This window comes from Mobula hypostoma, chromosome 7, assembly GCF_963921235.1.
Source record: "Mobula hypostoma chromosome 7, sMobHyp1.1, whole genome shotgun sequence".
Lineage (NCBI taxonomy): Eukaryota > Metazoa > Chordata > Chondrichthyes > Myliobatiformes > Myliobatidae > Mobula > Mobula hypostoma.
Window position 1 is genome coordinate 59,327,265 of NC_086103.1, and position 62,819 is coordinate 59,390,083.

The 62,819-nt window shown below is 41.7% G+C and overlaps 1 protein-coding gene across 3 annotated transcripts; it reads left to right on the top strand.

Moving 5' to 3' along the window:
- Positions 1 to 27,058: 27,058 nt before the first annotated feature.
- Positions 27,059 to 56,853, top strand: LOC134348925 (uncharacterized). 3 transcript variants are annotated; one of them, XM_063052727.1, is made up of 10 exons: positions 27,059 to 27,170; positions 28,219 to 28,241; positions 29,668 to 29,804; positions 32,519 to 32,588; positions 36,671 to 36,729; positions 44,560 to 44,730; positions 49,609 to 49,641; positions 52,130 to 52,205; positions 54,583 to 54,641; positions 56,673 to 56,853. In XM_063052727.1, exons 1-10 carry the CDS (start codon positions 27,069 to 27,071, stop codon positions 56,777 to 56,779), a joined length of 837 nt encoding a protein of 278 aa, XP_062908797.1. In that variant the 5' UTR covers positions 27,059 to 27,068; the 3' UTR covers positions 56,780 to 56,853. The 3 variants fall into 3 exon arrangements, with proteins under 3 accessions (XP_062908797.1, XP_062908798.1, XP_062908800.1); XM_063052728.1 differs by lacking the exon at positions 49,609 to 49,641; XM_063052730.1 differs by lacking the exon at positions 28,219 to 28,241 and having other exon boundaries at positions 27,128 to 27,170.
- The last annotated feature ends 5,966 nt before the right edge of the window (positions 56,854 to 62,819 follow it).

Genomic DNA, 62,819 nt, shown 5'->3' on the forward strand with positions numbered 1-62,819 from the left:
GCATAATTTACATATTACTATTTAACTATTTATGGTTTTATTACTATTTAATTATTTATGGTGCAACTGTAACAAAAACAATTTCCCCTGGGATCAATAAAGTATGAATATGACTATGACTATGACTAAATGAAAATCATTGTACCTAAATGGAGAGAGACAGTGGACCTCTTTTCTAGTGCTTGATTCACAGAAGGCTTGCATATACGTAAAGTAATAGAGGATTAGCATGGAACATCAAACCAAAAACTGCAGAGTTGGAAATCTCAAGTAAAAAGAGTGCCGGAAACTCTAAGAATGTTTGAAGAAGGGTCATCAACTCTGCTTGCCTCTCCACAATATGTTATCCTTTATTGCTGGGGGATTTGATTATAAAAAAAGGCAGGTTATTAATACAAATGAAGCATTTGATATAAATGCTGAGAGACTGCAGAGGGGTCTGGATGTTCTCATACATAATTTGCTAAGGGCCAGTCAGCAGTTGCTGATTATTATTGGAAAAGCCAACAGAATATTATCTTCTGTTGCAAGGGAAAATAAGGATATTATATTGCAATTATGTGTGGTATTGATTTGACTAATTCTAGAATCTTCACATCACTTGCCTCTTTATTTAACAAAAGCTATTACTATGGCCAGATAAGGCTTATCAGATCATGAATTAGATGTCTGAGGAAAGGTTGAAAAGTTAAGGATTGTATCCACAGGCCTTCATAACGGTAAAAGGTATCAATGAGAGCATACAAGATCCTGAGGAACCTTGAGTGAGTTCAAATCTCAAAGTACAGAATAAATTTATTATCAAAATACCTATAGGACACTACATACTTTGAGATTCATTTTCATGCAAGAATTTATAGGAAAATAAATACATACAATAGAATCTATGAAAAACTACAAATAACAAAGAGTGACAAACAATCAAAGTGCAAAAGAAGACATATTGTACCAATAGTAAAAAAAAGTAAATAAATAATACCGAGAACATGAGTTTAGAATCCTTGAAAGTGACTCTATATGTTGTGGAGTCAGTTTAGTTTTGAGGGAGTGGATTTACCTATACTGGTTCAGGAGCCACATGGTTGTAGGTAATAACTGAGTGTGGGACCTCCTGTACCTCCTGCTCAATGGTAGTAGTGAGAAGATAGTACGGCCTCGATGATGGGAGCCCCTGATGATGGAAGCTGTGGAAAATTGCTTGGCTTGGCTCTTGTGGGACTGTCTAGAATTAGGAGTCACTGTTTATAAATAACTGGTCACATCAGAGATGAGCTGACTTTTATTTTCCTCTCAGATCTACAGTCACTGGAAACCTTGCAGGGCAGTGGAAACTGACATACTTGAAAAGCAAAGGGGTGAAAGTTGAATGGAAGTCGATGGAAACGGGAAGGTCATGCTATAGTCAGATCAGTCATGATTATATTGTGCTGTGGAGCAAGCGCTCAAGGCCGAGTGGCCTCCTCCTGCTCCTAATTTGTATGTTCATACATTAACTTGTGCACTGTTTTTAGATATTCCTTAGACCATACTTACCTTCCTTTGCAGTTATGTGAATCCCCTGCTATTAGTTTGAACTAAGAACTAAGCCTTTCTATCTGCTCCCCTTCTTCTAATTATGTCCCTTTGATAACATGCTCAACATAATTTCTTTTCGTGTACCTGGACAATTGTGAATGTATTCTTCTTAAATGTGGTCGGTGAACTTGTTTCTTCAATTTTGGCTTTCAGCTAATTTTCTCAATTATTATAAACTCCATAGCTAGATAAATTATTCTCTAACATGTACCAAATGTGTAATATTAGTTGCATGAGGGTAATTAAAGAATCAATATTGATGGTGTGTTCAAAGTCCTAGGAGAGCACTTTATACTGCCCAGTACTTTGTGTATTTTAGGTGGAGTCTGTATGTTGTTGTTAATGATTGGTGTATGTCCTATATGATTGTTATGTGGAGGTTTAGACCTGCTAGAAGGAAAAACATTCCATGCAGCTGATTGTGCACGCTACCACAGGGCATGTTCTCTTATAGTCCTAGATATGGACCTGCAGGAAATGACAATCTCAGCAATTATGCTGGACTGATATCCAGTATTTGCAAATGTTAAAGCACCTCAGGAGTGAGTACCCTTAGTGCCGAGCAATTCACTAGAGCTGGCCCTGATGTATTCTGCTACCGTTTGTGGTTGCAGGATTCTTTCCTTACCTTTCTCCATTCCATCTCGATTAGCTGATGACAGGAGTATTATTTCCTTTGATCTGCAAGCAAGCGTGAAACAGAACTGCTATCAACAGACCTTTGGCAATAGGCTGGACCTTCAGCCAGCTATTGAAGTAGGATAATCTTTAGCCATTGCCTGAGATCTGGCTTGGTGCCACTGCACAACAACTCATATTTGTATAGTACTTTATACATTGTGAAATGCCCCAAGGCTTATCACACAATCATTAAATGATAAATTAGTTTATTATGATCACCTGCACTGAGATGCAGTGAAACGTTTTGCGTGTTGTCCATACAGATCATTGTACTACAACGTGTATTGAAGTAGTGCAAGGGAACAAAGTAACAATGTAAAATAACGTGCCATGGTTTCAGAGAAAGTGCAATGCAGGCAGATTATAAGGGGTGCCAAGACCATAATGAGACGAATTGTGAGGTCAAGAGTCCATCTTATTGCACTAGGAAAGCATTCAATAGTCTTGTCACAGCAGAGTGGAAGATGTCTATGAGCCTGCAGGTACGAGTAGATTTCTAAATGGTCCGTGAACCTATGAATGCTACCTCATGATGAGGGTCAAAGTGCACATGCCAAATTTCTTTAGCTTCCTGGGGAAGTAGAGGCAACGTGCATTTTCTCATCCGTGTCACCTACGTGGTTGGACCAGGACCAACTATTGGTGGCATTCACTTCTAGAAACCCTCTAGACCTCACAACTGTCGATGTAAACACAATCTTGTGCACAAACCTTCTTCTTGGTCCTCAGCCAGCTCTCTTGTTTTGAGGAAATGGTTGTTGACAGAGAACGAGTTGGCTCCCTTATCTCTTTTCTGTACTCTGGCCTATCGTTACTTAAGATATATCCCTATATACTTGTGCCATCTGTGGATAGTGTTCAAGCAGAATCTGGTTATGCAGTCACGAGTGGGTAGGGAGTAGAGTCGGGGGCAGAGGACTTAGTCTGGTGGGGTATCAGTGTTGAGGATAATGGTAGTGAGGATGTTGCTGTATATTCTTACGGATTACAGTCTGTTGATCAGGAAATCAAGGATCTCCTTGTAAAGAAAGGTGTTGAATATTCAAGAAAAGTGGCAGGAAATTTAGTCGGGGGGAGGGGGGAATTAGTTAAAACAGGGGATTAGTCAGAACAGATTATTCATGACCTGTTAACTTTCCGTCATGGTCAAGATGTCATTGCAATCGTCCATAATTAGCTCATAGATAGGAAGGAACTTGTCTACAAGTCTCTGGACATTCTAGAGGTAAATGCATCAGGGATGGTGATAGCCAATCTATGACTGAGCGTACAGAAAATACTGGAAGGCACTTGTGAAAGTTAATTGCACAGTATTCACTGCACAGGACACCCATCAGAAGTGCATGGTGAGGCCACTGGGATTCCCGCAGCAGAGGAGGCAGTGACGTTTACCTCAATGCGCAATCTGAAGCAACCATTACAAGTATAGAGGGAAGATATTCTGCAGATGCTGGATTAATTCAGCATCTCAGGCTGCACCTGTGGAGGGGAATAAACCATCGGTGTTTCAGGCCAATACCCTTCTTGTATACAAAGAGGCCCAGTTTGCTGGAGGAATTTCTGATGGTTGCATGTGATTGAGTGTTCTGCAGAATTAATCACAGGCTTATTTCTTGACATTCAATGTGTCACAGGGCTGAAGAGAAGGCAGTTTACTATAAGGGATTTCCATACTTCATTCCAGTTAGCTTAATTATGTCTAAGAGGTACCTTAATTTCTCTAAAATTTTATAAACGATGAGTCATCTGCAGGGTGTTTTGAATTCCTTGAATGTGTTGTTTGCATCAAATCAAGTCAACAAGGATTGCGCTGAGCAGCCCACAAGTGAGCCACACTTTCGACACCAACATAACATTCCCACAAATCACTAATGCTAAATTGTGGCCAATGGTCAGAGACATTTTTAGTTTGGCCCAATTTCCCCATTTCTAACGAAGTGTCAGCTATGGATCTTTATTGTTATTCTTATCTCCTACTCATATTAGGGTTTCATACTCCACTCCTGGATTCAAGTACCAATCTCAGCTGATGTTCCATTAAGTACATGGTTCTTCCAGCATGACCTCCTTGTAGTCTGTTAACACAGCTCCGATACAACCTTCTTTGGCATTCAAGACCAGTAATTGTCATTCTTCAGTACACAAGTAGATAGGGTCACAAAGAAAGCTTTTGGCACATTGGCCTTCATAATCAATGTGCTGAGTACAGAAGATGGGATGTTATGTTGAAGTTGTGTAAGATGTTGATGAGGAGTACTGTGTGTAGTATTGTGTACAGTTTTCGTCACAAACTTACAGGAAGAGGTTGAAAGAGTACAGAGCAAATTTGCAAGGATGTTGCCGGGTCTGGAGGACTTGACTTATAAGGAAAGATTGAATAGTTTAGCACTGTATTTTTTAGTACGTAGAAGATTTAGAGGAGATTTGATAGAGGTATACAAATTTGAAGGGTAGATAGGATAAATTCAAGCAGGCTTTTTCCACTGAGGTTGGGTGGACTACAATCGGAGGTCATGAGTTAGGGGTGCAAGGTGAGAAGTTTAAGGGAAACATAAGGGGAAAGTTCTTCACTCAGAGGGTGGTAAGAGTGTGGAATGAGCTGCCAGCACAAGTGGTCCAGTCCTGATGAAGGGTTTTGGCCTGAAACATCAAATGTACTCTTTTCCATAGATGCTGCTTGGTTTGCTGAATTCCTGCAGCATTTTGTGTGTGTTGTTCACCTACTTGTATTGCCCTATAATTTTTATGGTCCCTTGAACGGACCATGATAATGAATGAAACTGATTTTACCATGTACGTTGTAGCCTTAGTATTCCTTTGGGACAGGAAGTTACAAATACATCTCTCCGTGTTCCTTGAATAATGCCATGGAATTTCCTGTGTCTATTTAAGACAAAGGAGATGGTTTTTGGCTTCAGGAAAGTCCACACCACTCACACCGCTCTTCAAATCGGTGGCACAGCAGTGGAAACTGTGGGCAGTTTCAGACTCCTGGAAGTGCACATCTCGCACAACCTCCCGCAGTACCAGAACACACCCTCCGCACTCAAGGAAGTTCACCAACTCCTTTGCCTTCTGAGGAGGCACATTAACACTCACAACCTTCTACAGGTGCGCAGTTGAGAGCATCCTGACATGTTGCATCACTGCGTAGAATGGTGACAGGGAGGCTCTGCATATTAAAACTGCCCAAAGCATCACCAACATCATTCTACCCACCATCAAGGACATAATGAAAGGTGCCATAAAAAGACCAGCAATATCATGAAGGATCCCACTGACCCTGCTTATGGACTATTTGTCCCACTCCCACCGGGGGAGAGGCTGGCAGCATCCACACCAGGACCACCACATCAAAAACAGTTACCTCCCCCAAGACATCAGGCTGATCAAAACATTGACCTATTAACTCACTTCACCAGCCCCTCATATTCCTGCACCTAACATCATTTTATGTATCTGCAATCAGTCCATCTACATAAGCTAGTATTATTTATATATGATCGGCCCGAAACGTCGACTGTACCTCTTCCTAGAAGTGTTGCCTGGCCTGCTGCATTCACCAGCAACTTTGATGTGTGTTGCTTGAATTTCTAGCATCTGCAGAATTCCTCGTGTTTGAGAAGACCAGAGTGGGTGTCCAGAGCAGATAGGTTGTATTTCTGCGTATTACAGCAAAGACATCTCTTCAAAAATATTCCATTGTAAGTAAAGTTATTTTGCAATATTTTGAGGTTGTAAATCAACATTATTTCTATTATTATTATCTTTATTATTATTATCATTGAGATTGATCTGATCACTAACCATTCAGCATGTGTTTTACAGCTGCTTGCCTCCCTTTAGACAAATGAAAATGGCTTCGACTTCAGCTGTTGGTAATTTAAAGGAAGAATTAAATTGTTCAATTTGCTGGAACATATACACAGAACCAGTCTCACTGCCCTGTGGGCACAACTTCTGTCGTACTTGCATTGAAAATAACTGGGACAGAAAAAACACTGGGCCGGGGTATTCGTGTCCAGAGTGCCGAGCTGAGTATGCTCAAAGACCTGTACTACACAAGAATTTGAAGTTAAGTAACATAATAGAACGTTTTGAAGCCACCCAGATGAATGAAGAAGCATCTAAGATCTTCTGTGATTTCTGTTTGGACAGTCCCTTCCCTGCGGTGATGACATGTATGAATTGTGAAGCGTCTCTCTGTGAACATCACTTGAGGAAGCATTCTGAGAGAGCTGCTCAGAAAAATCACTTACTGATTGAGCCTGCAAGCTCACTGGAGGACAGGAAGTGTTCAGATCACGAGAAACTAATTGAATATTACTGCTTGGATGACCAGTCCTGTATCTGTGTGACATGCTATGTTGCTGGATCACACAGGAACCATGACATACGGATTTTAAAAGATGTATATAATGAGAAAAGGGTGAGAACTATTGTACTCAGTATTTTAGAATTTCGGATCTATCATTTTAATTATAAAGTCAATCTTCTTTACAAATTTTAATATTTAACAATAAATTTGACTATAATGTGCAGTGATCTTCTCTCATCAGTCCAGCCTTTCTGAAAAACTGGAGCAGCTGCAGTGTTTCAGAATAACTTTAGAACAAGCTACAAAAGATTTGCAAAGGACTGAAGTGAATTTAAAGGTATGTCTATGAGAAAATACTTTACAATTTATTGTCTAACTAGTAATATACTTGTGAAGTGGTGTGCAGATACGATACAGTATATGATATAAAGTGACCTGATCCACTTACAGCATAAAACAAGTATATGGGAAACATTTTGATAATTCATAAAACCCAGTTTAAAGATGCCTGAAAAGATACCTGGATTAATGTAAAGTCAGCAAAAGAAGAAAGGAGAAAAAATACAAAGAATAGTTGCATTGCTCAGTATGTTCTTTTGTAGAATGAATGAAAAGTATTCAACCACAAAGCTGTAGGTGTATAGCACTGGACTAGAACTTCACTGTTCTCTCTCCATAAGATCATAAGACATAGGAGCAGAATCAGGCCATTCAGCCCATCGAGTCTGCACCACCATTTCATCATGGCTGATTTCAGATCCCGCTCAACCTCATACACCTGTCTTCTTGCCATATATTTTGATGCCCTGACCAATCAGGAAACTATCAACTTCTGCTTTAAATATACCCATGGACTTGGCCTCCGCCGCAGTGTGTGGCAGAGGATTCCACAGATTCAGTACTCTCAGGTTAAAAAGATTCCTCCTTACCTCTGTTCTAAAAGGTCGCCACTCGGTTTTGAGGATGTGCCCTCTGGTTCTGGATACACCTGCCAGAAGAAACATCCTCTCCTCATCCAGCTTATCTTGTCCTTTCAACAAACGTTAGGTTTCGGTGAGATCCCCACGCATTCTTCTAAATTCTAGTGAGTACAGGCCCAAAGCTGCCAGACGCCCCTCATATGTTAATCCCTTCATTCCCAGAATCATCCTTGTGAACTTCTTCTGGACTCTCTGCAATGGCAACACATCCTTTCTGAGCCAAGAGGCCCAAATCTCTTGACGATACTCCAAGTACAGCCTCAGTAATGTCTTAAAAAGCCTCAGCATTGTTTCCTTGCTTTTATATTTGATTCCCCTTGAAATATATGGCAACATTGCATTTTCCTTCTTTACCACAAACTTAACCTGTAAATTAACCTTCTGGGTGTCTTGCATGAGGACTCTTAAGTCCCTCTGCACCTCTGAAGTTTGAATTTTCTCCCGATTTAGATAATAGTCTACACAATTGATCCTTTTACCAAAATGCATTATCATACATTTCCCAACACTGTAGTCCATCTGCCACTTTTTTGCCCAGTTTTCCATTTTGTCTAAGTCCTGCTGCAATTGCATTGTTTCCTCAACACTACCTACCCCTCCACCTAAATTCGTATCATCTGCAAACTTTGCCACAAAGCCATCAATTTCATTCTCTAAATCATTGACAAACAATGTGAAAAGTAGCGGTCCCAATACTGACCCCTGAGGAACACCTGTAGTCACTGGCAACCAAACAAAGAAGGCCCCCTTTATTCCCACTAACTGCCTCCTGCCTGTCAGCCACTCTGCTATCCATGCCAGTATCTTTCCTGTGATTACATAGGATTTTATCTTGTTAAGCAGCTTCATGTGTGGCTATGGCAGAACCTTGTGGAGCTCAGTATGCCCCAGATGTCTTTTGCTCCAATAATCATAGTACCTCTGATTGCTAAAAGTCTTTAGTTAGATGCTTTCCTCTTTCCCCTGTTCCAATTTCCTTCTCATTCATTTACTTCACTGGATTCTCATCTCATACAGTTGCAGCATTTAACAATCCCAACTCCTTTTTATTAGGTAATCTGGTGTTTGATACCCTAACCCTAACCCTAACCCTAACCCAACTGATCAGGCCGTGTTCTGACCTGGCTCTGAGCAGTCTTACAGAAAAAAGAGGTGGGCATTGGTGGGTAGAATACTGGATATTATGCGCTACCTGGCAGTACTGCCAACAACAGCTACCAACAATTTGTTAATGATTGAAAGTGATTAATTGTATGATAATTAGCCAGATTGGATTTTTCCTGCTTTTTGTGAACTGGGCAATTTTCCACATTATTGGAAAGATGCCTGCAACATAACTGCACTGAAATTGCTTGCCTCATAAGCAGCTATTTCTGAAGTGAAAATAATCAGTACAACTGTCAGGATGCTTTCCAGTCCACAGCATTTGTTGCATTCGGTTTACATGGCTTTTAAAAAAGAAAAAATTTACATGGAATGTCTCAAATTGGTTGAAAACCTGCAGTATTGATGGTGGGGATGGTGGTTCACCCATTCAACATATCTGGCTGAACATGGTTGTAAATGTTTCAGCTTTGTCTATGATACTATTGTACAGCACGTATCTGACCAACCATCACTGAGGATGGGAGGTCTGGAACCTCCCCTTCACATTATCCAATTGTCTATTAATATTTATGACCAGTGTGGCAGGAATGCAGAGCTTGATATGATAATTGTTTGCGATTTCATTTGAAGTTCATAGTTCAAAGTGAATTCATTGTCAAAAAAGTACACAGATGCAAGGGTTGTAAATTTAGTCGGTTCCTTTTCTTTTTCTTTATCAATCTCTTTATTAATTTTTTAAAAAGTACATATATACAAACAACAGGAGTATTACCTCAGATATCTATATTGATAACAACACATATAAATGGTAAAATAAACATTATCAAGATCATACATAGTATAAATCCAATGGTGTATAACAAAAATAAGATAATCAATTCTCCTCTTATCATTTCATAAAAAGAAAAAAAAGATAAAGAAACTTTTATAATTTATATATATATATATAAAAAAAAACCCCACTATTCTCTATAAACAAAAACAAAAAATAATTAAAAAAAGAAAAAGAGAAAAAAAAGAGACTGGGCAGCCCATATTGAGAGTAAAAGCAAGAAAAAAGAAAAACTTTCTGATCAAATCCAAAGTTTCGAGAAAGTAACTGGAAGAGCAATAAATCAAACCATATGAAAATATTGAATGAAAGGTCGCCAGGTTTCTTCAAATTTAAAGGATGTATCAAATGTCCGACTTCTTATTTTCTCTAAATTTAGACAGGATATGATGGAGGAAAGCCAATAAAAAACAGTAAGTGGATTAGACTCCTTCCATTTACGCAAAATGGCTCTCCTAGCCAATGAAGTTGTAAAAACTATCATCCGTTGAGTAAAACAGGAACATATCCTGCTTCCGGTGGAATGATCCCAAAAATTGCTGTAAATAAATTCAGTTGTAGGTCCAAATTCAAAACTTTTGGTAAAGTTTTAAAGACGTCTTTCCAAAAATTATCTATCTTGATACAAAACCAAAATATATGAGTTAAAGTAGCCACCTCAATATTACATCTGTCGCAAACAGGATTAATATTGGGAAAAACACGGTCCAATTTATCCTTTGACATATGTGCCCAATGTACTACCTTGAACTGTATCAAGGAATGATGGGCACAAATAGGTGAGGTATTTACCAAATGAAAAATTTTATCCCATTGATTATCTGAAAGTGACTCTCGAAATTCCAATTCCCACGCACCTTTAATTTTATCGTTAGATACCTTTCACAAATTCAATAACCATTTATAAATTATTGCTATCAGTCCTTTTTGAAATGATTCAACCTGAAAAAGAGTATCTATCATATTGGGTGGATAAGCAGAGGGAAAATTTGGAAGTAAACTACATAAAAAAATCCCTAATTTGTAAATATCTAAAAATTGTGAATCAGGTAAGTCATATTTGTCCACTAACTGGGTGAAAGACATTAAATAATCCCCCATAAACAAATCTAAAAAGTTATTATTCCAGTTAGTTCTGACGAAGAGTCTCAGCCCGAAACATCGACTGTACCTCTTCCTAGAGATGCTGCCTGGCCTGCTGCGTTCACCAGCAACTTCTATGTGTGTTGCTTGAAATTCCAGCATCTGCAGACTTCCTTGTGATTGCTTTTTTAAAAAAAGTTATTATTCCTTTGGTTTTCCAAATTTAAAAGGTCTGATCAGACATTGATGTTTTAAAAAAAATAATTAAGGTGGACTTTACTAGAAAGAACAAAGTTATTAAACTCAAAAAATCTACGAAACTAAAAGGAAATTCTTAATGAATGTTTAATAGTAGGATTACGGTCTCGACTACCAATCTTAGAAAGCAAAATAGTCGGTTCCATCTTGGGTACTAGTTTACAAAGTACACAGGACATTTTCAAGGAGCGGTGTCTCAGAAAGGCAGTGTCCATTATTAAGGGCCTCCAGCACCCAGGCATGCCCTTTTCTCACTGTTACCATCAGGTAGGAGACACAGTAGCCTGAAGGCACACACTGAGCCATTCAGGAACAGCTTCCTCCCCTCTGCCATCCAATTCCTTGAACACTACCTCACTTTTAAAATATTTATTATTTCTGTTTTTTTGCACGATTTTTGATCTATTCAATTAGAGTACGTGTACTCTAATTGATTTACTTATTTTTTTCTTCTTCTCCTGGATTATGTATTGCATTGAACTGCTGCTGCTAAGTTAACAAATTTCACAACACATGCTGGTGATAATAAACCTGATTCTGATCTGATATAAGTCACCATATACCACCCTGAGATTCATTTTCTTGTGGATATACTCAGTAAATCCAAGAACTATAGTAGAATTATTGAAACCCTGCACACAACAGAACAGATAGGCAAGCAATGTGCAAAAGCCAAAAAATGGACAAGTACAAAAAAACAAAATAAGAATACTACATAAATGAAAAATAAATATCGAGAACATAATATGCAGAGTCATTGAAAGTGAGTCCATAGGTTGTGGGAACAGTTCAGTAATGGGGCAAGTGAAGTTGAGCAAAGTTTTCCCCTCCAGTTCAAGAGCCTGGTGGTTGAGGGATTGTAACTATCCCTAAACCTGGCTGTATGAGTCCTGAAGTTCCTGTATCTTCCTGATGACAACAGTGAGAAGAGAGCATGGCCTACGGGATGGGGATCCCTGATGATAGATGTTGCTTTCCTATGATGGGGAGGGTTTTACTTGTCATGTACCTGGCCACATCTACTGCTTTTTGTAGGATCTTCTGTTTAATGGTTTTAGTGTTTCCATACCAGGCCATGATGCAACCAGTCAATATACTCTCCACTTCACATCTATAGAAGTTTGTCAGAGTTTTAAATGGCGTGACGAATCTTCGCAAACTTATGAGGAAGTAAAGGCACTGCTGTGCATTCTTCATAATGACACTGAAGTGCTGAGCCCAAGACAGGTCCTCTGAAATGATAACATTGAGGAATTTAATTTGCTGACCCTCTCCACCTCTGATCCCCTGATGAGGACTGGCTCTTGGACCTTGGGTTTGCTCCTCTGGAAGTCAATAATCGGTCCCTTGGTTTTGCTGATACTGAGTGAGAGGTTGTTGTTGTGGCACCACTCAGACAGGTTTTCAATCTCCCTCCTATGTGCTGAATCATCCCCACCTTTGATTCAGCCAATGACAATGCTGTTGTCGGCAAATTCAAATATAGCATTGGAGCTATGCTTAGTCTCACAGTCATAAGTGTAAACTGAGTGGAGCAGGGGGGTAAACGCACCGATTTGTGTTTCACCTGTGCTGATGGAGATCCTGGAGGAGATGTTGTTGCCAATCTGAACTGACTGGGTCTGCAAGTGAGGAAACCGAGGATCCAATTACTCAAGGAGATATTGAGGCCAATGTCTTGAAGCTTATTGATTAGCTTTGAGGGGATGATAGTAGTGAATGCTCAGCTGTAGTTGATAATGAGTATCCTCATGTATGCATCTCTTCTGTCCAGATGTTCCAGTATTGAGTGAAGAGCCAACAAGATGGCATCTGCTGTGGACCTGTTGTGTGGGTAGGCTCTTCTCAGAAAGTAGTTGTTTCATCTCCTCCCTCTGAAAACACACATCACAGTGCACATAGAGACTACTGGACAGTAGTCATTGATGCAGATTACCACGTTCTTCTTAAGCACAGGTATAATAGAAGCCTGCTTGCAGCAGGCAAGTTCCTCAGACTGCCAAAGTGAGAGGTTAAAGGTATTGGTGAACACGCAAGCTGGACGACTAACACAAGGTTTTAGTACTCAGCCTGGTAACCCACCTGGGCCGGATGCTTTTCGTAGGTTCATCCTTCGGAAGGACTGAAGGATGCTCTCATATCATCCTCAGAGACTGAAATCACAGTGTCATCTGGGGCTGTGGGAGTTCGTGAAGGAGCCTCCATGTATTGATTATCATAGTGAGCATAGAAGGCATTGAGCCCAGCTGGAGTGAAGCCTTTTTGCCACCTCTGCAGCTCGGTTTCACTTTGTAAGAAATCATAGGATTCAAGCCCTGCTACAACTGTCGATCATAGAAACATAGAAACATAGAAAATAGGTGCAGGAGTAGGCCATTCGGCCCTTCGAGCCTGCACCGCCATTTATTATGATCATGGCTGATCATCCAACTCAGAACCCCGCCCCAGCCTTCCCTCCATACCCCCTGACCCCCGTAGCCACAAGGGCCATATCTAACTCCCTCTTAAATATAGCCAATGAACTGGCCTCAACAGTTTCCTGTGGCAGAGAATTCCACAGATTCACCACTCTCTGTGTGAAGAAGTTTTTCCTAATCTCGGTCCTAAAAGGCTTCCCCTCTATCCTCAAACGGTGGCCCCTCGTTCTGGACTTTCCCAACATCGGGAACAATCTTCCTGCATCTAGCCTGTCCAATCCCTTTAGGATCTTATACATTTCAATCAGATCCCCCCTCAATCTTCTAAATTCCAACGAGTACAAGCCCAGTTCATCCAGTCTTTCTTCATATGAAAGTCCTGCCATCCCAGGAATCAATCTGGTGAACCTTCTTTGTACTCCCTCTATGGCAAAGATGTCTTTCCTCAGATTAGGGGACCAAAATCATCCTTCGGAGATTCATTTGGTCTGGAATTGCCACTTTGTATGTGAGATAGCTTTACAGATATTATCCCTGGACCTCTTGCAGCTTTCTTGGTCACCAGACTTGAATGCCTCTGATCCCTCAGCAGACTGCAGATCTCATGGTTCATCCAGGGCTTCTGTTGGGGAAGCCTGTGAATGATATGCTGAGGACACACTCACCTATGATGCTTTTCATAAGGTCTGTGACTACCCTGGTGTATTCATTCAGATCCTCAGAGTTCTTGAACACAGCTCAGTCCATTGACTTGAAGCAATTCTGTAGCTACTTCTTTGCCTCCCACAAGCACCTCTTTGTGGTCCTTATCTCTGGTCCTTGCTCTTTTGGCTCTACTGGTATACAGGTAGGAGAAGAACAACCAAGTGATTAGATTTCCTGAAACGTGCTCCAGGCATGGGAGGGTTGGCATTCCTAATGGTAATATAGCAGTGGTTGAGTGTGTTGGGACTCCTGGTGCTGCAGGTTATAAGCTGATGATAACTGGACAGAGATTTCTTCAAACAGGTCTGATTGAATTCCTCGATTATGGTAATAAAATGCGTTGGTTTAGGGTGTTGCTTGTTTGATGATGGTAGCATTCAATAACTCGAGTGACTGATAAAAGTTAGGTTTTGGTGATATGTTAACTGCAGTCAGGATCATGAAGAAAAACTCCTTTGGAAAGTAGACTGGTAGGCACTTAATCATGAGATGTTCCAGGATGGGGGAAGAAACAGTGTGACAAAACTGCTACGTCTGTGCACCACTAAGAGTTTATTATAAAACATGGACACCCCCCACCCCACCCCGACTTTTGCCTTCTCCATATCAGCAGTTTGGTCTGCTGTGTATCAAAAACCTTTGGGTCTTACTGACTCCTGTCTGAGTGAGCCATGTCTCTATGAAACACAGACCACAACAATTTTTCATTTCCTTCCAGTAAAGCAACCTTGTGAGATTAGGTCTTCAGTCATTTTCTCCAGCAACTGTACATTTGCTAACAAGATGCTGGGCAGGGGAACTTTCATTCCTTGGCATTTCAGTCCGGCTTAAAATCCTCCCCTCCTCCCTCTCTTCCAGAGATGGTGATATACCTTTGTTTGCTTAAAGGTGCTGTACCTGCATGCTTGAAAGTTAAGTCTGCTGAGTCCTTCAGAAGATCATGAGATTGTTAGTTCATTAAGACAGTTCAAAAGTAAGTTACTTAAAAGGAAATTACTGGTGACAGATTGCAGTGAGAGTAATTCAGAAGAAGTAGCAGACATGTAGAAGTTTTGTATGCAGCCCACAACACATCGCTATGGATCGCCAGTGCCATCTTGCAAGATGGAAATAGCTCTCTCTATTGCAAGTGGTTTATGCTGTTTTGCACACATACAGAATATTGTCAAGTTTCAACCTTTTTGAGGTATTCAAAGTGCTGTTTCCAGCATGATCTTTAGCATTCCTCATTGAACCGGTTTGATGTCCTTGCTTGATATTAATGGCAGAGTAAGTGCTGTATTGGACAATGATGTTGTGGTGTTACATTTCTGCTCATGATGGTGATCCACAACTCTGCATGGATGCCCATATCAGAGCTGTCATATCTGTATTGAGTCCATCTCACTGTACATGAAACTCAGATCGAGTACAAGGTGCTCATAGCTACAGAAAGTACAGAAATGGAATCAGTAAATAGGAAAGATGCTGAGAAATGAGTAAACACAAAAGATTACTTACACACACACACACACACACACACACACACACACACACACACAGAGTGCTAGACAGGTCAAGTGTTTTGGCCTGAAGCGCCAACTGTTTATTCCTCTCCATTGATGCTGCCTGGCCTGCTGAGTTCCTCCAGCATTTTCTGAGAAATGGGTGCAACAACAAAAATAATGAGAAATAATTCAGTGGATTTCTCAATCAATGAACACCTTCAAATTCCATAAATAATTATTCTTACTATTTCCACTGGATTTTCATCCATCTCCTGTTGGAGATGTGACAGAGGATTAGAAGAAACTGATAGAGCCTCCTCATGAGCATTTTAACTTGTAAATAATAGCACAGAAAATCAATCACCTTATGTAAGCATATATTTTCTATTCATAGTATGCTTCTGTCATCATATAATAACAAGCCCCCATTATTGAACAACGAGCACATTTATAGCGACATGATATTACAGTGAATAGATAATGGTACTTAGCTATTATTTAAAGGGAAACATTGTACTCATCTTAATTTATAGTTCTTCAAATCATCCCAACAGCTCATTTTTAAAAGGAATCTCAATAGCCTAAGAAAATCAATTAAAATTCTACTTGAGTTTCTGTGATGTCATTTTTATGATTAGATGATAATTAAGAAGTAGCAATGCATAGCTAACCACGATTGCCAGATACCAGTGAGAATATACTTCCATTTTAATGTGGGTATGTCAAGTTTACCATAAATTAACCTCAAATGGACAATACTTTATTTCTAATTAATAAACTCTGTTAGGTCATGTTGTATATCTTGGATAAATTATCATTACTGGAAATTTTTTTATACTAACCTCTTTCACCATTTCAACCATTAAAAAAAGCAGTGGTGCTTAATGTCCATGCTTTTCTTATTATCTAGGAACACAACTCAACTGTGTCATGGTCCGGTCCATCGACCCTTGCTCCAGGTTTTCCTGTCTACCCTGTTTCTGTTCCTGTTGAGCACTAATTGAGGCAGCTGATTCTCGTTGGGGCTGGCTGCATAAATACCTCCAGAGACCAGGGCGGGGGCTGGATTGTTCTTGTCCTTACTCCTTGTATCCCTTCCCCTGCCTTCTGTTACCTCGCCTGAAGCCTTGTCTTGCCGGTAACTCTCCCTTGCCGTGCATTACTTGAAATCTTGCCTTGTCTTGCCGGTAACACTCGCCTCACCTGAAGTTCTTGTCTCGCCTTGCATTACCTGAAGCATTGCCTTGTCTTGCTGTTAACTCTCACCTTGTCTCGCCTGAAGTCTTGTCTTGCCTTGCATTACCCAAAACCTTGCCTTGTCTTGTCGGTAACTCTCGCCTTGCCTTAAATTCTTGTCATGCCTTGCATTGCCTGAAGCTTGCCTTGTCTTGCCAGAAACTCTTGCCTCATCTCGCTTGAAGTCTTGTCTTGGAACTACCCTGTACCTAGCTCCCTTCCTGTCCCTTGCCTCTGTCGGGTAATCCAGGACAGATTGCCGTTACCCTGTGGTGGGTCCTGTCCCTTCCTGTCCCTTGCCTGTGTCGGGTGGAGATCCACGCCCTACCCAGGTGACCCGCACCCTGCCCAGGAGTACTGCACCCTGCCCAGGAGGAGCTTCAAGCCCCCAAGTCTCTAGCCGAGCCTCGCCTCGCCTCAAGTCTCTAGCCTCACCTCACCTCACCTCAAGTCTCTAGCCGAGCCTCGCCTCAAGTCTCTAGCCGAGCCTCGCCCCAAGCCAAGCTTCAAGACCCCGAGCCTCGCCTCAAGTCTCTAGCCGAGCCTTGCCCCAAGCCAAGCTTCAAGACCCCGAGCCTCGCCCCAAGCCAAGCTTCAAGACCCCGAGCCTCGCCTCAAGTCTCTAGCCTCGCCTCGCCCCAAGCCAAGCTTCAAGACCCCGAGCCTTGCCTCAAGTCTCTAGCCGAGTCTCTCCCCAAGCCAAGCTTCAAGATCCCAAGCCTCAAGTCTCTGGTCTCAAGCCTCGCCTCAAGTCTCTGGTCTCAAGCCTCACTTCAAGTCTCTGGTCTCAAGCCTCGCCTCAAGTCTGTAGACTCCAGCCTCGTCCTGCCTGCCAGCCAAGTCATGTCCTTGCCTATTTCTGGGGTCCGAGCCAGAGGCAAGACCTAGGTTCTGTGTCCTTATCCAGTCTCTGGCTCGGAGTCCAAGCCTGGCTCCTAGCTCTCTTGTCCAGTCCTGTTCCAGGTTTCCAGTTTTCATGTCTGTGTCCTAGCCCTCATCCTGTACCCTAGTCCTGTCCTGAGTACTTTAGTGTCTGTGTCTTGCACTTGGGTCTGTTCGCAGCCACCCCCTTATGACAAACTGGTGGAAACGTGTCTGAAAATTTCCTATTTTTCCATCATTTCTGTATTCTACATCTCCTATTTTAGAACAGCAACACCTTCAGCCCTGTGACTGGATTTGGGAATAAGTGATAAGTGTTGTGCGATTTCCCTCCGGTGCCTACTGAGAATATTTATATTGCCTTGCATAATATGACTTGCACTTAAATTTAGCTCGCTGTTCCACAAGTTCCACAATCTCTCCCCTCGCTGTATTTTCTCTTGCTTGTAAAAATCCAGAAAAAAATTTCAAGAGAAGGTAGATACTTCATCTCTAAATCTTCCTTGTAGAATCAATTAAAAACATTAGCTGCAGAAGAGGAAAGTAAGACATCAAGGTAGAAAGCACAGGGTACCAGAGTACTAGTTTACTTATGGGAATGAAAGGCTTCCATGGTGTATCACAGCCAATTTGATGCCTCTGAAGTGGAATCACTGTTGTAGTTTGAGAAATGCTGCTGTTAATTTGCAAACAAACAGCAATATGATAATCCGAAACTCTGGTTTGGAAATATCAATTGAGAGATAGATATTGGCCAGGATACTAATCAGGACACCCATATGTTTATTTATATTTTTAAGTAGTGTACTGTGACTTATTCATATAAATAAAAACATATACATAACCCCATAGTTCACAGAGGTGGAACTGGGGCTTTGAGCTATATCTACAAAATGCACCACAGTTACTCTTCTAGTCTACTCCAGGTGTGTATCTTGAACCTGTGACTTCTACCACCCAGAAGAATAAACAACTAGGGAATGGAAACATCACTACTAAATGATTCCCTCCAAATATCCTGGCCTGAAAATATATTGTTTTTCCTACACAGGACTAGAGTCTAAATCAAAGAATTCTCAACTCAGCAGTATTGTACAAGTATGTTCATCACATGGACTACAGCGGTTCAAGAAACCTTCTCAGGATTAATCAGGGATGGAAAATATGCCATACCAGCATTGCCCACACATGAAAAAAGGGAAATGCAAAAAAAATACTAATATGTTTGTCTTTTTGGTTCTGACACTCTAACTGAAAAATGGCTTCAATGTTCAAATGTTTATCATGTGCCTCCAAGTACTCTATTTGTATAATCAAATTTAGGCAAAATTCCTTAAGGACACATGATCTAGTCCAAGAACACTATGATGCAGCAGACTCCTAAAATTTTACACAAACTTAACTTGCAATGGAAGAATGTTTCTGAATGTTTGTGCACAGGCAGACGATATATTGAGGGCCAGCAACTAGGCACGGGAGTTCATGGAAAGTTTTCAACTTTGAAACCAAAGCATTCTCTAAATGGTGAACAGCGTACTGTCACCTTGCATTTGCCCTACTGAGGTGCAGCACCTCACATTTATTTGGGTTAACCTTCATCTACCATTTCTCAGCCCATACCTATAACTTATCTATACCATGCTGTATTCTTTGGCAGTCTTCTACACTATCAATAACTCCACCAATATTGGTGTCACCTGCAAATTTACTAACCCACACATCTGCATTTTCATTCAGGTCATTTATATACATCACAAACAGCAGAGTTCCTAACATCGATCCCTGTGGAATACCACTAATTACAGATCTCCAGCCTGAATAAATCTCTTCAACCACTTCCCTCTGTCTTCCATGCGCAACCCAGTTCTGAATCCAAACAAAAAATTTGCCTCAGACCCCATGCATCTCAATATTCTGGATCAGCCTCTCATGAGGGACTTTGTCAAACACCTTACTAAAATCCATGTAGACGACATTCACTGTCCTATCCTCATCAATCTCTCTCATCACCTTGTCAAAAACTCAATCAAGTTGGTAAGGCATGACCTGCCATGCACAAAGCCATGCTGGATCTCCCTAACTAGGCCATGGGCTTGCAAATGCTCATGTATCCTATCCTGAAGAATGTTCTCCAGCAATTACCCTACAACTGACATGGGTCTCACTGGTGTATAGTTCCCAGGATTTTCTTTTGTTCCCTTCTTTAGTAGACGTACAATATTCGCCACTCGCCAGTCCTCTGGGACCTCACCTGTGGCCCGAGAGGACACAAAGTTACTGGTCAAGGGCCCAGAAATCTCATCTTTTTCCTCCTTCAATAGCTTGGGAGAAATTCCATCAGGCCCTGAGGACTTATCACCTTAACACTCAGTAGAAGGCCAACACTTCCTCTTTCTTGACCACTAAATTCTCTTATGTATTTATATACACACAGCACTTATCTCCTGGTCATCCTTTTCCTTAGTAAATACTGAAGCAAAGTACTCATTAAGTACCTCACTCACATTGTCTGCATCCAAGCAAATGCTCCCCCATTCATTCTTCAGTAGTTCCACCCTCTGTCTGGTTATCTTCTTACTCCTGATGTAAGTATAGAATGCCTTGGAATTCACCTTCATCGTACTTGTCAAGGACTTTTCATGGCCCCTTCTGGCTTTCCTCATTCCGTTCTTTGGTTCTTTTCTGTGGAGTGGAATCCATTGATTCTTGAACGATCATTACTAATGCCTCCACGATCACTTCAGCTACCTCTTTCAAAAATGTGGGGTGTATACTATCAGGTCCAAGTGACCTATCTAACTTCAGACCTTCCAGGTTCTCAAGCACCTTTTCCCTGGTAATGGCAACTTCAATCACTTCTGCCCCCTGACACTCTCAAACTTCCAGCATTCTGCTAGTGTCTTCCATAGTGAAGACAGATGTAAAATACTTATTCAGTTCATCTGCCATTTCCTTGTCCCCCATTAATACCTCTCCAGCATCATTTTCCAGCAGTCTGATACCTAGTCTCGTCTCTCTTTTGCACATTATATACCTGAAGAACCTTTTGAATATGTCTTTAATATTATTTGCTAGTTCACCTTCATATTCCACTTCTTCACTCCTTATGGCTTTTTTTTTAGCTGCCTTCTGTTGTTTTTTTAAAAGCTTCCTAATCCTCTAACTTTCCACTAATTTTTGCTGTATTATATGCCCTCCCTTTGGCTTTGACTTCCATTGTTAGCCACGGTTATGCCATCTTACCTTTAAAATACTTCTTCTTTGGGATGTACAGTGAATCTATCCTGCACTGTCCAGATTGCTCCCAGAAACTCCAACCATTGCTATTTTGCCATCATCCCTTCCAAACAATTTTGACCCGCTCTTCCCTCTCTCGGGCCTGTGTAATTCCCTTTACTCTGCTGTAATATTGGCACATCTGACTTTAGCTCCTCTTTCTTAAATTGCAGCATGAATTGTATCATAGTATGATCACTGACCCTTACAGGTTCCTTTACCTTAAGCTCGCTAATCAATTCCAGTTTGTTGCATTTCTGAGCATTACTCTCCTTGGAAGGATATATTAGGCTTGGATAATTACTGGATGAAACAGGTCTCCAGAAATTAAGCTATGATGAAATATTACACAAATTGATTAAGGCTTGACTTCATTGTTTTTAGATATGAAATGATACTGAGGGTAATGAGAGAAAATAATTTCCGAGAAACCTATCACTAGAGGGGCAAAGCCCAGAATTAGAACAGGTCTTCCAGGAGTGAAATGCATAGTAATCTAGTATTCTCATCCACACAAACAGTTGATGCTACTTCAATTACTTATTTCAAATCTGCATAAGTCTAAGAAAACTCATGTATTGAGGTGCTCTGGGTTCATGGTCTACAGTTCGCCCCAGCGTTCCCAGTGGCCAACACTATTTATTGTTCTTGTTTAAAAAAGCATTTGTGGGATTATAGTGAAATGTTCAAGTTCACTTACTGTTACATTTTAGCCCTGGTTATACAGTTATTCGCTTGTGTGTTTGTGGGTCACCCTGACTGAAACTGGTGTGTGTAATAATCACCTCCCTCGTATGTATGTGACTGTGTGGGTTCTCTTCCCGGGTCATAGTGCTCAGTCTGTTTTTGTGCTTGTTGCAATAATGACGTCAGTTGAGATGAACGCACTTTTCTTATCTGTCATCATGGACTGAATGCTCGCCTCATTTGTGTCAGGAGTGGGATCAGAAATTGACAGGGAAATTGAAGAGCTACGATGTCGGATGGCGTGCCTTAAGACACAGGAAATTAGTTGAGGGGCCGAGTAGTATGCCTGGGCTCCTGAAAGCAGGACACTAAACCGGAGGAAGAACCTGGGAACTGAGCACTGTGCCTTCCCGGGAACCTTGCTGAAGCTAGCATTCCCAGGCTCCCCAACCCAGGGCACACGGTGGAGCACATCACCCACCTCCCTCGTGGTCTGCACCAGGGAACCCAAGATGCTGCAGCCGTGGGGGGGATGGGTAATGCGCAGGTGCCACCAACACTGCCAGAGAAAGAGGAGGCCCACTGGTCCCCAGTAATTAACACCACAAGTCCACCCTGAAGCTCCCCAGGTACAATGGTACCAGCTGCCTGGAGCTTTACCTGGCACAAGTCAAACTTGCCGCATGGCACAGCAGGTGGAGCCCCACCAAACAGGCAGTGCACCTTACCCTGGCAATGGGGGGAGATGCTCCAAGGGCCCTCCTGGACCTAATGCCAGCTGAGCAGTGTAACTACAGGGCCTTCATAGCGGTGCTGCAGCGGCATTTCGATCAGAGACTATCGGAGGAGGCAATGAGGGAAGAACTGGGCAGCAGGCGACGCTAGAAAGCCTGGGGGCATTTGCAGCAGATCTCCATCACTGTGCTCTGTGTGGCTACCCACAGGTCCCACCTGCAGCCCAGGAAAGAGCTTGACCTCCACGCCTCTGTAAAGGGCAGAGTGCTTTCGGCTGCACTATCACCTGGCATCACCATCACTGGCAGGGGCAGTGAGAGGTATTTTAGCCCCACCCCACACCCCAAGGTATTCCAATGTTGCCCAAGACCTCCAGCAGAATGCCTCCATTGTTGCCTTCCTGGGTGGGGTATTTGGGTGAAGAGCAAGGCTTATACTGTCCCTGGACTGTGTAGCGGACGGCATGTGTTGATGGACATGGCGTCAACCATCACCATTAAGTGTCGGGTGCCCTCCCAACACGAGCCAGCCATCCCTGGCTGGATAGACAACGATGGTGGTCCAGCTGGCTGTGCCTGCTGGAGACTATGCAGCAATGAGAGGGAAGAGAAGGCTACGCTTCGTGGTGGGGAAAAACACTGTGAGCACGAGGTATGGCTCGCCAACATCCAGGACTTCTGCTTCATCGGCCTGGGCCTGCTGTCCCGCTGGGGGGCCCCTGTGGATGTGCCGGGGACGACACCCTACCTCGGCGCTGAAGCCGCGGTTCTCTGGCAGAGCAGCACCAGGAAGCGGACCAGGCAAGCGTGGCAACAACCAGCACCGCTCACCCCAGCGTGCCCCTCATCAGCAACAGCATCGGTGCAGCGCACGACATCGGCAGCACTGCTGTGGTGTCCTCCAGTAATTCCAGGCAGTGTGAGGGTTGTGGCAGTCGAGCAGCGAGGGCTCGGACTAGGATCAGCAGCGGGGGCTGGAAAAACTCCTGGATTGGCACCTCAACGTCTTCGTAATGAGGGACGAGGAATGCAGACGCACGGAGCTCGTCCAACACCACATTAGCACCCAGCCCATCCACTTCCGACCCCATCACCCGGCTCTCGCCAAACGCCCGGCAGTGGATCAAAGAGATGGTAATGGCTGGCATCATCATCGAGCCCTCCAACAGCCTGTGTGCAGCGCCAGTGGTGTTGATCAGGAAGAAAGATGGGTCATGGCAATTCTGTGTCATCTCATCACGATCTCAATGCTGTGACCCAGAAGGACTCCTATCTGCTGCCCCGAATTGATACTGCCCTGAATTTTATCACCAGTTCAACCTGGTTCAGCTCTCTCAATCTCTGCAGTAGGTACTGGCAGGTTGAACTGGCCCTGGAGGCCCAGCCCAAGACTGCCTTCACCATTGGTCCAGGTCCAGTGCCATGAAATTGCCGTGGCACTTTAGAGTAATGCTGTTTGGCTGTGTAACACCCCGGCTAGGTTCGAGAGACTGATGGAGGGGTTGCTAGCTCACATTCCGCAGTGCTGCTGCATCATTTGCTTGCACAGTCTCCTGGAGCACACCACCATTTTTGATGATGGTCTGCGGAACCTGGAAGAGGTCTTTGCCGCCCTCCGCCAGGTGAGCCTGCGCCTTAACCCTGCGAAACGCCGCCTGCTGCATCGCCAGGCGAAGTTGCTGGTGCACGCGGTGAGTGTGGAAGGAGCAGCAGCGGACCCTGAGGAGGTGGGAGCGATTAGGGAATCCCCCCACCCCCCCCAGTGATTCGTACCTGCCTTCGCCCAGCCCCGAGCTGCGCTCACCCCAGTCCTGGTGCTGGTGTACCCCGGTCCAGCCCGCCCCTACCACCGCAATGAGGGGCTCAGTGCAGCACTGTTGCAGGAGGGGGGGAGCAAGGACAATGCGTTGTGGCGCCCTCCAGCTGCACCCTGAGCCACACTGAACGGAACTATTGTGCCACCCGTCGGGAGCTCCTGACCGTGGTCCAGGACCTCCGCTACTTCTGCCCCTACCTCTCTGGCTGACAGTTCTCGCGTCGCGTGGACCATGCATTACTGGCCTGGCTGTTGAACGTCCGTGGTCCCAAGGATCAGCTGGCGCCTCTCCAGGACCACAATTTCGAGATACAGCGCCACGCCAGAGGGCACCATGGCAATGCTGATGCCCTCTCTCATCGTCCCTGTGAGGCCACGAGTGTTGCTACTGTTGCCGCCTTGAGGAGCTCAGCCAGTGGCAAGCGGCTGTGATGGCGATTCAGGTGGCAACTTTGAGGCGTAGGTGTTTGGTGAGGTCTGCAGGCTGCTGGAAACCACTAAAATCTCCCCCACCCACTTCATCTGCAAGATGATGGGAGGATGGGGCGCTTTAACTCCACATTGGCTACGCAGCTTGCCATCCTCGTTAGCCGACACCAGTGAGGTTGGCACTGCTACCTAACCCGAGTATTGTGGGCATAACGGACAACAGTTCAAAAGAACAGCAGGTTTACGTTGGCAGTGCTCGTTCAGGCTGGAGCTGCACATGCCGGTAGATCTGGTGTCTGGACGCCCTCCTGAGCCAGAGATTCCCAGGGAGGCCGTGTTGGAGTGCCTGCAGCACCTCAGGGAGCACCTGTGGGCTGTTCACGATGCGGCTTGGCAGAACCAAAGCACAGCCGACGGCGGCCAAAAACGGGTTTATGATGTCCACCGCCGGACTTTACTGAGGGGGATCAAGTATGGGCATGCTGCCCCTCCTGGAAGACGGGAGTATCCCCCAAGCTGGGAAGCCACTGGAAGGGATGGGGAGACTGCACCTCCGGTGTGGTATACTGGGTACGGTTGCCTGAGCGGCAGAAGGCAGTCATGGTGCACGGGACCGGCTGGCACCGTATCAGCCCTTGGCCATCGCAGACCCAGCGAGGCTGCAGGAATGAAGTGACACTCTGGATGCCCTGCCTCTGGCCTCACCAATCAGTGTGCCCCCTAAGGGGCTCTAGACACTCCCCAGTGCACCAGGCAGCAGCGTCGACCACCAAGGACTCTTGGACATTGTTGTGGACTCTGGAGTTGCTGCAGCAGTACGGTGCTCCAGGGGCGTTGTCGACAGCCTGCCCCAGCATTCCTAGTGGCCGGTGCTATTTATTGTTCTTGTTTTGTGGGATTATGGTGTGATGTTATAGTCTATTTATTGTTACATTTTAGCTTGGGTGTTTGTCAGTCTTCCTGACTGTAACTGGGGTGTGTAATAATCACCTCCCCATCTGTATGTGACCAAGTGGGTGTCTTCCATCAGTCATAGTTCCTGGTCTGTCTTTGTGCTTGTCGCTATAAAGATGTCAGTTTTTCTCGTCTGTCATCATGGATATAACGCTAGCCACAGTATTAAAGGGTATCGGGAAGTGCAAGTTAGCAGCTTACAGGTGGTTGATTGGGCATTAACTCAAATACTGAACTTCAATTAACAATCCTCTGGCCATCAGAACAACGATCCAATCTTCGTAGGCATACCCAAAGTAAGTTTACAATTAGGATCCTTCAGCTTCATATTGAAGGACCTGGAAAAGTATGGGTATCTTGAAAACATGCTGGGCTCACAGCAGCGATATTCTTGCAGTGTGAGACCCAAAACTCCATGGATCAGTCTGCCTCCTATTAGAGTTTCTTTGAACACAATCTGTTGCCTCATCATACTCACCCAATACATTTCCTGGCTGTCCCCCCCCCCCAAAAAAATGCCTCCACTGATTTCAGAAATGTTCCTCCACTTGAAGAATCCACTTACACAATCACAATTTAAATGGAGGACTTGCACATCATGAGCAAGGTCTGAAGCCAATACTCCATAAGGTATCAATCCCAAACCTATGTGTTGACAAATTTACCAGCCACCATGATATGAGGTTATGGTGCAAGTGAAGGGGATATTTAAGATTTTTTGAGATGCAGAATATTTGCTTTGGATACCAAACAATCAGGAGTTTCTCACTCTGCTCACTGCAACTATTATTAAAAATCTTAGCCTCCAAAGAAGAAAGTAGGGGAATGTTTCTTGCATCTCAAGGTCTACCTTCATGCATAGCTGTTAGTTAACATTTGTCATAGTCTTGGATTCACAGCCAGACAGTGTTGAATCTTTGTGGACGGTAAACTCCTATTTACACTAATTCCGTTTTATTCTCCCCCATTCCTCCACTGCCCCCAACCCAATTCTTTCACTCGTCTACACATCGAAGCAATTTACAGTGGCTAGTTAGCATAGTAGCCATATGTTGGCATTGGAATCCCAATTTATTCTCTTGAAGAAATACAACTGGAATTGTTGTTGAAGTACTGATTTGAATTCCAGGCAAATGGAGACTCAAAAGCAAGTAAATAGGGTTAAGTTGCATTAAGGAGTCCAGAGAAACAAAATTCTCCTTTGATTTTATCTTCATTTCTTGCATTTTAATTAGAAAAGAAGAATGGAATAACAAGCATGTTGTTTTGCTTGATTTTATGCACAAAGAATTCCAGTTAATATATTTCAAATGTATAAAGATTCTTCTTTTATAATGAAGTTTAACAACTATTAAGCCTATGTTTTAAGAACATTTTGCAGTACAGGTATTATTCCATGTAATTAAACCTTGCTTTTTAATTTGCATAACTTCCAGTGTATGTTCCTAAATGTTAATTGGATTTCTTTTATTTATACAGAAAGACAGTGCTACTTTGAGAAAACAAATTTCAGATCTGTTCCAAGAAATTAGAATGCTAGTAACTAAGCAAGAAAAGCAAATCTTGGACACAATTATAACAGAGAAAAACACCAACCTTTCAAAAGTCTTAATGAAAATACAAGAATTACAAATTAAAAGAGAAGTTGTTATTCAACTTATTCAGGGAGTGCAAGACCTAAAAAATCAGAAAGACCCGCTATTCTTTATTAAGGTAAAAATATTACTCTTAGTAATCATGTTGATAAATTGCATGTTGAAAGTGTTTTTATAAGTCTGATTTGAAAGTTTTCCATTGAAGTCGAAGAGTTAGAGTATGGAAATAGACCCTTCAGCCCACTGAGTCTGTGCTGGCTATCCTGCTCCTACACTAATCCTATTCTAATCCCATTTTATTCTCCCCATATTTTCTAGAAGATTGGCACAGGCTGATTTAACAAGAATACTTTGAACTGAAGCAATATCCTACTGAATATATTGAAGTCTGTATGAAATGTAACATGGAGAAAGTCTGTCTCTATTATCTTTCCCTTCCTCTGAAATCACCATATTTTTAAAATCCAGTTTTGACATAAGCTTTCCTCAACTGTCTGATTTAACTTGTGTTCTTTCCTCCAGTTTTCTAACCTGCATTTAATTTGTATTCATAAATTAAAACATGTCAATCTTAGTGCAAAATCCTGGTAGTAGTAGATTGTTTTACAAATGGCACAACTTCACTCATGCATTCAAAGTCCCACATCAGAGTTTTGTTATCATTTCGTATAAGGCAAAGCTGTGTGGTAATTCTGAAGCCTACGCCTTCTGACCTTGTGTGTCCCTTTATTTGGTGGAGGAGACTATGACTGCAGGGAAGATTGTGTTGGGTTGAACTACCGATCTCAGTGGTACTGCTACAGAGAGGTACAAAATCCTCTGGAAAGGAAGAAGGATATATATTAAAAAATAAGAATATATACTTTCTTTACAGAATATACCACAGAATTTACAGAATATAGTAGTTGTGAAATCAACGATCAAACAGCTTCATTAATTTTCTGACTGGTCTAATTATTAAGTTATCAACAGTTATTGACAATCATTAAATATTTTCATCATTTAAAAATGATGGAATAGTGTTTTCAAAACAATATTTACGCACGCATCATCATTTTTCGATGAACTGCACGGTTCCATGAACATTGGTATTATCTGATAAAGTGAAAGATGTAATATATGGGGATTTGAACAATATTTTAATGTTTTTTGTTATTATTTTCTAGGACTTCAAATCTACTTACGAAAGGTAGGAGTTGACCTAATATTAGACAGCACAACTAAAAGGATCAGTTTAGCTCAGCCTTTCCAGTGGAGTTCCTGTTGCATTCTAAGTGTCTTGCTTTATAGTCTGACAACAAGCAGCCCATGTGCCAAGTGACCTTCATTTCCATAGTAACAATGGGAGCACAACTCTTCCCTTAACGTACACACTGTCCCCTTTTATAATAAGCCTTTTCCTGATTTACTTTATTCAGGGCATGATGAGCGGTGTCAGCATTGTGCCAATCAGAAGCAGCAAGTTATAGTTGGTCCCTTTCAGCTTTTATGTCAACTGCAGCATAGTAATGAAATCTGTCCCCAGAGCAGACACAGCATTCTGAAATCCTATCCCTTATAACTTAACATTACAGGTTGATCACCAATATTCCAGCGACCTTGGTTCCTGAGCATTGCCGGATTAAAAGAGGTCATGCAATAATAATGGCAAAAATGGATGGTAGAAGCTTAAAAAGGATTAGTAATTAAACTAAAATTAAATGTAAATTTATTAATTACTGTGCTTACAAAGAATGTTGATTCTCAGTTATCTTTTTAAACATTTCATCCAGGCGAAGTTGTTTCATGTGTTTTGATCTCTCCCTGTGTAATTTTTCTTGTATCAAATAAAAATTCATTAGCTCTTGTTCCGTCACAAAGGTTCGTTTCTCTCATCCTGTGATTGAATCACCCTACAACTCAATTAACTTGTCAATAGTAAATCTTTCAGTTCCATCATCGCTGCCATCTTCATCACTTGTAGTGTTTTTAGCAGCATTCAGAACACTTGTAATTTCATCTGAATTAAAAGAGAAGCTGAGCCATCAGTTTCTGGAAAATTGGTGATCAACCGGTAAAACAGAACTTTCTACAGTTCGTGCATTTAGTAGAAAACTACCTATGCAATTCTGTGTGCTCAAGTCCAGAAATAATGAAAAGTAAGATGATTAAAAGAAATATCCATAACTGATACTTAGATCTAATTTATAAAATACTAATCACCTTACCAGATTTGATATTTTACAGAAAAAAACATGAGCATTTTATTTTGCAGAAAATCTGGCAAGATGTCCTTGTAGAGAGTTAAACGGAAAAATCCAATAAGATTGTTTCATTATTCCTACACTTCTTTTGTACAAGAAAAGAGAGAGGAGCGAACAGTTGGCATAAGTTAATCATAATTATATATTGATGATGTAGTAAGTCATTTCAATATAATCAATATTAATCAGAGGTCTTTGTGAAAAACAGGAAAATCATTTATCTCTTTTAAGACTTTGTCATGGAAATTCCAGTGTTTGAAATTTTTCTGACAAATTACACACAACAAAAAAGTGTGCTATTTAGTTTGAGGCAGAAAGGATCAGAAATCAGAAATACTTGGCTGCATTCTAATTGCTACAATACAATTTCAGGATTTTGAACAACAACACCGAAGTAGAAACAATAAAGGTAATCTGGAAAATGCTTGAGGAAACTACAATAATGACCATTAAACAGGAAACGAAGCGAATTTTTGAGATGATAAGCAAACTAATTTTGGACCATCACGGTAAGTACTTTGGTTGTATGAAACATTGAAGGCAAGTATCTATTTCCTAATTGTTTTTATTAGCAAAATAAATTTTATAAAATTTTATTCATAATAAAAAATTACAATAATTAATTATACCAATTTTAAATTGTGTGAGAAATGCAGATATCATTTAGAACTGTAGTTTATGATGTCTGATATGTTTATCACTGATACTCTGTAAATTAGAAGGAAATTCAAAGAGTAGATAAATCAGGAAATCATCAGTAAAAGGATTATAACAGAGAAATTAGATCATATTTTGCAACTACATAGAACTAACATAAAAATGCAACTGAGCAGAAAAAATGCTGTACTGGAGTTGTATTAATGAGCTAGCAACAGCCAGTTTAAGGGGAAGATGGAGGGGAAACTTCTTCACTTAAATGTCGTGAGAGTGTGGATTGAGATGCCAGCACAATTGGTGCATGCGAGCTCGATTTCAATATTTAAGAGAAACATGGGTAGTAGGGGTATGTGGGGCTATGGTCCCATTGCAAGTCGATGAGAGTAGAAAGTCTAAATGGTTTCGACATGAACTAGATGGGCCAAAGGCCTGTTTCAGTGCTGCATTTCTCCCTGACTCAATGACTGAATATATAAAATAGGAAATATTCAGGTAGAGAAAATTATTCTGAGGAACTCATGGCTTTGCACATTTAAATTGAGAAGTAGCTTATTTCGAGAATAAATTATAAGTTTATTGATAAGATAGTAGGTGAATGGTGAAGATGGGAGGAATGAGTAACTGCCAAGGCAGTGTGGTAATTCCTAAAGTAATAGAGAATGATGGGATTTATGAGAGACAAAAGCCACTAATGATGAGAATGAAAGAAAAATTCTAGGTGACAGGATATCAACATTACCTAATAAGAGATAAATGATTGTAGCAAAAGATGTTTTCTGATTATATTTGTTAAATTATGTATATTTGAACATTAAGTTCAATCATATATTCTACTGAGACTGAAATGATATGAGAAAATGTGGAGAAAGAGACTGGAAAAGGAATCATGAGAGAAATACATCAAATGATTCAAATCAATAAAAAGGTGAGAAAATAAACAAGAGAAAATCTTCAGATGCTGGAAATTCAAGCAACACACACAAAATGCTGAAGGAACTCAACAGGCCAGGCAGCACCTATGGAAAGGAGTAAACAGTCGACCTTTTGGGCTGAGACCCTTCATCAGGACTGGACAAAAAAGATGAGAAGTCAGAGTAAGAATCTGGGGGTAGGGGAGGAAAGGTACATTGTGGTAGGTGATAGGTGAAACCAGGAAGGGGGTGGGGGGTGAAGCTGAGGGTAGGGGAGGAAAGGTACATTGTGGTAGGTGAAACCAGGAAGGGGGTGGGGGGTGAAGCTGGGGGTAGGGGAGGAAAGGTACATTGTGGTAGGTGATAGGTGAAACCAGGAAGGGGGTGGGGGGTGAAGCTGAGGGTAGGGGAGGAAAGGTACATTGTGGTAGGTGATAGGTGAAACCAGGAAGGGGGTGGGGGGTGAAGCTGAGGGTAGGGGAGGAAAGGTACATTGTGGTAGGTGATAGGTGAAACCAGGAAGGGGGTGGGGGGTGAAGCTGGGGGTAGGGGAGGAAAGGTACATTGTGGTAGGTGATAGGTGAAACCAGGAAGGGGGTGGGGGGTGAAGCTGGGGGTAGGGGAGGAAAGGTACATTGTGGTAGGTGATAGGTGAAACCAGGAAGTGGGTGGGAGGGGGAAGAGACAAAGTAAAGTAGATGCTGCCTGACCTAAGTTTCTCCAGCATTTTGTGTGTGCTGCTCCAGATTTGCAGCATCTGCAGAATCTCTTGTGTTGATAAGTTGCAGATGTCTTTTGCACACCTCAGTGCATCCCACGGTTGGGACTTAACAAAATTCATACAGCTGTGGCATTGAGGCAATTCTGGATGTGGAGACAAACAGGAAACCGGAAATAACAAGCTGGAACAATCACATTTCTGTGGCATCCACCGCTCCATTTCCACACCTTCAGGCTGCACAGTAAAAATATAAAAAATTACCATTTGTTGGACAACATAGTCAGGCTCATTTTAAGCCTATTGGTTACGTTGCCAACGATATGGAAACTCCAGCTGGGGTATACAGCACTAACTTCACCCAGCCCAGTAGAAAATGTATTGTGGTTAGAGATAGGCCTAGGGTCATGTTCCACATATTCCACACGCCTGACACTTATTACTTAAGGCAAAAATGTCCGGTGGTGTCTAAGAGTGATGTGAGCTGTTAGTTTTAAAGGGATCCTTCAAAAAGGAAAGGATCTCCCTCTCCATGTATTTTTCAACAGCAGAATGAAAATTACAGAAAAGGTAGAGAGTGTAATGGATTATATGGTAAACTAACTGGCTGATGTATGTGGTTATTACAGTGCAACATTTAACCATTAGTTGATTTTAAGATACAAAGCCTATCACAGTTATAACCGTGAAACTCCATGTGAGACACAATAAGGGGCTGGCTCAGAAATTCATAATAATAAGTAGAAAGCATTTAATGTTTTGCTTATAATGTAAATCATAACACAAAATAAACTTCATATTCTATATGACACCTGCATGTCTCATTTGGTATGATTATTTTATTTCTTTCAGATTTGTTACTTATCATCATACCTATAGCAGCACATGTTGTATCATAATCTTGTTGTATATATCATTTTTTAAAAAACATATTTAGCCCAGCCACATGGTGAAGTAACAGAAGAAATGAACGATCAAAATGGGGAAGATAATTTATCAGATTATCTGTGAGTAAAAAAGTCAATTTCATTCTGTATTGTCAAAATATCAAAATCTAATCTACTCATTTTCTATATAATGTCACTGCTGCAGTAAAAGGTAACAGTGATGCCACTAAACCTAATGACCTGAGGAAAAAATACAGTTTGAACTTAGAAGAAGCAGTCCGTTGGTAAATTCACAAAATGCACAGATAGAACCATTAATCATGCAAAGAAACTCCAATAATTTGACAGATTGTTCCTAAATTTACCACCAATTTCATGGAAGTGTAATTGTTCACATGTATTGAACTGTTAGAATTCTTGAAAAAATGATTTGTTAAAATTAAGTGACTAATAATGTTTAAGGCACTGAGAATCAGGATGTCATTAAAAAGTCATTTTTCCGAGTTTTGTTGTTCTATAGTCAATTGAGGTCAACTGGGCTCTAAAAATAATAGTACATTTTCTTGCAACATAACCAGCACAGATCCCCTGACTTCTTATTGTACAGGACGTGTCATTATGCACTGTTTCTGCCTCATAAAATGTTAAAAGTTATTTCCAATTATATTCTGGTTTGAGCAGAGCTATGTATAATGCTCATTTAATATTCCACTTCTATTATTTTATAGCTGAAATATTTCATAGGTAACAGGGATAGCAATTGGAATAACCTTGGGAAGTTATTTATTTTGTTTCCATTCAACAATGCCTACAACAACTACAGTGTACCACTCTAATAGTGGTGGATATGGATTTCAAAGTCTCAGTACTCTTACAGATAATTTGCTTGTCCAGGCAAATATGAAAAACTAAACCACATTAAACATTACAGGTGTGGAGAGGCTTTGAAGGCCCAAAGAGATGAGAAATTATCATCTTGTCTTATTTCTTCTAATCTTGCTGCCACAGTCTGATATAACTGACCAAAGGAATGGTGTTGATGATGGTGATCTTTGTAATCTTGTCATAAAGAAGGAGAGGAGGTTCTCTTGTCTATTTACTTGTCAATAATGTTATAGGTTACTTGGCAATATAGTCTGGATATCATATTCTGCAATCAGTCCCCATCAATATCATTATCATAGAGCTGTGGTTGATGCCAAAATCTGTGGAATTATTAGTGATCAGCCACAATCTTAATAATCTTATGACAAAACAAAGATTATAAATTAAGTGTCTGAACTTGGGTTGAACATGCATTTTTGTAAATATTATGTCTTATGGAAGAAGCTGGGAGTCTCTTTGTACCAGTGTGAACGGAAAGCTTGGATAAAGCATTAATTCAAATATTGCTGGACATGGTCAGAGTTGACACAGTGAAAACGTAACATATGCAGGAAAGACAAAGGCTTGATTCTTGATAATCCATTGCAAAATCAACTGCAATTATTGGTGCAGCTTGTGAAGAGCCTGCTTGAGCCACAGTCCTACTCTTCAGCAGAGTACGTACCAATCAACAATGGCTATCAGAGATGATGGCACAACTTACAATGCTGTTTTTCATAATGTCTATCAATATAAAACCATAGGAAATGAAAGATCAAATGACCTGCTTTTTGGATTCCAGACCTAACCAGTTCCCCTCTACCACCACTCTGCTCCGTCTAGCGGAATTAGTCCTTACTCTTAATAATATCTCCTTTGGCTCCTCCCACTTCCTCCAAACTAAAGGTGTAGCTATGGGCACCCGTATGGGTCCGAGCTATGCCTGCCTTTTTGTTGGCTTTGTGGAACAATCTATGTTCCAAACCTATTCTGGTATCTGTCCCCCACTTTTCCTTCGCTGCATCGATGACTGCATTGGCGCTGCTTCCTGCACGCATGCTGAGCTCGTTGACTTCATTAACTTTGCTTCCAACTTTCTCCCTGCCCTCAAGTTTACCTGGTCCATTTTCGACACCTCCCTCTCCTTTCTAGATCTTTCTGTCTCTATCTCTGGAGACAGCTTACCTACTGATGTCTACTATAAGCGTACTGACTCTCACAGCTATCTGGGCTATTCTTCTTCCCACCCTGTCTCTCAAAAATGCCATCCCCTTCTCGCAATTCCTCCGTCTCCGCCGCATCTGCTCTTAGGATGAGGCTTTTCATTCCAGGATGAGGGAGATGTCCTCCTTTTTTAAAGAAAGGGGCTTCCCTTCCTCCACCATCAACTCTGCTCTCAAATGCATCTCCCCCATTTCACACACACCTGCTCTCACTCCATCCTCCTGCCACCCCACTAGCAATAGGATTCCCCTTGTCCTTACCTACCACCCCACCAGCCTCCGGGTCCAACATATTATTCTCCATAACTTCCGCCACCTCCAACGGGATCCCACTACTAAGCACATCTTTCCCTCCCCCAGCTCTCTGCTTTCTGCAGGGATCGCTCCCTACGCGACTCCCTTGTCCATTCGTCCCCCTCATCCCTCCCCACCGATCTCCCTCCTGGCACTTATCCTTGTAAGCAGAACAAGTGCTACACATGCCCTTACACTTCCTCTCTTACCACCATTCAGGGCCCCAGACAGTCCTTCCAGGTGAGGCGACACTTCACCTGTGAGTCGGCTGGGGTGATATACTACGTCCGGTGCTCCCGATGTGGCCTTCTATATATTGGCAAGACCCGACGCAGACTGGGAGATCGTTTCGCTCTGTCCGCCAGAGAAAGCAGGATCTCCCAGTAGCCACACATTTTAATTCCATGTCCCATTCCCATTTTGATATGTCTATCCACGGCCTCCTCTACTGTAAAGATGAAGCCACACTCAGGTTGGAGGAACAACACCTTATATTCCGTCTGGGTAGCCTCCAATCTGATGGCATGAACATTCACTTCTCAAACTTCCACTAATGCCCCTCCTCCCCCTCACACCCCATCCGTTATTTATTTAGTTATATACACACACATTCTTTTTCTCTCTCTCCTTTTTCTCCCTCTGTCCCTCTCACTATACCCCTTGCCCATCCTCTGGGTTCCCCCCCCCCTTTTCTTTCTCCTAGGCCTCCCGTCCTATGATCCTGTCATATCCCTTTTGCCATTCAACTGTCCAGCTCTTGGCTCCATCCCTCTCCCTCCTGTCTTCTTCTATCATTTTGGATCTCCCCCTTCCCCTCCCACTTTCAAATCTCTTACTAGCTCTTCTTTCAGTTAGTCCTGACGAAGGGTCTCGGCCCGAAACGTCGACTGTACCTCTTCCAAAAGATGCTGCCTGGCCTGCTGTGTTCACCAGCAACTTTGATGTGTGTTGCTTGAATTTCCAGCATCTGCAGATTTCCTCGTGTTTGCGATCAAATGATCTCTTCAGCTTTCTCCACCATTTAAGAATAATTATGGATTATTGTTTGCCTCAAGTCTGCTTCCCCATTTGATTCTAAAATCTTCAGATTCACTTTGTGCTCAAGAAACTTTAGAACTCAAAATTCAATACTAACAAAAGAATAGAAAATGGAATAGATGATTCAACTTCTCAGATACTTTTCCATTCAATAAGTTTGTAGCTGACCTTAACACCACTTTCTTGCAATAACTCCATATCTCTTGATTTTCTTTAATAACAAAAAATTTATATGTTCAATATACTGAACAATCATGATTGTCCCTATTTTCAATAAATTGCACGTGTGCTGCTACATTAGTAAAAGTGGAATTCTTCCACACTTTCTTTTGGTTGTCATTTTCTATATTTTCAACTGGAAATTCCAAAGTTTTGTGATATATTCTCACTGAGATTGTAACGACAGTGTCTTCTGAGATGGAGAATTCCAAAGATATGCTATTTGCTTTTGGTTAGAAATTTCCCACATCCACATCCTAAATGGTCAGCCTTTTTCCCTGTGATCATGCGTCTTAGAACTCCAGACAGAAGAAGCAACCCCTCATCTGCTTCCAAGCTAATTCCTCTCAGAATCTTGAAAGTTACAATGCTTCTTCACAACCTGGTTGCATTTCACTCTGTATTTTTAACTTATACAAAACTGATCCCTTTGGCACACATTCAGTAACAGTTAATCCCTACATCACTCAATCAGTAAATCCCTACATCACTCAAATCAGTAACAGTGTTCTAAAGCATGCATGGACATCTTGAATACTAACAAAGATTTGTTATTTATTATAGGAAACCCACAGCAAGTGAAGATGTCCGAAGATTTCAGCATACGTTTTCATTTTGCAAAGGTATTTATTTAAAGTAGATTAATCACAAATAAAATAAGCTGTCACAATGTTAGATGGAACATCCTTTTTTCAAATGCAAATGATATTTTTCTTGCTTAGCCAAGTTTACTTTGCAGAAATCTGGCATTCTGTTCTGAGTATCATAGCTCATTTTTAATGTGAAATCTAAGGAAACAACAGAAATAGTTTGCACTTTTTGCAATATGTTATGTTTGTGATTATAGTATATCACTGCTGAAAAGACAGAAAATGGCTGACAAAGGAAAAGATTGAAGAATGTCTCCTCTACTAGTGTTGCATCACACAATTACTTTATCAATATAGAAAAATCAGTACTTTCTCTACATGTTAATATGTACATCAGCATATAAGTAGGACAAAAATGGTTTTGGTCTTGAATGTACATAAAAATCATTCTCATATGTTAAATCTGATGACATTGTTATCTAAGGGTTCTTCAGAAGTCAAAAATGAGGCATAAAACTTGGTGGTTACCGTATTTATTAGGTATTACATGTTGAGTACCCTTTATCTGAAAATTCGAAGTCTGACAAACTCAGAAATCCAAAAATGTTTTGAATGTGATGTTAAAAATGGAAAATTCCATGAGGCACTGGGAAGATTCTCAAGCAAAGCACGTCTCTGTGCACCACAGACAGTTCTGAGAAGAGACCTCACATATGTAATGACAGAAGTTAATGAAAAATAGAAAAACATTGCACAAAATGAAAAATTAAGATCTTGAACGTGTATTGAAAGAGTGGATTCATCAGAGTTGGGAGAACATATGCAATTTAACGGTACGCAGTTCATGAAACAAGCAAAGATCTATTCATGTTGCAGTGTTATCCAAGCTTGGCAATTAGCTTGAAAACATCAGCTTGGTGAACGCTGCAACGTCAAAGGCCTCAACCAGAGCTACCAGTATTCCCCACCATCCTAACAAAGCTCTATCCCGACAAACTGAAAATTGAAGATAATTGTGGCTATTCAGCAGGCTATTTGCATATACTTAAGAAAAAGCATAGGAATAAATTTTTAAAGCAACTGCTAATCACAAAGTAGCAGAGAAATTATTGATGAATTTGCTAAGATCGTCACTGGATAACACCAGAACAAGTCTACAATGCTGATAGTTTAGGTCTTACCTTACACAAAACCTAAAAGAAGTAAAATACAAATACAGTGTACAGTGATTTTAATCAAATCACGACATTGCAGATAGAGACTGAAAGCCTGCCATTGTTTGTTGTTGTTCAACAGCTGATTCAGCTATTCTCCCGATGGCACTGTGCTGCTTCTCTTACTCTGCCATGCACACATTTTATTTTCATTATATTAATGGTATGTAATAATTTTTACTGTTAAGTACATATGTATGATGAACAAATGTAAGGCAGACTGCTCATTGGTAGCACATAAATTCAGAGTCGGAAATGATGGTGATCCAAAGCTAATTCAAGATATATTCCAAAATTGAGAAAAATCCAATATTCAATATAGAAACATAGAAACATAGAAAATAGGTGCAGGAGTAGGCCATTCGGCCCTTCGAGCCTGCACCGCCATTTATTATGATCATGGCTGATCATCCAACTCAGAACCCAGCCTTCCCTCCATACCCCCTGACCCCTGTAGCCACAAGGGCCATATCTAACTTCCTTTTAAACATAGCTAATGAACTGGCCTCAACAGTTTGCTGTGGCAGAGAATTCCACAGATTCACCACTCTCTGTTTGAAGAAGTTTTTCCTAACCTCGGTCCTAAAAGGCTTCCCCTCTATCCTCAAACTGTGACCCCTCGTTCTAGACCTCCCCAACATCGGGAACAATCTTCCCGCATCTAGCCTGTCCAATCCCTTTAGGATCTTATACGTTTCAATCAGATCCCCCCTCAATCTTCTAAATTCCAACGAGTACAAGCCCAGTTCATCCAGTCTTTCTTCATATGAAAGACCTGCCATCCCAGGAATCAATCTGGCCCTAAGCATTTCAGATAAGGGGTACTCAACCTGTACAAGAAAGTAAAGCAAACAAAGAAAGAGAAAGAACAAAGAAGTCATGGTTGTCTTGTAGGTTTTCACAAATTAATGAGTGAAGGTCTTTTATGTTTAGGAAAATCCATAGCAACTCATTTATTGAACACCAAAAAGCTGAAAACAAAGCTTGCTAAAAATACTTCACATAATTACCTCAGCACATCAGACATGTCTCTTAAAGTGAACCCCAACCCAAAGTCAGTGGTTGTGAATTCTGTACATTTCCATCAGTTACATTATCCTACACAACAAACCCCACCCCCCACCCAGAGTTCACTAAAACCGGTATTGTGAGTCTGTCCGGAGTGCAGATGAGACACCAGCCTCAGGTGTTCAGTGGGTGGAGGAACAGCAGGTGCCACTGGCTTGTCTAGAGGTGTGTTGGTCACGCCGTGATGGCAGGGGCATGGTAGTGGAATCCTCTAAATCTGGTTGGCCAGTTTTAAGGTGATCTACTGAATTACATTCAGGTTTACCCCTCTTATCTATGATAAAGGTCTTTGCTCTCCATTCCAAAATGCAGAATGGGTCATCGTAAGGGGGCCTAAGGGGATGTTGGTTTGCTTCATGGCAGATGAAAACCAATGAGGTGGAATGTAGGTTCACAGGAACCCAAGGGTGCTCTACACCATGACGGATGGTAGGAATATGTGCAAAGGAATTGAATTTACTGAGGAGGGTGGAATGCAATTGAGAGGCTAACCAGCTGGTCATGGCATCAGGAATAAATTGATCTGACACTTGTAATGGCTGGCCATATACCAGTTCAGCTGTGGATGACTGTAGGGCCTCTTCTGGAGTTGTTCTGAGCCCCAGCAGGACCCATAGGAAACGATCGTGCCAACATTCGTCCATCAGGGAAGCCCTCAGAGCAACCTTTAAGGAGCGGTAAAACTGCTTGCCTAGACCATGTGCCGTGGTGTCATATAGCCTAACACCAAGGTTCTGGGCCATTGCAGCCCAGAGCTGTGATATGAATTTGGGTCGGCGGTAAGAGGAAATACCAGATGGGGTGCCAATCCGTACAACCCAGGTGCTGATTAACACCCAAGCCACGTCTGCAGCCATCATCGATGCTAGATGGTCTACCATGGTAAGGGGGTGCGAGAAACTGCAAAAAGGGGAAGAAGACCAGCAAAGTCCACACTGACATGGTCAAACTGTCACTCAGGGACCTCAAAAGGTGCCAATTGTGCCTGGACATGACAGTTAGTTCTTGCCCGCTGGTACTCTACACAGGCTGTAGCCCAATCATGCCCATCCTTTCTAAGGCCATGCCACACAAATTTCAGCCCAACCATTTTCTTTGAGGCCTTCTGGCTGGGATGCAAGATACCATTTATGGAGTTAAAAATAGCCTGATCCAGTTTGCGGACACTATGGGTGAGAGAGACCAATTGAGACATCACGCCACAGAGAAAATGCAGCTTCCACGAACTTAATGTCAGCCAACCACAGGCCCATGACTGCTGTTTGGTAAACCTGGACCTCTGGCTCAGTAGCTTAGTCAGCTGCCACACCTGCATTGTCAACCCCTATGTGTATGGCCACAATAGCTGGTCTTGAGTGGCAAACAACACAGCATTTTTCCCCTTAATATTTTGTATATCAGTTGTGTACTCTGATATGCAGGCCAGCTTCTGTTGCTGTCATGTAGACCAAGGGTCTGATATTTTGGTCATCACATGAATGAGGGGTTTGTGGTCAACCAATGCTGTAGCATGGCAACCCTCCAGAAGAAAATGAAAATGGTGGACAGTCAGATAGAACCCCAGAAGCTCATTGTCAAATGTGGCGTACTTCCTTTTGAGGGGGCAGAGCTGTTGGCTGAAGAAGGCGAATGACTGCCACACGCCTCCAACCAACTGTTCATGCACAGCACCCACAGCATTGTCTGAAGAGTCAGTAGTTTTGGCTATGGGTGCATTGAAGAGTGGGTGCCCCAGGAGGGTCGCGTTAGAAAGAACTTGTTTGGTATCATCAAATGCCTTTGTCATGTCCAATGACCAGTCATCACTTGATTAGGGGTATCGACTTTTCGCACACTGTACAGGGGGACCATAAGTTCAACAACTCAGGGAATGAAGTGGTGATAGAAATTCACCATGCCTAAAAATTCTTGTAGTTCTATGGTAGTGCAGGGCAGCAGGAAATCCATAATAGCGGCTACTTCTAATGGGAGGGGTTTTGCACCTTCTGCAGAGATGCAATGGCTGAGAAAGTCAATGGCTGACAACCCAAGCTGGCATTTAGCTGGGTTAATAATCAATCCATGTAGGCTTAAGCATTCGGAACGTGTGTGGAGATGAGATGCGTGTTTGGATTTGGATGCATTGGCAACAAGTATGTCATCCAGGTAAACAAAAAGAAAATCTAAGTCTTTTCATTCAGAGTTTGTGCTACATTTTACAGTCCAAACAGCATGCACAGGTACTCAAAAAAAACCAAACAAGGTTATCACAGACATTTTGGGAATGTCCTCCAAGCATCCAGGCACCTGATAGTAATCCCTAACTAGAATGACTTTGGAAAAATTTAACTTCCAGCTAAATATGCAGAAAAGTTCTGAATGTGTGGGATCGGGTAATGATCAGGGATGGTGGCCTCATTAAGGTGTTGGTAATCGCCACATGGGTGACAACAGCCATCGGACTTGGGGACCACATGGAAGGGTGAAGCCCAGGGGCTATTTGGCCAGTGTACAATGCCAAGTCTTTCCACATTGTCAAACTCAGCCTTTGCCTTTATTTTGCTTTGCTCGTTCCAGTCTGCATGCATGGGCATGAACTGGTGGGCCAGTTGTGGACATGTGATGCTTGACCCCATGTTTTGTGACTGTAGTGGAAAATGTGGGCCTGGTGAGGTCGGGGTGTTTTCCCAGCAGTCGAATAAACTCACTTAGTCGATCTTAAGATCTGCCAGCTTGTGAATGTCAACAACTTTGGGTTATTACCCTGCTCCCCAAGTAAGTTCCCCACAACAACTCTGTCAAGCACATGCAGTACTGCATGTGAGTTTATTCACTGCATTAGTCCTCGGGCACATAGGAAGTCAGCACTGAGCAGGTGTCTAGCCACTTCAGCCAGCCTGAAGTCCCACGTCACCCACTGAAGCTGAGCTTCGCCCATCATGTCCCACCAGTTGCAATCCTGCTGCTGTTGGCGGGCTCCAGCAAGGTTTCATTGCTCCTTGCCTTCTCATCAATAGTCAATGCCAGCAGCACACTCATCTGAGCACCCATGTCACACAGCAAGTGTTGCCCTGAAAAGGTGCCCATAATGAACAGTAGACAGCCATGGTGTTCACAGACCTCTGACGTCCCAATGCACTGGCACTGTCAAAGCTGCAAGGTGCTTGGTACTTACTAGCATTTGCACCAAAGTGAGCATGGTAAAAGCACAGGCCCAGTGTCATCTGTTTCGCAGCTGTTGGAGTCCTTATGTTGGGGGCCTTGCTGATTGGACTTACTGAGATGGAGAAAGGAGGAGGAATGATCCACTCCTACCTAGCTGAGTTCAGAGCATCAGCCATTTTAGCAACCTCCCTCTAGTAACTCACGGGTGCATTAGAGAGGGCTATGTAAAGTTGATCAGGCATTTGCTGCATGAAGAGTCCTTTAAAAATAAAATAAGGATGGTGATTCCCCAAGAGAGACAGCTTGTGATCCATTAGCTCTGATGCCTTAGCATCATCGAGACTGGGCAAAGAGAGCAACTGTTTGGCACACTCAGGCTCTGATAGTTCTAATGGTAGTTTGTAAAAGGTGAGTTTTCAGCGATTGGTATTATTGTGTTCAGGCGGCTGTTCTAGCAGACTCACCACTCTCGCAGCCATGGGGTTGCTGAGCGACACTACCACATAGAAATATTCGGTGTTGTCAGCGGTGTTTTCTCACAGCACAGATTGGACCTCAGCTTGTACAAACCATGCAATGGCATCTTGCTCCCAAAACTCTGGCAGTTTGAAAGCGGCTGCTTTGGCTGACATATTCAATAACTCTGGAATCATCCGAGAACATCAGGGTCACTAATGTAGATCTTCACACATGAAAAGGATGCGGTTTTTGGTTCAGGAAAGTCCATAGCAACTCTTATTGAACACCAAAACACCGAACACAAAACGCGATAAAACTACTTTACATAGTTACCTCATCATGTAAGACCAGCCTCCTAAAGTGAAACCCAAGCCAAATGTCGCTGGTTGTAAATTCTGTATATTTCCATCAGTTACCTTACTGTACAGTATCATACTAAAAACTAGCTCAGACTGAAGAGTTAACAAGACATTCTAGTGATGAGGAATAACTCTTGAAATAATCAGGTTCAGTGGCATGACAGTCTGCACAGAAACTGAAAAAAATGCTAAATCAGTATACTACAATAACTAAAAATTCTCTAAATAATTATACATAAGCAATGATATAAAAATTATATAGAAGCATAGAAAAATTAAGCTACAAGAAAAATAGCAATCCTACACTCTAATATAACACATGCAATGAAAATTTCTTAGGATAACAGTAAAAGTGAATTTGATGTCAGAAATCAAAACTATATACACTAAAATGACCAGCAAAACAGCATAGGAGACACAAAGTCTGGAACCAAAGGCAAATATCAGAAGCAAATGGTTGGAAAATATCTCTATGAGTAAGATAACATTTCTTCAGCATGAATGTAGCTTTGCTGTTTTTGGAAAGTTATTTTATTCGAAATTTATGTCTCCTTAATTCCCTTGTTAAAGTTGATTTGTGCATTGTTGAATTCACAGTTTATATCAATATCTTTCTGTCATATTCAGTGCTATCATTGAATTCCTGACTAGTGAATTCCTGACTAGAATCTACAAGAGAACTCCAGATTTTCCAGTTGAAATTTAGTCTAAAGTCAACATGATTCATGTCTATTCAGATTGTCTAAGGCATCCATTAGTCTTGTGAGACCATGGATCTGCGCCTGGAAAGTCTTCACTCTCCAGGGCGCAGGCCTGGGCAAGGTTGTATGGAAGACTAGCAGTTGGCCATGCTGCAAGTCTCCCCTCTCCACGACACCAATGTTGTCCAAGGGAAGGGCATTAGGACCCATACAGTGTCGTCGCAGAGCAATGTGTGATTAAGTGCCTTGCTCAAGGACACAACACATTGCCTCGGCTGGGGCTCGAACTCACGACCTTCAGGTTGCTAGTCCAATGCCTTAACCACTAGGCCACATGCCCATTCAGATTGTCTATCCTTATTCAAATCTATTGAAAGTTTGATGCTCAAAAGCCTGAGAAAAGAGGGAAATAGTGGCAAATCATTAGGCAAGGGGAAGCCTTCAACCTTTCTGAAGATGTGTGAATGAGAGAGCACATACCATACTGAACTTGTTCAGTGGTGGGGAGTCACTTGGCCTATACAGTGGATTTACTCCTAGAGTCTTTTCTGAAGTATATTCAACAAACCTAAGTGTTAGCAGAACTATTGCACGGTCACATCCAAGAAGTTAGTTGCAAACCGTTCATTTTCATTCACAGGTGTGGAGTCAGAGAAAATGGATGCCAACTTTACATCTGTGACCTGAAAACTACCCTGCAAATGCAGTGGGTCAAGGATTAACACACTGATCTTTTATCATTCGCACATCATCCCTCCAATTTGAATAGGCTGAACTATGCCTTCTATTGCCATTGATAGACCCATCATCATGACACCGAATCCAATTTAGTTAATACCATTCTCAAGATTGGAGGCAATAGCTTAATCCACAGATGATCAGAGGTAATTTCACGCTTGTTTCTTTCTGTCTCTCCAGATATGCCAGTCCCATTACTACTGGAGAAGCCAGTTAAATCAAACGTCAAAGTAACATCCAGAGGAGATCAGGAAGCATTGTGGTCCCCTGAACTGCAACTGGCCGCCTCGGAACAGGCTGTTGTGACACACCTGGCGGAGGAAACAGTTCTCAGACCATCTGCAAGGCTACGTAGGTGTCACCAGATTCAAGTCTTAGTGCCGCCGGATCTGATTGATCTGAATTTTCAGGCTCTGTTCTTGGGGCTACTGGAGGCTAAGAATGCAATCAGTGGGGATCTACGAGCAGCCAGAGCTGACCCTGAAGCCCACATGCATCTTCATTTCACTGATGTGCATAGAGCTGAGCCACCTGATGTGGCACAACTGCAAGCCTCAAAGCAGTCTGGTACAATGGACATGCACGCAGCTATGCTTGCAGACTTGTACAATGCTTTGCAGGCAGGAATGTCAGACCTTTTGAGTGCCCAAAAGGTTGGGCTGACAGAGATCCAGAATGCTCTTCGGGCGGACATGTCCGATATATGGGGAACTATTCATATTGGCCTGATCCAGGTGAATGAAAACCTGCAGCAGTTGCACACAGCCATGCAAAAATGTTTGAGTCAAATTAGTGAAGGTGTTTGCTCCATTGTTAACCTTGTAACAGAGGAGATGTTGGGACAAGCTTACTGCTCTAGACAGTTCATGGCAGAAACTAGTATGCCAAGATCGGAGGCGGAAAGAAAGCGAAGGCAAGATCCATATTCTTCGGGTAGTGACATTGAAGTTCCTATTCTGTGGAATGTTTTAGTTTCTACAGAAGATTTACACCTAGCCAGGCCATCCACTAGTAATACCAGGACTTTGGAATTTATCAAACTTGCAGAGAATCAGCACATGGCTAAAATTTGATCAGATGAACTACTTTCCTGGTTCCGTATTCTTAATAAGACTAGCCAACATATTAAATTCACTTCACACATTTTCCATTATGTCGTGCTGTGATTTTATTGTGGTGAGGTTTTGCATGAGCTCAGTGTTGGGGCAAAAACTAAAATGTAGTATTCCACTGAGTCTATCATCAGCAACATTACAAAAGCTCCCGTTTGAACTGTGAGCTACTTTTATACCTGTGTCTATCCTGGACAACACAGTACAATGGGAGATGGAAAAACCATGTAGAAATGGCAATGTTAATTATAATCATGGGGGATTTCAATATAAAGATAGATTTGGAAAACCAGTGCTGTGTCCCAAGAAAAGGAATTCGTGGTTGAGCCCACTCAGGAAAAGGAATTCTGGACTGGGTGTTGTGTAAATGATCAGTTTTGATTAGGGAGCTGAAGGTGAAAGAACTCCAAGAAGCAGTGATAAAAATAAGATAGAATTCATCCTGCAGTTTGAAAAAGAGACATTAAAATCAAATGTGTCAGTATTGCAGTGGAGTAAAGGGAATTACCGAGGCAATGAGAGAGGAGCTAGCCAAAGTTGATTGGAAGGGGACACTAGCAGGTATGACAGCAGAACAGCACTGGTTGGAATTCCTGCAAGCAATTCAGAGGGCAGAGAGTAGATTAATCCCAAAGAAGAAATATTCTAAAGGGAGGATAAGGTAACTGCGGCTGACGTGGGAAGTCAATGTCAGAATAAAAGCAAAAGAAGGGGCATACAATATAAAACAGCAAAAATTAGTGGGAAGCTAGAGGATCGGAAAGCTTTTAAAAAATGAACTAAAAGGCAATAAGGAGAGAAAAAATTAAATATGATGTTACCCTAGCCAATAATATAAAAGAGGATATCAAAAGTGTTTTGCAAATATATAAAGAGTAAAAGAGGCACGATGGATATTGTATCATTGGAAAATGATGCTGGAGAGGTAGTAATGAGGGAAAAAGAAATGGCAGACAAAGTCAATAGGTATTTTGAGGAAGACACCAGCAGTATGCCAAAAATTCAAGTGTCAGGGGGCAGAAGTGAGTGCACTGGCTATTACTAAGAGAGAAGGTGCTTGGGTAGGTGGAAGGTATGAAGATAGTTGAGTTTCCTGGACCAGGTGGACTACACCCAAGGGTTATGAAAGAGGTAGCTGGAGAGATTGTAGAGTCATTAGTAATAACCATAGAACCATAGAACCATAGAAACAACAGCACAGAAACAGGCCTTTTGGCCCTTCTTGGCTGTGCTGAACCATTTTCTGCCTAGTCCCACTGACCTGCACACGGACCATATCCCTCCATACACCTCCCAAGAATCCTAAAGAATAACCTTTCAAGAATCACTAGATACTGGAATAGTTCTGGAGGACTGGAAAATTGCAAATGCCACACCACTCTTTAAGAAGGTAGGGAGGCAGAGGACAGGAAATTATAGGCCACTTAGTCTGACTCCTGACTTCCTAGTTGGGAAAGTGATTAAGACTGTTATTAAGCATGAGATTTCAGGGTACTTCGTGGCATTTGATAAAGGAGGCCAAAGTCAGATTGGTTTTCTTAATGGAAAATCATGCTGACAAATCTTTCGGAATTATTTGAGGAACTAACAGGCAGAATAGACAAAGAATCAGAGGATATTGTGTACTTGAATTTGGAGAAGGCCCTTGACAAGGTGCCTCACGTGAGACTGCTAAACAAGACAGGAGCCCATGGTATTACAGTCAAGAAACAAGCTTGGATAGAAGATTGGCTGAATGGCAGGAGACAAAGAGTGGCAATAAAAGGGGGCTTTTCTGATTAGCTGCCAGTGACTAATGATGTTCCGCAGAGGTCAGTATGGGAACCACTTTTCACATTGTATGTCAATAATCTGGCTGATGGAATTGATGGCTTTGGGGCTAAGTTTGCAGACAAGACAAAGCTAGACGGAGGGGCAGGTAGTGTTGAGGAAGCAGTGAGTTTGCAGAAGGACTTAAAATGGATTAGGATAATGGGCAAAGAAGTGGCAGGTGGGGTATAGTTTAGGGAAGTGCATTGTCATGCACTTTGGTAGAAAGAATAAAGGCAAAGTCTTGTTTTCAGAAATCAGAGGTGCAAATGGATTTTCTGAAGGTTAACTTGCAGTTTGAGTTGGTGGTAAGGAAGGCAAATGCAATGATAGCATTCATTTCAAGAAGACTAGAATATAAAAGCAAGGATGTAATGCTGAGACTTTGGAAGGCATAGGTCAGACCCCACTTGGAATATTGTGAGCGGTTTTAGGCCCCTTCCCTAAGAAAGGATGCGCTGACGTAGGGAAGAGTCCAAAGGAGGTTCATGAGAATGATCTCAAGAATGAAAGAGTGAATGTATGAGGAGCGTTTCATGACTCTGGATCTGGACACACTTAGAAAAATGTGGTGGGAGGGGATCTCACTGAAACCAATTGAACATCGTAAGGTCTAGATGGACAGGATGCTTCCTTTAGTAGGAGTATCTAGGACCAGATGGCACAGCCTCAGAATACAGGAAAGTTCATTTAGAACAGAGCTGAGGAGGAACTTCTTTAGCCCGAGGTTGGTAAGTCATACTACAGATGGCTGTGAAGGCCAAGTCATTGGGTATATTTAAAACAGACGTTGATAGGTTCTTGATTAGTAAAGGCATCAAAGATTATGGGAAAGAGGCAGGAGAATGCAGTTGAGAAAGATAATAAATCAGTCATGATGGAATGGCAGAGTGAACTTGATAGGCTAAATGGCCTAATTCTGCTCCAATGTCTTATGGTCTTATGATCCATATGCTTATCCTTTGTGCAATTGTTTTTTTAAAAGACATTAAGGGATGTTACAGAACAAATCACTTTTATAGAAATACAATAATAAATTGAATTAGTGGATTTCACACTACTGACTTGGGCAAATTTTCTGGAATCATCTTTAATTTACATCATTTAGCAAATACTTAATGAGACTCCTTCATCACCAGGCAATCCCACCTCTGGTAAGGAAGTTAATTAAGTGTATTCACAGATTGGTTCTCTGTGCTATTTGGAAATTTTCAAAAAACTTGCTGCTGAAATTAAAGCTGTCCAATTCATTACTCCACAAATAATTGCTCTCTTAGCTATGGGTAGCCGCTTGAAATTTAGACTGGCACCAGAGGCCAAAAATGTACGTTACCCTCACGATTTCCCTGAGCACGTACAATGGCTTACATCTTTTGACATAAATCTCAAATACATTTTTGACCACCAGCAAACTAATCAGACCTTCCTGTAAACAGACATAAAGGGATTATAAATTTGAAGATCCAGAATCTAACAGTACAGCTCTTATAAATTACTAGTACTTATCTGATAATTCTATATCTCAGATACTGTACTTGAATATTCTCTTGGCTTATAATTGATGTGTATTTCTTCTTCCTTTGGTTCGCCTAGAGATGTGAAAATTATCAGTGCTGTTTTAATACAGATTCTAATTGCTACCATCAGGGAAGAGGTACAGGAGCCTGAAGGAAATCACACTCAGTGATTGGGAATAGCCTCTGCCCCTCTGCCATCCAATTTCAGTATGGATATTGAACCATTAACACTACCTCACTACTTTTTCTATATAAGTTCCAGTTTTATTGATATGTATTGCTGCACATAACAACAAATTTCATGATATGTGCCAGTGATATTAAACCCGATTCTGATTTGCAGAGTAGACGGCTTTTGAGATCAGATGGCATTTAGATTGGTTCAAATTGACAGAGAAGTTCCATGATAGCACTGAAAATGGTGATAGGAAAATGCCAACTCTAATTCTTTTACATTTTCTTAATGACCAGGTTAACTTACTAAAACTTAATCATTTAATATGATTTTTAAAATGTGAACTGGGCAATGTAAACTAACAAAAGGAAAGATGAAGTATCATCTATTAATAGTTTTTATTTAATAATTTTCATGAACTTACGAAAATTTATCCAACCCAGCCCAAAAACAAAAAAAAAATATATAAATAAAAAGAAAATGGGGAGTGATAAATATCTTCATCAGACTTTTTCAGTTCTGATGAAGGGTCTTTGACCTGAAACATAAAACGTTTTCCCTCACCACGGATACTATCTGACCTGCTGAGTACTATCATATTTTGTTTTTGTTTCAGGTTTCCAGGATCTGCTGTTTTTAGCTCCAAATGGTAACTTACTGCCCTACTACGATTTTCTTTTCTGATTGGACAAGCTATTGTTCAGAAGTTTATCGACTCATTGATATTAATTGCAAATGGTTTCATCACGACCCCAAACTTCACCAGGAATTTGCCTGGAATTGAGGGTAAAGGATGGGCTGGCTTTATTCTCTCTGGAATGTCAGAGGCTGAAGACACTTACATGTTTAAAAATTATGAGGGACGTAGATAGGATAGAGATAGGCTTTTTCCCCAGAGCAGGTCAGTCTTGAACTAGAGAGCAGAGGTTTGAGGGTAGAGGTTCATCCCATTCCCTTATTTATTTCCCTGCATGCAATTCTGCCATACACATCAGCTCTCAGTTTTTCTGCCTTCTGCCTACACTAGGGGCAATTTACAGTGGTGAATAGTTCAGAATCAAACGTGGGGTTGCTGGACCTGTGCACCTACTTTTGAGTCCAAAGGCAGCAAGGCAGCTGTGATGCATTTTCAGATTCAGACTTATTCATTCATCACATGCACATCAAAACATCCAGTGGGCATGTTGCTTGTGTTAACAAACAACACGACCTAAAGATGTGCTGGGGGTGGGGTTGCAGTGTCACCACATGTTCCAGGGCCACAGTGTTCAGCAGAAGCAGACAAGTAACAGCAGCAGCAAAGCAAGTCCCTTTCCTCCCTATCACCCCCACCACCCCAACACACACACAAATAGGCCTCCGACTCCAAGGCAAGTTGCCTTTGAGCCTCCAGCCTCCGTTCCCCGGCCCAGAGGCTGACGATCAGTCTACTAATAGGCCGTGATTTTCATTAGTATTATCTGGAGGAGCCATCAGCTTCATTACAGATTCACAAGATTGTCGATATAAAGAAAACTAACTAAGCGGCTGTTTGTCCAACTGGCAGCCAATTGATGTTAAGTCTTTGAAAAGAGGTGTAGGAGGAAATATTGGGAGAGTACTCACAGTCCTCAACATCAACATGTTTTTCATCCACAATTTAAACAAAATATTTAAATACATCTTTCCTTTTATTTGTAGTGACTGCTTAGACCTCGGTGTTTGTTGCAGAATCCTGCGTAACTGAATCTTGATGTTACTGTACTTTGCAATTATCTCATTTCTAGCAGGAATTAAGAGGAATTGCAGCTCTCACTGAGATGTGTAAAACTGTTCCAGGTGACCAGCAGAGATAACTGCAACTATTTTCAAGCCTTTCTCAATTTATTGACAGTAAATATTTCTTTCAAAACTTAACAAGGATTAACTTCGACCTCCATGTTCGGAAATCCCAAAGCAAAGGAACATTCAAATACAATAATTTTGTTTTATACTCCTGAGACTTTAGTCAACGAGTCTATTCATGCAATGCCGAAGTTAGCCAAGTATTTCATACCAAAATTGTATTGACTGGTAACTATTTAGAATATGCCTGAGCACATTTCTGATGTGAGAGATAAGAGCACTACTTTCCATGTCCTAATGACATCTCAAAGTACATCATAGCCAATGAATTGGTTGAAATGTGGTCATCTGTAGTGACTAAGAAGTGACTCACTGCCACATTTCAACAATACCAAAACGATAAATAACCATTTGTGTTGTGAGAGATAAATTTCATATAAATTCTAAAGTGTTTTGAATCGGTGCAATGGAAATGTATAGAACCACATGAAAAACCTGGCCGGACTTACATGTAAAATCAAGTCAGAAATTCATCCTTGATACCTGTCCAGATATATGGTTTAATGGTATTTGGTCATAGACAATCATAGCATTTATTTGCATACCATCCCTCACAGATCATTCCATACATAAATGTATCAAGGTACAACAAAGGAAAAGAAACACAGAATGCAGCATGTTGTGCATATGCATGGAAATCTTCAGGATTTCAGAAACGGAGTCCAATGTGAATATGCTCCTATAGTACATGCTGAGCGCATACAGCCAAGGATGAATTTCTTCATGTTCAATAACACAGCGGGACCTCAGTATGAAGCTTTGATTCTGAATTTGAGCTGGCTCTCATACTTCAGTGATTGAGAAGCAGAACCTGAACTGCAGATCCCAGTAAAAATGCTAACCCATCACATCATTCAAATTTTCATACTCAGGAAAGTTGGAAGTTTATCATTGACAGAATAATAAACAATATGAAAATGTAATGGAAGGACCAACTCTTGTAGAATTTTTTAAAGTCACATTATATGCTGTCAACCATTCTTCCTCAAATATTTAATATATTGCACCTGTAAGTTAGAGCAGCCATAGTTTATACCTGCAAGAGTTGTGGATATTAAATAAGTTTCAGAAGCAGACTTTCGTACATTTATAGGAGCTACACTGATTATTTTCCTGTCAGAATGCGCATATGAACATTTTCTATCCAGTGCTTACCTAAATGAATTAAATATGTTATAACAATGGTAGAAAGAATAAGTTCTATACTATTAGTATATGAATATGTGAACTATTTAAAAATCTTTTTATGTAAGCTATGTCACAGGAGGTAATGGAGGAGACATGTCAATTTGATGACTACTATGAAGAGGATTATTTAACAGAACACATGTAAGTTGAAAAATACACAGTTAATTAAATTACTGTATATAAAAAACAAAGAGTAATTACAATTTTCACACTTGTTGAATGAGATTTTTTTATATGAGGAGGGGTAAGCAACTATGTGGCTGAAGTCTGTTACATTTATAAGCTGTAAAATATGGAATAAAATGATATTACTACTGCTCATATACTTAAACACATTCTGGGCCATGTTAAAGCCTGTAATATTTTGATGAAACAGAATTATTTACAATGCTTCACAGCACTTGTCACATGAATTTTCACAGCAAGAACATTGGCAGGAACAGTGATATTTATTTTACATCCGAGTCTATTTGAGTGATTGTTGGCGACTTCTATTTAGGTTCAATGTAAAGGTGAAGGTGGTTCCCATTGCTGATAACAACTGAGTTCAAGGGTTTTGACCTAACAGTGATGAGGATAGATAATATACGTCCAAGTCAGTATGTTGTGTGATTTAAAAAGGAACTTTTAGATAGAGTTGTTCCCATGCACTGCTGTTTTTTTCCTTATGGATGGTAACAATCAAAAGTTTGGGAAGAGCACAGCATATGATGGTTTATCAGAGTCCATAGGGATTGTAGCCAGACATTGTTTTGTGGAGGCATATTTTCAGGAAAGTGGATGAAGTTCCTTGGAAGTCTTTATGTAGTGTTCACTGGCGGGGACTAAGCTTCCCTCACACTCCTGCTTTGTGTCAGATAAATACATCAAGTATATCACAGAGGGATGCAAGGGGGTTCTTTGGTGACAGGTGTCAGCACAGAGAAATCAATGTACCTGTTTGCAAAGAAAGGATAATACAGCATGTTTTTCATACCCTTTACTTACAAATAACTTTCTAACTTAAAATAACAACAAATTGTTGTTTTATCATCAACAATTGCATGTTTTATTTTGGTACTGTCAAATCCTGAACTGATCATTGAAAAGAGGTCAGGTGAGTTTCCTTACCACCTTGTTTTTTATTTTGTTAGAAGGTTATGAGAAGTAAGAGCATAGTAATCATAGTTATATGCCACCCCAGAATATCCCACACTATAAGGAACAGAGCTTGCAAAAACTGCAGTTTATAGGAACATCATCACTACATACTGCTATCTAACTGCCACTGGCCAGGAAGTTCATATCTGGCCCAAACTTGCATTCCACCCACACAGTCAATTGTTCACAAGTATAGCATGAAGCATTATTTGCTTGAAGTTGATTCATTCATTTTTTTCATGCAAAACCAGCATTAACAATGCCAGGAATAATGCTTATTACTGATCAGCCACAGACCATCAGGACAAAATGATTGTTATGGATTCTCATGTTCTGCTTTGCTCACATACATTACTTATGCCAATGGGCAAGGATTGTGTTTTAACAATGTGTGGAAATATTCATGATTGGAAACTGACATAATAAATCCACCATGCGGTTGAAATTTACATTTTCCTACCTCCAGCAACCTTTAGTGCCTTCTCCTCATGAAAGTTTCAAAATTTTATTGAATTCCAGGTGAGGTATTTCATAGTCTGCAAGCAAAGACGTGAGTTAAAGTAACTTCCAGGTTAAATCGAGGGGCCTGTAGCATTATAAGACCATAAGACATTGGAGCAGAATTAGGCCATTCACCCCATCAAGTCTCCTCCACTATTCTATCATCTGGTCTTCTCGCCAAATTCTTTGATGCCCACCCGGGAAATGATCATCTTCTGCCTTAAATATACCCATGGACTTGGCCTCCGCTGCAGTGTGTGGCAGAGCATTCCACAAATTCACTACTCTCTGTCTAAAACAATTCCTCCTTACCTCTGTTCTAAAAAGTCACCCCCCCCCCCAATTTTGAGTCTGTGCCCTCTAGTTCTGGATACCCCCACCACAGGAAACATCCTCTCCACATCCACCCTATCTACGTTTGGTAGGTTTCAATAAGATCTCCATGCGTTCTTCTAAATTCTAGTGAGTACAGGCCCAAAGCTGCCAAATGCTCCTCATATGTTAACCCCTTCATTCCCAGAATCAACCTCCCAAACCTCCTCTGGACTCTCTCCAATGACAACACATCTTTTCTGAAGGAATTATAATTCCTCACTGATTACAGTAAGCATTTAAGTGCCATCAAGTAGTTATCAAAGTATTCATTGCAGTTTTTAAAATACTTTTATTGTGTTCCTGGTTTGACTTCTCTGTGCACCTCCTTCCATTTACTTTCCTTAGGATCCTTCCTTCACAACTCCAAATTGAAACCTTAACTGAAGTTGGCCTCTGAATTAGTGATTCCAGAGCCTATAGGTACTTTATGACAAAAGTATATGTAGTTATATTACGAAGTCATTATTTAAGTTTCTAATATGTTGAACTCTTTTAAATACAGGAAAAGTGAAGACAATGAATCCAATGCCTCCATTCCAGAGAACTTTATGTATTATACAGGTACTCCTGAAAAAACTCAATAACCCCATTCTTTACTAGGGTTCCCAAGTATATTAGTTTGTTCAAGCTCTGGTCAAAACCATTGAAGTGTTTTTGCTTGTGAATGAAACACTATCATACAGCTGAGAATAGTCAATCAATACTGGCTGAAGCTGAAGTTCTGAGAGGTTAGTCCGTGACACATGGCATGGGGAGATATAAATTCCTTAGCTTGCCATCTGTTGTGGTGAAAAAGTCTTGCTAAAATATTTAAGGCTGTCCTTTGCTGTCACAGCTAAATTGAAAATCAATAATGCAATAAATGATGGCTGTAAATCCACTGTGTACCACTCTCTCATAACATCATCCTGAAATACCCTGGGGTGTCATCAGAGTGACTATGAATTTATAAAATTGCTGTAAAACCCATTGATCCACAAATATCTTTTGAGGGCCAAATGGATTAAGGAGCTTGGCTGCTTAATGCTGAGAGGTAGAAAATATGAGATAATAGATACAGAAACTATTGTTTTTCAATTCTACATTAATTTTAGTTCTGACATTACACTTTATAAGTTTTGGTTCAAATTAACCAGAGCAATTATTTGGGAATTCATAATATTCATGAGAAGAGTGAGCACTGAACATATTAATGCCAACAAATAGTCCTAGAATTGTTGAATGCCGTCCTCGAGACACCACAAAACCTAATCGATCTTCAGTTTTAGAAGTTTTGAGTTCTCATCCAATACCTGTGATTTTAATCACATTGTCCATAATGTGAGACCTGAAAAAAATCCCTCTCTCTATTTTTCTCCACACCCACTCTCTCTCCCCCACACCTACCGTCTCCCACTACACTCACGCGCTCTCCCCTACGCCAACCCTCTATCCTCCAATCCCACACTCTCCCTTCCCTTCTCTGGCACTCCCCCTATTCCTCCCCTTCTCTCTCCTTCCAACCTCTCTCCCCTCCTCCTCTCCACCACCCCCCTCTCTTCCCTACCCTTCCGCCCTTCTCTTCCCCCACTCCCATCCTCTCCCTTTCACTATCCTCCCTTCTCTCTCAGTCCAACCTCTCTTCACCTTCCCTGTTTCTTCTCTCCACCCCTTCCCATCACCGACTCCAACCCTCTATCTCCACTCCTACCCTCTTTCTCCTCTTCCCTCCCGCTTCTCTCTATCCCTCCAACTTCTTTACACTACCCCTTCCCCTCTCCCCATCCCTACCCTCCACTCTCCCCCACTGCCCCCTCCCACTCTCTCCTCCGTCCCCTCCTCCCTCCACCTCCCCCTCTTCACCACACTCTTCCCCTCTCTCTCCCCCTCTCGCTCGCCACTCTCTCCCCCTCCTCCCTCTCTCCCCTTCTCTATCCCCACTCCCTCCCCTCTATCCCCACTCCCTCCCCCTCCCTTTCTCTATCCCCACTCCCTCTCTCCCTCTCTCCCCACTCTCTCTCTCCCTCCCCTCTCTCCCTCGCTCCCTCCCTCTCCCTCCCTCCTTTCTCCCTTCCTCTTTCCTGCTTTATAAAAGAAAATGATTATCTTTCCATGTTTGCACTTGAAATTATATGGAGCCCTGTTAGCAAATTTGGAAATTAAAAAATCAAACATACATATTTAATACAATCCTGACCTTTTAGGAATAAATTTTGCATTGCATTCATGATTTTTTAACAGTGAATTTTTTTTTTTCAGTGTTTACTTTGTTTAATAGATTTTTAAAATAAATGTTCGATGTAGTTTGCAGAAGCATTTAATCAGCCAGTTAAATGAATTTTCCTTGTTGCACATACAGTATATGCTTTTTTTGCTGGTGGGCTAAAGTTTGGTAAGGATAACAGACCATGCTGCAGGATTTCATGGGTGAACTGCCCTGTAAACATGTCCTTACAGTGTAAGATATGTTCTCTACTGCTGCATTTACTAGACACAAGTCAAAGAAACAGAAATCAGTCACTATCAAACTGCTTACGCTACTTGCTCAGAATTTCTTTAGATATCTAAGAAGTTTACATGTGCTTTAATATTGAATCCTTTTCATTAAAACAGGGTTTGAAGAGGAAGGCGGTGAAATGTCTTACGTGATGGAAAATTCACAGGATGACGAGTACCTGAATGTTTTGTATATGAGAAGGCGAAGAGATAAAGTTACTTGAAAATCTGTATAGTAAAGATAAAACCAACCATGAAAAGCAGAAAAAAAAATTAATTCCTACAAATGAACCAAATTCAGCTGTATACTTCCTCACAGCGCTGAAAGACATTTATTTTACACATGGATTGGTACTCCAGAATTAATTTTCATCTGTCGATAATGTTCTGGAAACTACTTCAACTATACATATTTTACAAAATGTTTCCAACCACCTCTATTGCTATTTGTTTAAAATCTAATAACTCATACAACAATAAACCCCTGCTGGTGGTAATTTAATCAACAGGTGTTTGACTATACCTCTTCCCATCCAATCTCCTGTAAAAAAAATACTATTTCCTCTTCTCAGTTCCTTCATCTCCACTGTATCCATTCCCACATTCCCAGGATGATGCTCCCAGGAAGGTGTCCTCCTTGAAAACCTCAATCTGATGGCATGAATATCAATTTCACCTTCTGGTTAAAAAAAAAAAATCCTGCCTCTCCACTCTTCTTCTATTCTACATTCTGGCCTCTTGCCTCTTTTTACCTGCCTATCAACTCCTCCTGGTGCCTGTCCTCCTCCTCTTTCATCTATGGTCCACTTTCCTCTCCTATCAGATTCCTTATCTACAGTCCTTTGCCTTCCCCACTCACCTGGCTTCATCCTTCACCATTTTTCTTTCTCCCCCCGCCCCCACCGACACATACTTTTATTCTGCCATTTTCCTCTTTCCTTCCCAGTCCTAAAGAAAGGTCTCGGCCCAAAATGTCAGCTGCTTGTTCATTTCCATGGATGCTACCCGACCTTTCGCATTTTGCGTGTGTTGCCTTGTATTTCCAGCATCTGTAGAATCCCTTGTGCTGACAATATTTTGAATTGCGTTTGGACATTTTATAATCTTCCAGGTGATCTGCTCAGATGCCCCGAACAACAGAATTTCATTTACTGAAAATAACTTACTTTAAGATACATTGTGATGTTGTTTTTATGTTGTTGTTAAGATTAGAGTCCAGAAAATTGTCTAATCTCAGTTCCTACAGATACTAATTTTTCCCTAGACAAATATCTGGGATGAGTGGATTGAGATGGGTTGTTTTCTGGCAAAGGAATGCTTGCTAAGTGCGAGGCCTTCAAAATTGAAATTTTGACAGTACAGAGTTTGTATGTTCCTGTCAAAATAAAAGGCAAGGATAACAGATTTAAGGAACCTTGTTTATTGAGAGATATTGAGGCCCTGGTTAAGAAGGAAAATGAGGTGTGTAGGCAGCTAGGAACAAATGAGGATATTGAGGAGTATAAGCAATGCAAGAGAATATTTAAGGAAGGGCTAAAGAAAGGCAAGAGGTTGCTCTGGCAGAGAAGGCAAAGGAGAGTCCCAAGTTTCTGTGTCTACAGGGTGGAATTATAGTGAACTATGGTACATTGAGGAGTGTGGTAGAACAGAAGGATCTGGGAATACACAACCATAATTCATTGAAAGTGACATCACAAGTAGATAGGGTCGTAAAGAGAGATTTTGGTAGATGGCCTTAAATCAAAGAATTGAGTAGAGATATTGGGATGTAATGTTGTGGTTGTGTACGTTGTGTGGTGAGGCCTAATTTGGAGTATTGTGCGCAGTTCTGATCACCTAACTACAGGAAAGATATAAGACTGAAAGAGTAAAGAGAACATTTATAAAGATATTGCCAGGACATGAGGTGCTGAATTATAGGGAAAAGCTGAATATGTTAGGACTTTATTCCTTGAAGTATAGGAGAATGAAGGGAGATTTGGTAGAGATATCCAAAATCATAAGAAGTAACAATAGGATAAATGCAATCAGGCTTAAGGGTGAAAATGAAATGCTTAAGGGACATCTGAGGAGGGGCTTCTTCACTCCGAAGATAGTGAGAGCGTGGAATGAATAGCCAGTCTGATTTCAACATTGAAGAGAAATTTGGATAAGTACATGGACGGGGTGGGTATGGAGGTCTATGGACCAAGTGTAGGTTGATGGGACTGAGCAAAATAATTGTTTGGCATGGACTAGATGGGCCTAAGGGCCTATTTGTACGCTGTCGAGCTTCTGACTCTATGACTCTATATCTGTTGTGCCACTTTTAGAAGAAACTCTCAGGTCAATTTTAAAAGGCCCCACTAGAGGGCTGCAGAGTAGTGTAGTGTGTGAGAGTCGAATCAGAATCAGCTTTAGTATCACTGGCATACGTCTTGAAATTTGTTGTCTTTGCAGCAGCAGTACAATCAATGCATAATAATAGAAAAAACTGAATATATATATATATTAAAAAGTTAAATTAAATAAGTCATGCAAAAAAAAGTAGAGAGGTAGTGTTTATGGGTTCAATGTCCATTCAGAAATCAGATAGCAGAGGGGAAGAAGTTTGTCCTCAATCATTCTGTGTGTGCCTCCAGGCTCCTGTCCCTTCTCCTTGATGGTAACAATGAGAACAGGACTTGTGCTGGGTGATGTGGGTCCTTAATGATGGATGCTACCTGTTTGAGGTATCACTCTTTGAAGATGTCCTGGATACTACGGAGGCTAGTGCCCATGATGGAGCTGACTAAGTTCACAACTTTCTGCAGCTTATTTCAATCCTTGCAGTAGCCACCTCTCACCCCGGCCACACCCCTCCCCCATTACCAGATGGTGATGCAGCCAGTTAGAATAGTCTCAATAGTATATTTGTAGAAATTTGTGTTTTAGGTGACATACCAAATCTCCTCAAACTCCTCATGAAACATAACTCCTGACATGCCTTCTTTGTATCTGCATCGATATGTTGGGCCCAGGATAGATCCTCAGAGTTATTGACACCCAGGAACTTGAAATTGCCCACCCTTTGTACTTCTGATCCCTCTGTGAGGACTGGTGGGTGTTCCCTTGTCTTACCCTTTCTGAAGTCCACAATTAGTTCATTGGTCTTACTGCTAATGAGTGCAAGGTTGTTGCTGCGACACCACTCCACTAGTTGGCACATCTTGATCCTGTACGCCCTCTCATCACCATCTGAAATTCCGCCAACAATGGTTGTATCATCAGCATATTTATAGATGGCATTTGAGCTGTGCCTAGCCAGACAGTCATGGATGCAGAGAAAGTAGAGCAGTGGGCTGAGCACATATACCTGAGGTGCTCCAGCGTTGATTGTCGGAGAGAGGGAGATTTTATTTCTGATCCACACAGATTCTGATCTTCTGGTTAGGAAGTGAAGAATCCAGTTGCAGAGGAAGATACAGAGGCCCAACCTTTAGAGCTTTTTGGTTAGAACGGTAGGAATGGTTATGTTAAGCACTGCAGTCAATAAACAGCAACCTGACATAGGTATTAGTATTGTTCAGGTGAACCAAGGCTGTGTGAAATGCCAATGAGTTTGCATCCACTGTAGACCTATTCTGGTGATAGACAAATTGCAGTGGGTCCAAGTCTTTGATGAGACAGGTATTTGTGGCCCTTTTGAAGCAGGTGGGCACTTCTGACTGTCGCAATGAGAGTTTCAAAATGTCTTTGAACACCCCCGTCAGTTGGTTGGCACAGGTTTCAGAGCCCTAGCAGGTACACCATCAGGGCCTATTGCCTTGCAGAAGTTCACTGTTTTGAAAGGCAGTCTAACATTGGCCTCCGAGACAAAGATCACAAGGTCACTGGATGCTGCAAGAACCTTCAACGCTATAGTCTTATTCTTCCCTCTCAAAATGAGCATAAAAGGTATTGGGACACTCACAACACCTGACCTGCTGGATTCCTCCGGCATGTTGTGAGTGTTGCTTTGACCCCAGCATCTGCAGATGATTTTGTGTTTACAAAAGGCTTTGGGCTGATCTGGGAGTGAAGCATCACCACCATTCATCATGTTAGATTCCACTTTGCAGGAAGTAATGGCCTGCTAACTCTGCCTCAGCTAACCTGCAGTCAATTACGCCTCCAGTCTCATTCAGAATTGTTCCTTTGCTCTTGATATAGCCCTCTATAAGTTGTCCCTGGTTTTCTTGTATAATCCTGGATCACCAAAGTTGAATGCCACAGATTTAGCCCTCAGCAGACTACGAGCCTCCTGGTTCATTACTGCTTTTGATTTGGGAATGTACTGTATGTTCTCATAGGGACACACACATATCCCCTCAGGATTTAATAAAGTCAGTGATGACTATGCTGTACTCAAAGACTCATGCACTCATCCAGGTTCAAAGATGAAACCCTGAATACAGTCCAGTCCACCAATCCAAAACAGTCCTGTAGGCGCTCCTGTGCCTCCCATGACCACACCTTCTTGGTCCTCACTACTAGTGCTGCGGGCTTCAGTCTCTGCCTGTACTCAGGGAGTAGAAGTACAGCCAGGAGATCAGACCTTCCAAAGTGTGGGTGTTGGATAGCACAGTAAACGTGCTTGATAGTGGTGTAATAGTAGTCCAGTGTGGTCCTTGTTCTACAAGTGATTGTTGGTAATAATAATTTTGGGACTTTTTGAAGCTGGCCTGGTCAAAATCCCACAAAATGATGGGGAAGGCATCGGGATTCTTTGTTTCATGCCATTCAGTTTGTCTAGAGCCTTTTTGACAATGGCCTATAGTGGGATATACACCGCTATCAAAATCAAAATCTCCCAGGGCAGATAAAATGGCCGGCACTTGATGTGAGATATTCCAGGTTAGCTGAGCAGCACTGGGACAGCACCGCAATATTTGTATTCCACAAGGAGTTGATCTTAAAGCATACTGCAACTTCTCTGCCTCTGAAAGACTCAGCAGTCCTGTCTTGGTAGTGAACTGTGAAGCCATCAAGCTGTATCGCTGCGTCCAGAATACAAGGGACGTCCAAGACTCCTTCAAACAATAAAGACACCAGGTCCTCATGTCCCTCTGGTACAGTAAGATATTTGATTTTATTTACTAGGTACTGTACCTTTGCCAGCAAGATGGTTGGTATTGGAAGTCAAAAGCCACACTTCCTTAGTCGAACTTTTAAACCAGAGCAGCATCCTCTCTTCCACTGTCTTACAGATGACACATATTCTTCATAATAGAAACTGCTCTACATAATTCACTAACACCATCATGGGGATGAGTTCACTTTAAGAGATGGTGCCTGACGTAATGACATTAGTGTATGGCAACAGAGATGAGAAAATCTGCAGCGACACGCATAAGATGCTGGAGGAACTCAGCAGGCCACGCAGCATCTATAGAAATGTGTAAACAGTCACTGTTTTAAGCCAAGAAACATTGTCTGTTACTCTGTCTCGCTGCCTGGCTTGCTGAATTCCTCCAGCATTTTGTGTGTATTGCAAAGTATAGCTTTTGATTTGTTTGTAATGGAAGTAAAGGGCTGTGGCTTTTGTGAAGCACATAGAGCAACTCTTGCACGTTTCATTCACAAAATCCTACATCGGTGACGCCACGCTGTCTCACAATTCCAGAGTTGCTTAACGACATGTCGACCAATGCAGTCGCTTTGAAGCAGCCAGCGTTTTAGGAACAGCACACTACTGCATGGCTTACACAGGCTGAAGTCCAGTTCATGCTGCAAAAAATCACCATGGACAATAACAAATTTTACTACGTCGCAGTATCACCAAGTAGTTCCACTGCAGTCATAGTGGTGAGTCTACCAGAAGACCTTCCTGCAAGTCATAAGTATGTCACCCTGAAAATTACTTATTACTGTCTGAGTCTGAGCACGCCCGGCCTGGGTAACGCGAGGCCTTCAGAGCTAATGAACCACATGCTATCGCTTCTACGCAATCACCGTCCTTCTTTTAGTTTTAAAGAACTCTTTATGCAACAAATATCTGATCAAGTTTGCACAGTCCTCGCTAATGCATCCTGAAGGACTAAAATGGCCAATAGTTTATACTCAGCCAGAGAGAGATGCATTGTTTCCTCTCCTTTCCCTGTCTCAATAAGCTCTGTCAGCAAAGCCTCCAGCAGACTCACGCCCGCAGTTTCAAACTAGACAATGCCAAGTCTGTTTTTACTTCACACTCTTTGGCATGAACGCCAAGACGTGCCAACCGCCATGCAACTTTGACAGTGCCAGTGCATTGGGACATCGGAGGTA

Coding starts and splice junctions, on each gene's coding strand:
- LOC134348925 (XM_063052727.1), top strand. CDS start 27,069: ATGAAAATACAAGAATTACAAATTAAAAGAGAAGTTGTTATTCAACTT. Junction 32,589..36,670: donor GATAATTTATCAGATTATCT/GTGAGTAAAAAA, acceptor TATTTATTATAG/GAAACCCACAGCAAGTGAAG. Junction 44,731..49,608: donor CAGACCATCTGCAAGGCTAC/GTAGGTGTCACC, acceptor TTTTTGTTTCAG/GTTTCCAGGATCTGCTGTTT.